Below are 72,089 nucleotides of genomic sequence, written 5' to 3'. Positions count from 1 at the left end.
ACAAAGTTCTTCATTAGATTATGTTTTCTTTGAAATCATTTAAACAAATGAACAGAGAAGCCCTGACCTCAAGGAAGAAGTTAGGGCTCTGAGATAAAATCTGAAGTGATGAGGATGAGGGCAGATTTTAAAATTGTAGACCAAAGGCCTGGAGAAGGAGGGAGAACAAAAGGGAGATTGTGGCTGGCCTCTAGATGGTCCCGACTAAGAGGCTAGGGAGACCAGGTTCAGTACAGGAATTGTAAGGAGCATCCTTAAGTTGTAAACAAGTTATAGCAGCTACATAAGCCAGACTGGAATGATGCATTAGAGGATGAGGTGCCCTGCAGGGTCCTGGTAACAGAGAATCTCCCAGAAGATGAGAAAAGACCCTGCCTGGAGCTTTAGAGGGACTGTGGCTGTGCCAACACCTTCATCTCAAACCCCAAGTTTCAAGGCTTGTGAGATGTTATTTCCAGATGCTTTAGAAACCTCATTGCCACAGCCCTGGGAAACTAGTACCTTGACCTTGATGACACCTAAAGCCATTATAGGAAAGGGCTGTGGAGATTCCAAAACATAAAATCCATCTTGTGATTTAAGTTGACAAATTATTTTAGGGTCTTCATGTCAAAATATGCGAATGGGTATCTTGGAGGGGTTACATGGGCTTTAGAACATCAACCGCTCTTTCTCTTGTCTTTCTGACTTTCTGGTCCATAAAAGCCAATATGTATAAACACTGGACAAGAGAAAGAATAACATCAATCTCATAGAGTTCTGCAAGTTCTCCATGGTTTCTAGTACAGAGGTCTCTGGCAAACATGGCAGTGCAAGCCAAAATGAGTTTTTTTTTTTCTTGTTCCCAGGAATGCTTAGGCTTTGACCTAACCACTCAGTCACACATGTAGTCCTCAAAGGGCTGTCTGAATAGGCAGCCTGCTCAGGAGTTCAGATGCCGTGGCTCTAGGCGAATGTATTGGCTAGGAGAAGTGGAGGTGAAGTTAAAAGAGAGGTCAGATATGTCCCCTCTCAGCCTCATCTCCCTGGTGAGTAACTAGCATTCTCTCTTAGAAATCCTGGAGAAAAGAGCTAAGAGTTCTGGTCTAATAACGATGGGCTTAAGTATCAGGCTAGGAGATTATATTTCAACCCGCCAGCAAAGATGACTTCTAGCTAGGGAAATCTGAATTTCCATAATGCTGTGCAGCACTTAATAGCACCCAGTGGGCATGGATAGTTATGGTGCTCTTTACATCTAATTACAATGGAGTCAAAGCCAAAAAGCTCCATGTGAAGAAGCGTTTGACTCCTAGTCTATGTGAGACTTAATACAGCAGAATTTGAAACAAAGCAAAGCATACAGACTCCTTGTTGCCTCTTTTATCACTAAGAAAAATCCGAGGTCTGGGCTTCAGAATAACCATTCTCAAATTCTGACTCTAACTTTTATCATTGAGATCACCTTGAGCCAAACTGCTTACCCTTTTAACATTTGGTGTACAATTTGATAACAAAGACTGATATGTTTCCTAAATGATCACCTCTGTGGTGATCATATGTTACTCTGTTTATTCGATGCCTCTGCTCAATCATACTGCCTTTTATTCTTCTGATCATGCAGCTACAAAATTTCTATGTGACTATATGAAGATGTCTTAGTCTTCAGAAACTTCTTTCTCATAGGTCTGGACCTGAGACTTCCAATGTCAAAGCACCAGCAAATATGGCATCTGTTGAATACCTGTTTTCTGTTTTAAAGAGGACACCATTATGTTGTTTCTTCTCATAATCAAGTTAGAAAGGTCCCATACAAGGAAACTAACATTGATCATGAGAGTGTGATCTTCACTGTCAACTTTTGCGGAATTTTGAATTGCTTCTGGGTATATTTGTTTCCAGAGAAGTTACCTAGGGAAGGAAAATCCACAATGCATGTGGGTGGCACCATCCCACAGGCTAGGGTCCTGCACAGAATAAAAATGAGAAAGAGCTAAGCATCATTATTAGTCTTTTTCTGTTTCTTGACTTTTGATACAATGTGCCTAGCTGCCTCCTATTCCCAAAGTCTTTGCTTTATATTCAAACTGTGAGCCAAAGAACTCTACTTAAATTGTTCTTGTCGGGGTTTATTCTTAATAGTAAGAAAGGTAACTACTACAGAGAATTCCACCCTAACGAATAGTCATTTCCTCAAATGCCTATCTCTTAGTAGCAGTACTTGAGGGTTAGAATTTCAACTTGTGGATTTTGGTAGTCTGCAAATATTTAACCATAGCAGAAAATGTAAGAGCTTTACAGCTGTATGTGTCTATGGGTTGCACTGGTGAGAATAATGACTGTTTTCATAAACATGCCTTCCTGTTTCTTCTATAAAGTAGCCAGCCTGGGGATTACAGTAGGATTTAATAAAACAGCTGAAATGTGTAAATGAGAAAGTAGGATGTGCATTTCTGTCCAAGAGAAAGGAAGACTCATTCTTAGAAGCAAGCCAATCTACAGATGGATTTTTGTGTAGAAAAAGCTCACAACACAATAGGAGTTGGGGTAGACAGAAAACTAGTAATAGGCCAAGTACCTTTATTTGAGTTGTCTTGGAATATGCAAATTTTAGGTTAAATCTAGGGCTGGTGAGATGTCCCAGTAGATAAAGGCACAATACCTAGAACCTACAACCACATGTAGGAAGAGAGAACTAACTTCTGGATGGTGTCCTGCATTTACACACACACACACACACACACACACACACACACACACACACACACACACACACTATAATAAAATTCATGTAGCCAAAGTATGTGCTATTTTCCATGGTGGGGTCTTACCAACAGGGTTTGGTGGATGTCCAGGAGTGATGGTTATAGTCTATATTGTTTTGGGTGCTGCTAGTATAACCCTGACTAGGAACTTGAGCTGAGTTATCCCATGCCTGACATTGGGCTTTTTATTTGTCAACCCATGGAACCACACTCAAGAGTATAAGGGAAGAGCCAACTGAATTAAACTTGACAGGTAGTTTTTAAAAAGAGAGCTCGGTGAGGGGGAGGCAAAATAGGAGAGGATGGAGATGTAAAGATGGATCAGACCAGAGTTAGAGGAAGGAGTAGGGAGTGAATATGATCAAAATATGTTGTATGCATGTATGAAATTCACAAAGAATTAATCAATGTGTTGTATTTATATATACATTTATATGTATATGTTTGAATATGTATATGTATCAATAATAAATAAGAAGAGGTCATGGAGAAGACATGGAAAGGGTTGGTGAGGGGGGAGAAAAGGGTAGAAATAATTTAAATATAATGCTCATGTATAAAATTCTCAAAAAATGAATATATATATATATAATTTGAGAAATAAAGTAAATTGTAAGGAAAGTCCTAAATAACTTTATGAAGCAGGTAGGCATTGGTGTATACAATTTGAGAACTATGAAAACCGAAGTAGAATTGGTACAATAACTTCCCCACCTCAGCTGGGGAACCAGGCCTGTCCAGCCCTGTCTGCATCTTTACCTCACATTCTGACTATGGTGCTTCTCTCAGGAGACAACAGAAGGGGAACCAGGAAGATGCACAGATCTGAGTCACCACTTCATCAAAGCCATCTGAGAAAAGGTGTGCAGAATGTGAAGCTTCAGACAATGTCATTCAAGACCAAGTCCAGCTTGAAAACAACAAAAGATTTCATAAGTTCACAACTGAAATGCAATAAAGATGCAATCTCCCAACAGACAAAAGTAACAACTGCTTAGATGCCTAATGGCTTGTAACATGAGTCTTAAACAGTCTTATTAATAATGATAAAAAAACGGAGCCAGATATTGGGGTAAATTCTGAAAGATCAGAGAAGCAGAACAAGCCACAGCTAATCTCATCTTGCCAACTTCTCAGCTGATCCTGTTTCCTCAAACTGGAAGCCTCTGAGTCCTCATCCAAATGTATCTCAGGTGAAATGCTGCTAAAAGCCTAAAAGCTTAAAAGCCTCTAGTTCCTGATCCTCAAGCCTTATATACCTTTCTGATTCCTGTCATCACTTCCTGGGATTAAAAGTGTGTCTTTCCCAAGCAAGACATGAGATTTGAAGCACTAGGATTAAAGATGTGTGCCACCATGCTTAGCCCTGTTTCCAGTGTGGCCTTGAAGTCACAGAGATCTGGATGGATCTCTGCCTCTCAAGTGATAGGATTAAAGGTGTGTGTGTCACCACTTTCTGGCCTCTATGTCTATCTAGTAGCTGTTCTCTTCTCTGACCCCAGAAAAGTTTATTAGAGTGCACAATATATTGGGGGACACAATATCACCACATTTCCCCTTTTTTGTCTAATAATAGAAGAAGCTTATAACTAATATAAGAAAAACTATGTCCAACAAGTGTATACAATATATACAGTCAAGAATTACATTTAAAATGTCTAGTCCATTAACATTTGACAAATTCAGATAAAAAACTCCATTTTATATATATTAACAATATCCAGCCCATTAATATTTGTTAAATTCAGACAAAAAATTTCATTACTTACCCTATTTTGGTGAGTCCAAAATTTGCATGCAATATACAAAAGTCCAATCTAATGTAAAATATTTAAAACAAGTAGTTCCTTTTTTAAAGTAGATTTAAAAAATCTACATTTTTATCTAATCATATCCGTATTCTCTCTTTTTTCTTTTCATAATAGATTCCATAATCTACCTTTTATCTTATCATTTTTATATCTTTCCTTTTTTTTCTTTAGAGTAGATTCAATAATCTACCCTTTTATTCTATTATTTCTATATCTTTTTTTTCAGAGTAGATTCAATAATCTACCTCTTATCTATATCCTCATTTTTCTTTTTCTTTTTTTAAAAACAAGAATCCTGAATCTAATCTCCTTTGTTTAGCTTTTTTTCCCTGACCATTAACAATTAACAACTTGCAACCAACCATCATAAAATGACAATACCCATAACACAAATGACAAAAACCACCCACCCCACTTCTTCCTGTTTGGGAGTGAAGGCATCTTTAGGAGATCCTGAAAAGAAAAATTTTGGTTAACTGTCAAGTCCTGGGAGAGGTAGCTGTATCATTTGTCCAATCTCTACATAATGAGAAAGTGCAGGGCTTATCTCAAGTCCTTGCTTGAGTAGTCTGTGAAGCTGGATCATCTCATCTAGCCATCTCAAAATTGTCCTGAGCAGTTTGTAGTCCAAAGCTGATCTTTGGGTGGTGTTAATTAGCTTAATGGCATTATCATAGTCCATGTGGAATCATCATTGTGGGATCTTGCCATCTTTTTGAAGATTTCAAAGTTGCTGTTAGGCATGATCATGATTCCCTGCAGAAATTTTATTTATTTGTTTGTTTATTGTGCCTCCTCCATGGTTTGGAGCAATCTTATTTGTATCTGTGGAAGAATTGTATCTCACAGTCCCAAGTTTGCAATACAACAGGTTCCATTATTCCTCACCAAGATATTATTTGATTTCAAATCTCTGTGAGCATTAGCTGACTTTTTGGGGGTACCAACAATCTCCATGTGAAGATGGGCAAGACTGCTTGTCCTGAACAGAGTGAGTTTGATCATACCTTCTACTATAACAATGTATCTATTCAAGTAATCAAAAAGGGATCCAAGCTCATGATAATCCTACACCAGCCGCAGCTGAGTCCATATTCCATTGTCTTTGTTGTCTGGTGCTATAAATCCTAGGATGTTTTTATGGCATAACATCACAGTCTGATAAAACTCTACCTCTGGGAACCACAAAAGTTCTTCCCTAGAAGAGAATATCTTCATAGCAACATCTTCTCTCCACCACTTGCCTTGCCAAACTTCTCCAAACTGACTTTTGCTGATATTTTCTTGTAACACGATGGTCCTGGCAATTGTTCTCTGAACAAGCAGCAGTAAACCCTTCATCCCCAGTAGCAGCATCACTGCCACCACCAACATAATGAGAAACAGTTGGTGACCTGGAGCAGCAGCCACTGCCTCCATTTCATGGTCCCGCTGCCACTGTTTGTGGTCCAGCTTGGCCCCTACTGCAACTTCTCTTCAGAAAGTCTCCCAGGTTGGCCTCGAACTGGAGATCCTCTTGCCTCTGCCTCCTTCAGCAAATCCTACTGGCGTGTGCCATCACAACCAGTCTCGTGCAGCTTGGGCCTGAGCTGGAGACAGGCAAGTGGGTTTTTCAAGAATTTGTGCCCCACAAGTTGGACGCCAATGGCTCCACAGGGTGCTAAGGAAATGGGTGTCTACATTTGCCATCATTTAAATAAGAAATTTATGTTTTGCTTATAACAAGGGTATTGTTCAAGTCTTAGATGGTCTTTTAATAAACAACCTGGTACCAGATATATAGGGGTAAAAGCTGAAAGATCAGAGAAGCAGAGCAGGCCACAGCCACCACCTGTTTATTATCTCACCAAATTCATGAATCCTCTGACTGAAATCCTCTGAGTCCTCACCCAAAAGGATCTCAGCTGAACTGCCTTCATTCCTGTTTCCTCAAGCCTTGTATACCTTTCTCTGCCCTGCTGTCACTTCTTGGGATTTAAGGCATGTGTGCTTCCTAGTACTGGGGTTAAAGGTGTGTGCCACCACTGCCTGGCTCTGTTTCCAGTGTAGCCTTGTACTCACAGAGATCCAGACAGATCTCTGCCTCCCAAGTGATAGTATTAAGGGTGTGTGCCACCACTGTCTGGCCTCTATGTCTAATGTAGAGGCTGGCTCTGTCCTCTGATCCTCTGGAAAGCTTTATTGGGGTACACAATGTATCACCACACAAGAGGAATTTTCGGCTTTTTCTTTGCAATTCCAATTCCATTTAAATACTGGCTACCATAGGCTTCTCACACCCTGACCATACTCCATGTGTCTGCATCATCACCACAAGTGCCAAAGTGCCAAAAGAGTCAGTTACAGAGCACAGTGGCTATCAAAGTTTGACCTTCTAGACCTTGTCTCCTAGATCCCTTTAACATACTTTCTGCTAAAACAGTGACTATATGGAGCAAAACGAAGTGAGTCTGTCACATACCACAGGGGAATTGCTCTGGACTTGTTTCCTAATAAATAAATTTCACAGATCTCATGACATACATACGTTGTTATAAGTGAAGGCCTGATGTCTTAGATAATTCATAAACTGGTGTAGGCCCCTGAGGAAGATTGCTATCACCCTGAGGTGTCTATTCTCTCGGGTAAGATGAGTGATGTTTTTTAAAGCATACTCATTTCAGCGTCTTTGAAGATGGCTGGTGGTGTTTCTTGGTTTGCCTGCTGATTTTTATATATTATTACATAACTAGATTATTAATATTATCATTAAACCCCAGGAATTTTAAGGATAGCATTTAATGTACTTTAACTTCTGTAATCACATACACATTTTGAGGTTTGTTTTTTAATTTTTAATTTTGTTTATTATATATATGTATGTTTGATTTGTGGGAGCATACATGCTACAATGTGCTTACAGAGGTTAGAAGATGCATTTGTGAAGTTAGTTCTCTGTTTGCCTTTACATGCCTTCTAGGGATAGCACAGATGATCAATTTGTGCAACAAGTACCTTTACCTACTGAGCCATCTCACCAGCTCAAATAATTTGTGAATTTGGGGTCGTCTTGGTTCGTTTGTTGTTGTTTGTTTGCTTTTTGTTTTGCTCACTAGAGTTTTATCCTAGAGCTTCAAGCATGCTGGGTAAGTAGTTTGCAATTGAGCTGAATCCCTAGTAAAGATATAATAGGACTTACTGTTTTAGAATATCTGGTCACTCCTTTCCCATGTGTCCACCAGCTATCCAGAGTGCCCCTCTCTGGCCATCCCTCTAGTGTGTTATTTTCTTTAATTCCTTTACCTTACATGTGTTTTATGTGTTCTTAACCATCATATAAAAGGCAGTTTGCTCCATGACTCTTCTATGTCTGCCCCTTTTGGTTTATCATCAATGCTATATTCATTGCTGTCTACCTACCCATTAGTTGATGGACATTGAAGTCGTTTTTAAGTTTTTTGCATTTTTGACTTGTTTGAACTTTTGATACTATGACTCAAACTGTGACTATGTTATGCAAGTCTCTCTTGTTGTTATGTGAACATTCTGTGGGATAAGAATTTGGGAAGAAGCCTGTTGCAAGGGAAACTCCTAAGAGTCTACAAGGATGGCCCCAGCTAAGACTCCTGGCAGCAGTGGATGCATAGCCTGAACTGGCCATCCCCTGTGATTGGTGACTAGCCCAGTTGTCATCAGACAGGCTTCATCCAATGACCAATGAAGGCAGATTCAGAGACCTATGACCAAATTGAAAGACCCTAGCCCTTCTGGCTTACACCCCCAAGCCTCAGGAAAAGAGAAACTTCAAGCACCAGGAAATGAGAAACTAAAAATCTAGTTCCAAGGACAACCTGACTTAGCCATTGTTCAATCTCCCCTGCAACCATATAACAATGTAAAAAGATTTCTGTTAAGAGATGTGCTCAACTGTGACTGGGATAGTTGCAGGTGTTACAGGAAGGACCACTGTGACCTTTGTGTAAACTCCACTCCTGCCCTGATACCCCCCCTTGAGGTTTCAGGAAAAATGTACCTGTTGACATAACTGTACCCCCTCTGTGATCACTCTGTACCCAGACCATGATCTTGTGAAATGAAATTGTATGGGAATTGTAATCTTATGGCTTTTGTGGGTTTTTCCTTTAAAAAACCTCATGTGGCTGCAGTAAGATGCGGCTCTTGCTCTTAGGAGCAGAGTTTGCCCTTCTATATAGAAGCTTTAATAATAAAATCCTCATGCTGTTGCCTCAACTGGACTGGAGTCTGGGTTCTTGGGGTGCCCACTTGAGACCCTAAACTTTGGGGTCCAACACAAATATCCAGCCAAGCTCAGGGAGTCCTGCTGAGGAGAGGGAGGAGGCATTGTAGGAGCCAGGGTGGGTCAAGGACATCACAGAAAAACCCACAGAAACAGCTAGCATGATGCATGGAAGCTCAGAGTCCAAATCAACATCTAGGGAGCCTGCAAGGGACTGACCTAGGACCTCTGCATACATGTGACAGTTGTGTAGTTTGGTCTATTTGTGGAACTCCTAGCAATGGGAGCAGGAGCTCTCCCTGGTGCTTTGGCTTTTGGGTGATAAAGAAATATAGGATGTGGTGATAATGTGTTCCCCAATATATCATGTACCCTAATAAACTTATCTGGGGTCAGAGAATAGAACAGCCACTAGCTATAGAGGCCAGAAAATGGTGGCACACACGCCTTTAATCCTATCACTTGGGAGGCAGAGATCCATCCAGATCTCTGTGAGTTTAAAGCCACACTGGAAATAGCCAGGCATGGTGACTCATGCCTTTAATCCCAGGAAGTGAGACTTTAATCCCAGGAAGTGATGGCAGAAAGCAGAAAGGTATATAAGGCATGAGGACCAGGAACTAGAGCTGGTTAAGCTTTCAGGCTGCTAGCAGTAGTTCAGCTGAGATCCATTCAGATGAGGACTCAGAGGCTTCCAGTTTGAGGAAATGAGATCAGCTGAAGAACTGGCAAGGTGAGGTAGCTGTGGCTTGTTCTGCTTCTCTGATCTTCCAACATTCACCCCAATACCTGGCTCCAGGTTTGTTTTTATTAATAAGACCTTCTAATGATTCATGCTACATTAGGATATAGATATGATAGGATAAAAAGGTATATTGTTGAACCGACTTTTAAAAAGCAACTTGTTTAAAATGTTTTACATTGGCATAGATTTTAGTTTATTGATACAAATTTAAAGTAAATTTTGTTCTACTGTATGTATATTTCTACTCTTGTTTAAGGTATTATGTTTGTGCAGCTCATTTAAATTGTAATGAATACTTAAGAAATACAGATTGATAATTAGTCTTCTATGATAGTCAAACTTATAGTCATGTTAAGTTTTCTAGATATACATAGATATAATTCAATTAGGTAGATAATCTTCAAACACTTCAAAGACCTACAGAATATGGCATTTAAAATGTTTTAAGAACTTAGACTTTTCTGGACAATGAGACATGTCTATTCCTGGCAGCACCAATTACTTCAAGGAAGATGATGGGCACTAAAGACACTCCATATCTTCTTCTTGGCAAAAAATATCCATTTGGGCAAGAATCTGTTCTTGCCTGGACTGCTTGACAAAATGTTGTATTGACTAGACATGCAGGACCCATAGGAAGGTGACTCCTGAACTTTGCAAGGCAAGATAGTCCTTCAGGTTCCTGCTTCACAGAAGAAACTGACAGACTTTCTACAGGACACACAAACAAAAAATGACTGAGAGACTAGGCCTATGTGCTGAAGGTGGATATCCCAATGTTACAGAGGAACTTTGGATGACTGTCCAGGCAGCCAGCTGTCTCTGTCATTCTTGATTTTTGGAAGTTGTTTACAATGCACTTCTTATTTACTTAAGTAATATTATATCCTTCTAGAGTTTTTGATAATTATGGTTTTCCTTGGTTATAATAAGAGATAAGGTAGATATGAAACCTTAGACTCACAAACATAGAATAAATAGAATATCTTCTTTAATTTTGCCAAATACAAATAGATTAGATATTCTAACTATAATTCTTGCTTGATAACTGTTTTGTTATATGTAATTTTACTATTTTGAAATTAAAACCTTACTTTTGGATAGAAAGAAAAGGAGAAATGATGAGTGATGTCGTTCTGTATACTGTGAATATGTGTTGCTCTGATTGGTTGATAAATTAAGCTGTTTGGCCAGTGGTGAGGCAGAATAAGGTTAGGTGGAACATTCCAAAGAGAGAGAGAAAGAAAGGAAGAGAAAAAGAAAGAAAGAAAGAAAGAAAGAAAGAAAGAAAGAAAGAAAGAAAGAAAGAAAGAAAGGAGGAAAGAAAGAAAGAAAGAAAGAAAGAAAGAAAGAAAGAAAGAAAGAAAGAAAGAAAGAAAGAAAGAAAGAAAGAGGCACAGAGGAGACACTGCTAGCTGCCACCAGGAGAAACAAGATGTAAAGATACTGGCAAGCCACAAGCCACATGGCAAAGTATAGATTTATAGAAATGGCTTAATTTAAGATATAAGAGCTAGCTAGCAAGAAACTTACCGTGGCCATAGTTTAAAAATAATATAAGCCTGTGTTTATTTGGGTCTAAGCAGCTACTGACTGGGCAGGACACAGGAAAATTTTCAGCAACACTTGGGAACCTATTCCTCATGCTAGATTGCCTTTCCCAGTCTGAATACAGCAGAAGGTGCTTGGTCTTACGGCAGCTTGACATGCCATGCTTTGCTGAAGCCCATGGGAGGCCTGTCCCTTTCTGAATGAATACAGAGAGGGGGTGGTTTGATGGGAGTAAAGTAAAGGGAGGGAGTGTGAGGAAAGGAGGGAGGAGAGGCTGTGTTTGGAATGCAAAAATAAATAATTAAAGAATTCTCAAGACAATATGTACATACACATATGTGTATATGATATATACATTTAGGAATAAATAAGTCATTTTATAAATACAAAAAGAATCCAGGAAGAAATTGATTATTATAAAGTTGCTGTATATTAAAGATTATAATGGATTTCCATACAGATTTCCTATTTTATATCACATCCCTACTAAGAGTGTTATCAGTCATCTTGCTTATACATTCTCTCTAAAGATTGATGCTGGTTGTCTTTTATATTCTAGCCAGTTTCCTTTGTTTGTACTAATTTATCATTCGTATATTTTGTTTATATCAGTGGAATCCAGTCTATTTTGTGTAAATCAGTGGATTCAATATGCATTTCTCTAATATCTAACCTTGATACATGCCTTTCCTTGTAGTTATTGAACCTTGTATGTCTTCTTTTATGTGGAATCTGCCCTAGTCTTTTGTTCACTATTTGTAAAGTTTCTGGCTCTTTATAATTGAACTGTGGGAACTGATTATGTACTAGGAATATAAATCCATTTCCAGATACAGGATTATAAATTATTTCTTTCAATTTGACCTCGCCGTTTTATTTCTGAAAGTTACTTTTGATGAGCCAAGGCATTCATTTTTAACAAGTTCAGTCTGCTACCTGATTATCTGCTTTTATGGCTGAATGTTATGCTAAGAAAACCATCCCTACAGCAATGACACAATGATGCTTTCCTGTGTGATATTAGCTCTTCCACTTAAGATTGTAGCATTGTGAGCTCCATTTCTAATGGGAAGTATGGTTTGAGTATTTCCTTTCTCTTTTCTCCTCTCTCTGAGATGGGATCTTATATACCAGAGAGTGGCCTTGAACAAGCTGTGCAGCTGAAGATGCCTTTGAACTTCAGATTCTGATGCTCTATATGCAGTGCTCCATGCATGCCACACAAGTGTTTCTCAGCTTGGACCATTGCACAGGCTGATATGTATATTCTCTGTGCCTTGATTGAAAATACAGTGCTTTCTCCATTAATCTGCTCTAGCACCTCAGCCAGTGGATACTTGATCTGGCTTCTCTATCATGTGTTTCTAATTTATACATCCTTGTTTATGATGATAACATACTCTTATTATTGTGACTTCATAAACTTAAATGCATTCTTTTTCAAGGTAAATTTTAGGGTCAGCATGTCAGTGTCTACAAAATTGCAATGTAATTTTGGTTGGAATCATATGTACTGGAATCATATTTTGAGAAGATTAACATCCACATTTAGCCTTCCAGCCAAATAAGCAAATAAGTAAATAAATACATACATTTATTAAATTAGACCTCTGTGCCCTCTCCACAGCATTCCTGGCTTTCAACATATAGATCTTTGTACACTTACAAAAGATTCATTCCTAGTTCTTTTAGTATTTTTTTTAGTACTAGATTGAAAACCCTTAGAGTTTTTAATTTTCATTTGCTGAGAAAATATGGGCATAAACTTTCTATTTGTTCATCGCCTCTGGATCCTGAGATCCATGATCTATTAATTAGGCCTCAGATTTTTTATAGTTTCTTTAAGAATGTATAAGCACACAACCAGGTCAATCAAAAGGTAGTTTTGTTTCTTTTCACCTTTTATTTGTTTCCTTTTTTGTTGTTTCTTGTCCAATTGTCAATCACTGTTTCCACCATGAATATCTTTTCCACTTTGACATGTCATAGATGGAAGCTGGAGGGTGATGAATCTCTGCTTTTGCTTATTTACATATTTTTAGGGCATTTTGTATTTTTTTTTTGGGGGGGGGGAGTAGAGAATGATATACTTCATAAAAATCTTTAATAGAGTTTTACAAGTGCTTAAATATCAGCTCCAAGTGACCCAGACAACAAGAAGTACTACAAATATCATTATTTATTAGTCAATACCCAATACTTGTTCAGCATTTTGGTGAACATTCATTTTAGAAACATTTCACTGTTAGGATAAGAATTTATACTGTATCAAGCTGATAATAGAAAAATAAATAAATAAGAATGAAAAAATACACCCTGAGGTCACTTAAGACTTAAGACTGCTATCTTACCATGTACTCAGTCTGCTTCTTTAAACTGTTTTAAAGAAAACAATATAACAAATCTACCAGCTAATGCATAGCTGTAATATAAAATTATGTACTCTTCTATGCCCCTGGTTCATAAAAATGCATGTGTATCACTTGCTGAAAGCAACAAATAAGAGGTTAAAAACAAGTTATATTTTTATACAATGTTAGGCATATCTCATCATGACATGGAATAGTTACTCTCAAAGGATTTTTTTCTTCTTTCTCCTCAATTTGCAGGTTGCCGTTTGACTATCTTCTGCCTCCCTTTGTTTACGTTGAGAACTATGCTATCTCTGTGATTAATATTCACTTATTTGATATGACTTCTGTTTACTCCAATTCATTTTAAGGAATTTCTTTATTTTGACCATTCACTACTCAACAGTGACATGCCTGCTGTTGTTTTATTTGCATTGATTTGCCTAGGAGTCACTGAAATTTTTATAATGGTCCAAAGAAAACATTCACACCCCTAATGTTTACTTTGTCAGACTCAGACTGGAAACTGGGACCAGTGTGGTAGGGAGAGAGAAGCTTAAATGGTCAGGGCAGCTGCTGAACTACTGAGTAAATATCCAGGCTTTGAATGCCTGCTGCCTGCACAGCAAGGTCTCATCTCTAGAGCCTCATGGTGCTCAAGGCTAAAGAGGGCCTTCCTAGCAATCCTTCCATTCCTGGGTTTTTGTAAGATCTTGCTTTCTTCAAGCAACATTGGATAGTGTTAAACAATGAACACTGAAGAGTTTCAAAGTAGAAGCTGTTCAGCAAACATTTATATACAACATCTGTTGCTAGAGACACAAAGCCTAAGGTTTGCTGGCTTTATTTTTGCCACTTGTGACTTAGCATTTCCAGTCTCTCTTTTACCCAGAGGGTTACACTATCTTCCCCCAAAACACTTCCACACCCTTCACAATATCATTACCTCATAGTTCTGATGGCTAAAAATAATTATTATTTCCCCATGCTATCAGTTATGTCTGTGGAAACTTCATAACGGGTACTGGCTGAGATGTTAGATCCCTGCTCCAGGAGAGCAAGGGCTATTATGAATTGCCAGCAGTCCCAAGGTCTTTCCATTCCTGTCTTTCCATTTCCATGCCCTTCTTCACTGTGGGCTCCTATTTTCCCTTGCCAGAAGCCCTGTGTGGCTTCCAGAAACTACTGGATCCATGCAACACTGTGGAATGGAAGGTCCATATATTCAAATGTAACCCTCTTCTTGGGAAAAACCTCAACATATGACAGAACAGACCTGGTGAATAAGCACGCTGCACCTTCGCATCTCCAGCATCTATGATTATTTTGAAGCATGCTTTTCTCTTGGTTCTGCATTTAAGCTTCAGTTGTTCCCAAAGTTTCTTGTTTTCATACAAATTATCACCCCTGCCCTCCCTATCTCTCTTCCTGGTTTTTAAACCGTGCTTCCTGACAATAGTAGGCAATAGTGATTATCACTTGGTCTTTGTCTCATTATGGCTTTAGTGAGAGCTCAAGGGTTGTATTTTCCTGAAAAGAAACATCATCAAAGCTTCCAGTTCTGAGGACAACTTAAGTTCTATCTGGGCAGAAAGAATGCATGTGCATGTTGATGCCTAGGCATGGAAGAGTTCATAGTGTCTCAAGTGGTAGCTTGGTTCTAAGCAATGGTCACTGAAGTGGCTCATCAACTTGCTGAACTTTAACATCAATGTAAATGGATCTCACCTTCTCACCTTCCTTTCATACAGGAAACATTACTTTTGTCTTAGTCCCATGGCCATGCCTCCTACAGAACACACTTGTAAAGGTTCAGGACACCATTCCTTCCACCATGACATAGTCATCCCATCATGTTGCCTCCAGCAGAGCTATCTGAATAAAATGTGCCTTGCTGATAGGAACAGAATGAGCAGCTGGAGGTAGCTTCTCCAGTCTCTTAGGCTGGACTTCTCTATTCTATAATGTTTAAACTCTTAATAAAAATTTATCTTCACTTATTTGAGCTAGATCTGCCCAGAGCAGACCATATATGTGTTGGCCAACCTTAAAAAATATTAGACATATTTTTTCCTGCTTCCTCTTTGTAACTATCTAGTTCTAGAGGATGAAGGTTTTATGTTATAATTCTTCATATCTCTTTTATAAAGACAATCACAAAATATTTTGTAGAACATACCCTGTCAGCCTGCTGCCTCTGAGAATCTTATTTCTTTTCTCCATGGCCTTTTTGTGTGTGAATTAGTACAATTGATTTAAGTCTTGGGTTACTTTCTAATGATTTCACTGTACAAAAAAAAAAAAAGAGAAATCGAAGACTGATGAATCTTTGGGCCAAGAGGAGGCTGCAGAAGTCCAGAGCTTTTCTGTGGATATAAAGAAATCAACATCAGGCTGCCAAGGTATTTGTCCAGAGTCAAGTGGGAAGTCAGCACCCTGATAGGAAATAGAATCCAGAGCTCTCTGATGCCAATGCAACAGTCTCCATTTACAACAAATGAATAAAGGATATAAAAATATTTTATAATGTATAAAGAAAAATTAAAATTTATTAGAGATGCTGAAACAATGCATGCATTTGTTCTGCACATATTTTGATTGCATGTTATTTAATTGGCATTTTCAGAAACAAGAAGATGCAAAATAGATAAAAGAATTTCCTCCTTCATCAAATTTATATTTTAGTATGAGAGACAGACTAGAAATAAAAAATGTATATGTCAGGTGTGCTAAGTGCCACAGTGAGAAAATAATCAGAGAAAGAAGGTCAGGAACCAAGAGAGGTAAGGCCAAGTATAATTTAATTAGGGGAGTTATTAGAGAAAGTCTCTATGCTGCATTACATTTAAGCAAATATGGCATTGTCCACTTCACTATCCTGCATGGGGTGGTCATCTTCTACCTTCTAACCATTCACCATTCATTTTCAGTGACAGTATCTCTAAGAGTACTTTTGGTACCTACCCTCAGTAAGAATAATCACACAAGACATGATGATGATGAATTGTGCTTATCATGGTTAGAAACTATATTTCTTGGTTAGTGTTTCTCTCTCTCACTCTCACTGATCTTAGTGAGATTTTGGAAATACTGAGAGCTAGGCTGTTACAAGCCTTCCTCAGAGGACAGGATGACAGGACAAAAGGAATTAGTTCTGTGTCTTTGTCCAGAAGTAGACTTCGCAAAATCCAGTCTGGGGTTAGAGACAGGGCATCAAAATAGTAAAGGTTGCAGTTTCTGGGGATCTTACTCTTCCCCTAGGCTGTGCTTACCAGTCCTAGGGAAGTTGTGTCTGATATATCCCATGTTCTCTTGGTGAATATTTTCTTATTTAGTTCTGTTGACCTTAGCCACCACCACTCCCACACACACACATCCACAAATAGTATGTAAGAAGTTGTGTCCCTCAGTAAACTTGCTTGGCACAAACCATCAGCTTATGAAATCCCTCCTGGTCTTAGGTTTTCCTTTTGTCATCTTTAAATCTCATTCCCAGTCCTCCCTCTCAACATCTCCTGCAGGTTTAAGTCATGGGACAGCCCCTGTCTTTTCAGTATTGTAATATCAGCACCAAGGATAGCAGCTGCCTCATAGTAATTTTTTGATGTGTGTTTAAGGAGTGGCTGAGTGAAAGGATGGGTGGATAGATAGGGCAGAAAGTAGAACCAGAACGATTATCCTTGGTTGATAATCTAAACACAGCACATTCTATTTCTTTTCTTCCTATCTATGTGTGCTACGCACAATGCTAAAATCGAGTCCACACCTCTGTCCCATTCTGGGTGGAGCTTCATGACTTGCTTAATCAATTGAGGATTGCAGATGTGACAATTGGGGCACCTAAGGATGTCATTCAGAAGGATCTATAGCTCTTGTCACAACTTGACCTGGGAAAAGATCATTGCTGTGTGAAGAGAGGCCAAGTGTAAAAAGGAAACCCAGCTAACTCCAAGCAAAGTCAATGTGTCACATTTCCATCTCTGGCCATCTGACTACGACTGCATGATAAAATTCAAGCAAGAATTGATCAGCGGAGCCCAACCATCCATGGAATGGGGGAACATGGTACACTATTGCCTTAACTAAATTTGTGGCATTTTGTTATAATATTATAAATTACTGGAATTGCTAGGGGGAAATAATTATTGAGAAGTATTCATAGCCACTTGATGCTTACAACAGCCACAAGAATATAAAGTATGTGTAAATGGAATACATTATAGATGAAGAAAACACAGTTAAATCTAGGTTTAGATTCTGAGACTAGACTTAAAGGGGAAGCCAAGGTGTTGAAAGGAGAATGAGTTGAAAACATAAGGATTTATACACTCTATGGGTATATTTTTTCTGCATTTTTCTGAACTTATTTAACTGACTTCAGCTTAAGTTGAGAACATATCATCAAAGTGGTCTCAGCTCAACAGAGTATTTTTTTTTTCTTTATTTATATCTCAGGACTGCACATGGACTATAACTAAGAATAAAATGAAGTAAAATAAAATGATAAACTCCTGTGTACCTGGAATATCATTGAGTGTGTCTTTTGCTCTATATAGCACCTAAGAAATGTGCCCTAGAAGCTTTTCCTCTTCCCAGCTGTTTTTGGACTTGATCCAATCATTTAGTAACTACCAAGAAGTCCAACAGAGCAAAAGGTTCAACTCTTCTTTCTCTTAATTAGCCCAGGCAGTTTTGAAGGTCCTAGCCCTGAAATTCATTTCATGTGCAGTATTCCCAATTAGGTCAAATCTGTCTAAAATTTCTAGAACCACAACTTAGCAATCAGTGGAGAGAGGCACCAATGTAACAAAAGGCCATGATAGATTTCCTTTAGCAGTTCCCTCAAGACAACACTTCAAAGTCTTTTTAAGACACAAAATTATGTTTTATTCGCTTTGTAAAAATAAGTGTCCAGTCTTGATAGATGTATTAGTGAGCAAATGCTTAGTTGTATGACTTTATGCAGTAGCCTAAAGAAAAGAGCATTTATGTATTTCCTTATCTTTCTGATTCCCTACATTTTTTAATGAACTTTCCAACAGCCATCAGTCTTTTTAGTCAAAAGTTCCATGTTGATGAGGATGTGCTTAGCAGAGGGGTCACACTTTGTCAATCTCCCCAATATGGCCTCATCCCAGCTGGGTTTCCTTTTTACACTTGAATAATCTGCTCACTATTACATTGGATTCTTTTATTGGCTTCTCAAGGATGGGTAGCCAAATCTGGCTTGTTGGGACACAGCCTAGACCCTATGTTCATCAAAATCACAGCAATCATGAAGGGACTAAAAGGCATATTTGGGGGTGTCTGTCTTTCACAACACACTGGCCCCAGATAGAAAGGAAAGACTGGAAGGACCCAAGAGCTGCTGAAGTCATTTCCTTGCAGGAAAATGTCTCTGTCTTCCCAACTCATCCAGCATCAGCTGCTCCTTATCTATACTTGATGGGGCAAAAAATGGACTTTGGTTTGGAGTCTTGAGAAAGTTTGAGCCTAGCACAGGACCTCTTGAAAGTCAGGTGTGCCAGAAGAAGGCACAGAAACAGGGGCTAAAGCCAGAGCCAGCCCGAATCATGGTCACAGCCATCTGGAACACAGCCCTGCTTCGCCTTGGCCTTCAGCCAGACTGAATAGCTGGGACTAACCACATCAAGTGTGTAGAAATGCCAGGCAGCCAATAGGACTTCCTAGGATAATACAGAGAGGCAAGTCATGACCAAGGGCTAATATGAGAACTCCTCCTACCCCCACAGCTATGCTTACCTTTGCTCTTTTAATGAACAGTGAATAACAACAATGGAATCTTTCAGTGTTGCACTGAACCTTGCTATCACTCCTCTTTAGTTCCTTTAAACACTGACTCTTGAAACCAATGGGCACTAGCTTAAACTAGATGATGATGGGCCTGTAGAGATCCTGTCTACACTGTATGAAAAGGATCCATTGCACATGTGATGCAATGCTGACCTCCTAGTTTCTTACAGACTTAAGGAGGCACCTGTGAAAAAATGTATGCAATCTGGACAATTTTGAGATCTGAAAACTTGGCATATATCTGCTCTGATGAAAAAAAGTGTTTTATTATTGCACGTATAAGCTACACTTGTTCATGACCTGTTTGAGATTTTAAAAAATTGTTTTTTTTTTGTTTTGTTTTTGTTTTTGATTTTTTTTTTTTTGCTGATCCTGTATCTTTATTATCCTAGTGATGAAGAGTTTGGATTTAACTTCATTTTTCTTCGATAATAGATTAATGTGTGTGTGTGTGTGTGTGTGTGTGTGTGTGTTTATACATTTCTGTGTAATTCTTTTATATAATGATGCTAACTGTTGCTGGATCTTTTGTATGTATTATACAACAATGACACAAACCTTAAGAAAATAGCCCATGAAGATGGAATTTTCCAAATTACAATTGTCATGGATGCTAACCAAGTTTAATGTTTACATGTTCATAATTATATTATGATTATTATCTTCATCAAAGACAATTAGACTCTAACACTGGATATCCCAAGCAGTGCTTCATCATGATTAAAAGATACTGAGCATTGGCTAATTCAAAATAAAGATGTAACTTGTAAATTGGTTTTATTCTTAATGGCTGTGTTTTGTAAGCTTCATGACTGTTGTCCATTAACATTCTTCAAAAACTATCTCTTCCTAGTTATGTGTTTGGAAGCCTTATGACTAATTGTTATATGTTAACATTCTGCAGAAGTATAATTTCTTACAAAAGACATGAATAATAGAATTAAGAGCCTAGAACATTGCCCAGAGAACACCTAGAATGTACTCCATGTATACCATTCTCTTTATACTTCTTAGAAGTTTAAAATGGACTTTAAATGGTTTGATGCATAGCTCCTTGACATCTGTCACCACCTGCCCAACATGGCATTAAATCAGATGAACCTGAACAAATCGGACTCTGGTGATGAGAAACAGTAGAAAACAAATCATAAGATGGTTGATCAGTGACATCTTCAAGAATATTTTTCAGAGGCAAGAAAGGAGGTTGTCAGAATTCAGAGGAAGTCATGAAGAATATGATAGCATTTGCTTATAATCTTAACACTTACATGATAAACTGGGGCAGGAATATCATAAGTTGAAAGCCTGCTTAGGTTTTATGATGAGACCCTATATATATAATATATATATTTATAATATTTATAATATATATATAAATTGTTTGAGCTATTCCTTCTGAAAAGTAAGAGGTTACATGATTCCTATTTGCATTGTTCATAATATTTGTTCCAGACATAAACATATTCTACCTCACGACTGAAGTGTTGAAACAGTGAGGAAGTATACCTGGTCTGGAGAAGGAAATATTCTGGAGAGACACTTGTATCCCTCACTTTAATTGTTGGACTATTGAAACAATGGATCCCAAGAAACTAAAATTCCCCCAGGAGTCACACACTTGTAGAAGAGAAAGCTGAAATTCTAGACCAGCAAGAGAGAAAACTATTCTCACACAAAGATTTGCAATTTGTCAGACAATCATACGGGAAACACAATTGTGACAGACTCGCAGAACTTAACACAACTAAAGCCATGGTGGAGGCAACATTCTGACTTTAAAATCCAGCACACGGTCATACAGGCCTGGCGGTGGCCCGCAGAGGAAGACGGGTCCGGCAGCAGCAACAAGCAGAGACAGGTAGGCTCGTGGTGGCCAGCAGAGATATACAGGCCCGGCGGTGGCCCACAGAGGTACACAGACCCAGCAGCAGCTACAAGCAGAGGCAAGTAGGCCCGCCTGGCTGAGACATACAGGCCCAGAGGCAGACCACAGAAATAGACAGGCCCAGCAGCTAAGGCCGACAGGGTCATACAGGCCCAGCCAGAGCCGGGAGAGACATACAGTCCTGGCAGCAGCCCAAAGAGGTAGATGAGCCCAGCAGCAGCGACAAGCAGAGGCAGGTAGGCACACAGCGGCAGCCTGCAGAGACATACAGGCCCGGCGGCGGCCCACAGAGGTAGACGGGCCCAGCAGCAGCGACAAGCAGAGGCAGGGACACCTCTAACCCCAACACCTGGGGAAGAAGCTATCTTCGTGGGACAGAACCAGAACGAATCTGAACACTCCATCTGAGGACAACCCAGGGCCCAGCTGCTGATCCTGCGAAACCCAACAACTTGGAGGTGTTGGTGAGACTACCCCGCTCAGCTGAAATCTACCCGGGAGAGGATTCAGATCCCTACAGTTTGAAGTCTGAAGAAGCAAGATCAGCTGAGGAGTTGACGAATGAACAAAACGTGACCTGGGAACACAGAAGTAGGCGCTGCCCAGCCACCAAACCAGATCACCAGAATCATAAGTATATATTTCACTGACTGAGATCAGCTGCCCCTGAAGAAACAGCCCAATAGCACCAATTTAACCAAGAACTCCTACTGAATCAAGACTAAAAATTAAAACAAGGGAGGCACTCTCAGACACAGACACCACCTGCACCAAGCAGAGGAAGAGATGAGTAGACGCCAGTGCAAAAATGCAGGCAACAACATAAAGACCTATATGGCAACATCAGAACCTAGTGATTCTACACCTGCAAGACCTGAACATACCAAGACAGAACAAACAGAAGAAATCAACCCTAAAAATGACTTTAAGAAGATGATAGAGGCCCTTAAAGAAGAAATAAAACATTCCCTTAAAGAAGAAATAAAAAAATTCCGTTAAAGAGGTAATGAAAAACTTCATTAAAGAGGAAATAAAAAACTCCCTTAAAGAAATGGAAGAAAAAAGGAACAAAAAATGGGAAGAAATAAAAGAAAGCCAAGAAAAAGCAATTAAACAGATAAAAGAAACATTCCAAGATCTGAAAAATGAATTTGAAACAATAAAGAAAACACATGCTGAGGGAATGCTAGAAATAGAAATCCTGACTAAATGAACAGGAACTACAGAAACAAGCATAACCAACCAATTGCAAGAGATGGAACAGAGCATCTCTGACACTGAAGACACAATAGAGAAAATAGATTCGTCAGTCAAAGAAAATACTAAAGACAAAAAAGTTGTAACAGAAAATGTCCAGGAAATTTGGGACACCATGAAAAGACCAAACCTAAGAATAATAGAGATAGAAGAAGGAGAAGAATACCAACTCAAAGGCACAGAAAATATATTCAACAAAATCATAGAAGAAAACTTTCCTAACCTAAAGAAAGAAATACCTATGAAGATACAAGAAGCTTACAGAACACCGAATAGGCTGGATCCAAAAAAAAAAAAAAGTCCCCTCGCCACATAATAATAAAAAAACACTAAACACACAGAACAAAGAAAAAATATTAAGAGCCGCAAAAAAAAAAAAAAAGACCAAGTAACATATAAAGGCAAACCCATCAGAATAACACCAGACTTCTGAATAGAGATTATGAAAGCTAGAAGATCATGGACAAATCTTATGCAGACACTAAGAGACCACAGATGCCAACCCAGACTATTATACCCAGCAAAACTCTCAATCACCATAGGCAGAGTAAACAAAATATTCCAGAATAAAACCAGATTTAATCAATACCTGTCCACAAACCCTACAGAAAGCACTACAAGGGAAAATCCAACCCAAAGAAGCTAAACACATCCATGAAAAATCAAGCAATAGATAATCCTACACCAACATACACCAAAGAAGGACAACACAACACAACCACAAAAAATGACAGGAATTAACAATCACTGGTCATTAATATCCATCAATATCAATGGTCTCAACTCACCTATAAAAAGACACAGGCTAACAGAATGGATAAGAAAATAGGACCCATCCATCTGCTGCATACAAGAAACACACCTTAACTTCAAAGACAGACACTACCTCCAAGTAAAGGGCTGGGAAAAGGCTTTCCAAGCAAATGGACCTAAGAAACGAGCTGGTGTAGCTATCCTAATATCTAATAAAATCGATTTCAAACTAAAATCAATCAAAAGAGATCAGGGTGGACATTACATATTTATCAAGGGAAAAATCCACCAAGATGAAGTCTCGATTCTAAACATTTATGCTCCAAATACAAAAGCACCCGCATTCATAAAAGAAACACTACTAAAAATGCACATCAAACCCCACACATTAGTAGTGGGAGATTTTAACACACCACTCTCACCAAAAGACAGATCTACCAGACTGAAACTTTACAAAGAAATAAAGGACCTAACAGATGTTATGACTCAAATGGACTTAATAGATATCTACAGAACATTCCATCCTAACACAAAAGAATATAACTTCTTCTCAGCACCCCATGGAACCTTCTCAAAAATTGACCACATGCTTGGACACAAAACAAATCTCAACAGATACAAAAAAAATTGGAATAACCTCCTGTATCTTATCAGACCACCATGCCTTAAAGTTAGACCGCAACAACAACAAAAATTATAGAAAACCCACAAACTCATGGAAACTGAATAATGCCCACCTGAAACATCAATGGGTCAAGGAAGAAATAAAGAAAGAAATTAAAGATTTCCTAGAATTCAATGAAAATGAAAGTACAACATACCCAAACTTATGGGACACTATGAAAGCAGTGCTAAGAGGAAAATTCATAGCTCTAAATGGACACATAAAGAAGATTGAGCAATCCCATACCAATGAACTAACATCACAACTGAAAGCTCTAGAACAAAAAGAAACAAACTCACCAAGGAGAAAAAGACGCCAGGAAATAATCAAATTGAGGGCTGAAACAAACGAAATAGAAAACAAGAGAACAATACAAAAAATCAATGAAACAAAGAGTTGGTTCTTTGAAAAAATCAACAAGATAGACAAACCCCTAGCCAAATTAACCAAATGGCAAAGAGAGAGCACCCAAATTCACAAAATCAGAAACGAAAAGGGAGACATAACAACAGACAACAAGGAAATCCAGAGAATCATCAGATCATACTTCAAAAACCTGTACTCCACAAAAAATGGAAAACCAGGAAGAAATAGACAATTTTCTGGATAAATACCACATACCAAAATTAAATCAATACCATATAAACCATTTAAATAGACCAATAACCCCTAAAGAAATATAAACAGTCATCAAAAGTCTCCCAACCAAAAAAAGCCCAGGACCAGATGGTTTCAGTGCAGAATTCTACCAGACTCTCAAAGAAGAACTAATACCAATACTCTTCAAAGTGTTCCACACAATAGAAACAGAAGGAACACTACCAAACTCTTTTTATGAGGCTACAATTACCCTGATACCCAAACCACACAAAGATGCAACAAAGAAAGAGAACTACAGACCAATCTCCCTCATGAACATTGATGCAAAAATACTCAACAAAATATTGGCAAACCGAATCCAAGAATACATCAAAACAATTATCCATCATGACCAAGTAGGATTCACCCCAGGGATGCAAGGATGGTTCAACATATGAAAATCAGTCAATGTAATACACCATATAAACAAACTGAAAGAAAAAACCCACATGATCATCTCCTTAGATGCTGAAAAAGCCTTTGACAAATTCCAACACCCCTTCATGATAAAGGTCTTAGAAAGATCAGGAATACAAGGAACATTTCTAAACATAATAAAAGCAATTTATAGCAAGCCAACAGCAAACATCAAATTAAACGGAGAGAAAGTCAAAGCGATACCACTAAATTCAGGAAAAAGACAAGGCTGTCCACTCTTCCCATATTTATTCAATATAGTACTAGAAGTTCTAGCTAGAGCAATAAGACAACAAAAGGAGATCAAAGGGATACAAATTGGCAAGGAAGAAGTCATACTTTCACTATTTGCAGATGATATGATAATATACATAAGTGACCCCAAAAACTTGACCACAGCTGAGAAATGCCTTCAGTAAAGTGGCAGGATACAAGATTAACTCAAAAAAAATCAGTAGCCCTCCTATACACAAATGATAAAAGGGCTGAGAAAGAAGTCAGAGAAACATCACCCTTTACAATGGCACAAATAATATAAAATACCTTGGCATAACACTAAATAAACAAGTGAAGGACCTTTTTGACAAGAATTTTAAATCTCTAAAGAAAGAAATTGAAGAAGATATCAGAAAATGGAAGGATCTCCCATGCTCATGGATAGGCAGGATTAACATAGTAAAAATGGCAATCTTACCAAAAGCAATCTACAGATTCAATGCAATCCTCATCAAAATCCCAACACAATTCTTCACAGACTTGGAAAGAAAAATACTCAACTTCATATGGAAAAACAAAAGACCCAGGATGGCTAAAAGAATCCTATATAATAAAGCAACCTTTGGAGGCATCACCATCCCTGACCTCAAACTCTACTATAGACCTATAGTAATAAAAACAGCTTGGCACTGGTATAAAAACTGACATATGGACCAATGGAATCGAATTGAAGACCCTGACATTAATCCATGCACATATGAACACCTGGTTTTTGACAAAGGAGCCAAAACTATACAATGGAAAAAAGAAAGTATCTTCAACAAATGGTGCTGGCATAACTGGATCTCAATATGTAAAAGATTACAAATAGATCCATATCTGTCACCATGCACAAAATTCAAGTCCAAGTGGATCAAAGACCTGAACATAAATCCAGTTACACTAAACTTAATAGAAAAGAAAGTAGGAAGCACTCTTGAATGCATTGGCACCGGAGACCATTTCCTAAATAAAACACCAACAGCACAGACCCTGAGCACAACAATTAATAAATGGGACCTCTCAAAACTGAGAAGCTTTTGCAGGGCAAAAGACACAGTCAATAAGACAAAAAGACAGCCAACAGAATGGGAAAAGATCTTCACCAACCCCACATCTGACAGAGGATTATCTCCACAGTATATAAAGAACACAAGAAACTAGACATCAAAATACTGAACAGTCCAATTAAAAAATGGGCTAAAGAGCTAAACAGAGAATTCACAAAGCAAGAATCACAAATGGCTGAAAGACATTTAAAGAAATGCTCAACATCCTTAATCATCAGAGAAATGCAAATCAAAATGACTCTGAGATACCACCTTACACCTGTCAGAATGGCTACGATCAAAAACACCAATGACAGTCAATGTTGGAGAGGATGTGGAGCAAAGGGAACACTCCTCCACTGTTGGTGGGAATGTCAACTTGTACAACCACTATGGAAATCAGTATGGCGGTTTCTCAGAAAATTAGGAATCAAACTACCTCAAGACCAGCCATCCCACTCTTGGGCATATACCCAAGGAATGCTGATTCATACCATAAAGATATATGCTCAGCTATGTTCATAGCAGCACTATTTGTAATAGCCAGAACCTGGAAACAACCTAGATGTCCGTCAACGGAAGAATGGATGAAAAAAATGTGGTACATATACACAATGGAGTACTACTCAGCAGAGAAAAACAATGAAAGCATGAAATTTGCAGGCAAATGGATGGAACTAGAAAAAATCATCCTGAGTGAGGTAACACAAACCCAGAAAGACAGTCATGGTATGTACTCACTCATAAGTGGATTCTAGATATGAAATAAAGAACAATCAGACCACAACCCATAGAACCATGAAGGCTATATATATAGCATGGAGGTCCCTAGGACAACTGTGGCTTATAATAAATTTCAGTTTTACTCAATTATTGAAAAAAAATAGCCAAATGAAACGAAACACATGAACTTTGAACCCAAGGCTGAGGGGCCCCCAGCTGGATCAGGCCTTCTGAATAGGTGTGACAGTTGTTTGGCTTGATCAATTTGGGAGGCAACTAGGCAGTGTGACCAAGTCCTGTGCTCAATGCATGAGTTGGCTGTTTGAAACCTGGAGCTTATGCAGGGACACTTGGCTCAGGCTGGGAGGAAGGGACTGGACCTGCCTGGACTGAGTCTACCAGGTTGATCGCAGTCCACAGGGGAGGATTTGCCCTGGAGGAGGTGGGAATGGGGGTGGGCTGGGGGTAAGGGGAGGGTGTGGGAGGGGGGAGAATAGGGGAACCCATGGCTGATATGTAGAACTGAATGGTATTGTAAAATAAAATAAATAAAATTTAAAAAAAAAAATCACAAAAAAAATCCAGCACACAGGCCCCAACACCTGCCAAAATGGGAACAGAGACCTAATCCATCAAAGACCTACTCTATACTTCCAGGAGAGTCCCCATGCTTACTAGTCAACTTGTGTCAACTTGACACAAGCTAGCGTTATCTAAAAAGAAGGATTCCAATTGAGCAAATGTCTCCAAAAGACATAGTTCTAAGGAATTTTCTTAATTATTGACTGGTGGGAGAGCTCAACCCATGGTGAGTGGTGTCATCCCTGTGATGGGAATGTCTTTCTGTATTCTGTGAATATATGTGGCTCTGATTGGTTGATAAATAAAATGCTGATTGGCCAGTAGCCAGGCAGGAAGTATAGGTGGGATAAGCAGACAAGGACAATTCTGGGAAGAGGAAGGCTGAGTTAGGAGATGCCAGCCTGCCATTCAAAGAGCAGTATGTAATGGCACACAGATAAAGTCACAGAACACATGGCAACATATTGATTAACAAAAATTGGCTGAGTTTAAGTGTAAGAGCTAGTCAGTAGTAAGCCTGAGCTAATGGCCATAGTTTAAAAATAATATTAGCCTGTGTATGTTTATTTGGGTCCAAGCGACTATGGGACTGGTGGGTAAGAGAGATTTGTCCTAACTGTAGGGCAAGTGGGACACAGGAAAACTTTCAGCTTATCCCTGGGCTGGTGGTCCTGGGTTCTATAAGAAAGCAGACTGAGCAAGTCATGGGGAGCAAGCCAGTAAGTAGCACCCTTCCATGGCTTTTGTATCAGCTTCCACTTTAAAGATCCTGCCCTGTTGTGTCCTGTCCTAACTTCCTTCAATATTGAACAGCAATATAGAAGTGTAAGCCAAATACACCCTGTCCTCCTCAAATTATTTTTTATCATGATGTTTTGTCACAGTAATAAAAACCCTAATGAAGACAGTCCCTTGCTTTTTTGGCTTCTGCATCTCTCCTTCTTGCCAACTGAAGTGTGACAACAAGGATGTGGACACTGTGCATAAAAGACAAAAGACTGTAAGGCTTGGGGCTGCATGATTTGCTCAAGTTCTTTATGCAGCCACCAGCCAGAAATAAATACTTCCTTTTTGGCTTTAAGAGTGTCTGTGTGGTGGTCTCTGGAGGGCTTACCTCACAACAAACGGTGAATCAATAAATAGGTAGGATTGTATTTTGACTGGGAAGTACTTAGATATATATACAACCCTGGCCTACTTAAATCTTAACCTCAAATTAGGCACCCCCAAATGGATTTGGAACAGATGGGGCAGTCACTGGTCCTATTTATCCTTTTCCCAATTTGGCCACATTGAATACAGACTTTTCTGCTTTTCACTTTAAAATGAAGTTCCATGTAGGATTGTTGATCATGGAATCATTAATTTCTAGTCAGAGAAAGCCTGTTTCATTAAAAAAAAAAAAAGATTCTTTCATGAAAAAAAACATGTAGAATATCCATTTCCCACAGATGTTGTGCCAACCATCCAATTATGGGAAATACTCTACTCACAGGATCCATAAGACCTGGACAAGACAAAAGAAACAGAAGGTTGGGCAAGGCAGCCAATCCAAGAGCTAGCCAGTGCTCTGCTATTGAGCAGGGCAGTATCAAAGGAAGCTGCTGCTAAAAGTCATAGGAGGGTGACAGGTTAGAGAGAACATGTTAAAGTGATGACTTACCTATGATGTGGAGACAAAAATAAAGAACAAGGAGAGCCAGCTGACTACAAAAGGAAGTTGAAGCAAATATGAAATACTAAGTGGGATCACCATGACAAAATGAATGACATCATGAAAACAGATAAAGACAGAGACAGCAATTGGTCACTGGATAGCCTTGGTACCTAAAGGCTCCTTAGACTTTTGGGTCTCAGTCTGGTTCTTGTCTACATGTATCTTCATCTCATCCTTTCCTCTTGTGGAGGCTGGGATGGATCCCATTTCTTTGGAAGCATGGTGCTAATGTGCTTTGGACTAAACACAACCCTGGGGCCTGCTTTAAGGCTTAGAGAAATGCTTTATGATTTTGAGGGCACAAAAGGAAGTCTGATCCTCTGAGTGGTCTGACACAGTGCTTCTCAGTAGCTTGGGAGATCAGACTCTGACCCAGCTCACATTTTGGAACATATAATAGTGAGTAAACAAAATGAATTAGTTAGAATAATTATTCCATGAGATGCTAAGCCATCTTTCTGATTTCTCTGAAGTCTACTAAGTATTTGATTCAGAAAACAATGGTAGCCTCATTATAAGGAAGCTTCTGTGTGGTTTCTGCTGTATGCCTCCATCTCATAGAAGAAAACTTTCTCAACCTAAAGAAAGACATGGCTATCAAGATACAAGAAACTTACAGAACACCAAATAGACTGTACCAAAAAAGTTCCCTCGCCACATAACAATTAAAACACTAAACATACAGAATAAAGAAATATTAACAGCAGTAAAGGAAAAAGGTCAAGTAAAGGCAGACCTATCATAATTCCCCCCAGCTTCTTAATGGAAGCTCTGAAAGCCAGAAGGTCCTGGACAGACATTATACAGACACTAAGAGACCATGGATGCCAGCCCAGGCTACTATGCCTAGCAAAGCTTTCAATCACCATAGATGGAGAAAACAATATATTCCATGATAAAACCAGATTTAAACATTATGTATCCACAAATCCAGCCCTACCAAAAGTACTAGATCTCCAAAATATGTAAAGAACTCAAGACACTAGACATCAAAACACCAAATAATCCAAATTTAAAAAATAGGGTGCAGATCTAAACAAAGAATTTTCAACAGAAGAATCTCAAATGGCTGAAAGACATTTAAGGAAGTATTCAACATCCTTCGCTATCAGGGAAATGCAAGTCAGAATGACTCTGAGATACCATCTTACAACTGTCAGAATGGCTAAGATCAAAAATATACTCACCCACATCACAAGGACATTTACCCAACTATGTTCATAGCAGCACTGTTCATAATATGCAGAACCTGGAAACAATCTAGATGCCCCTCAAGCAAAGAATAAATAAAGAAAATGTTGTACATTCACACAATGGAGTATTACACAGCAGTGAAAAATAATGTCATCATGAAATTTGTAGGCAAGTAGATAGCACTATAAAAAAAATCATCCTGAGTGAGGTAACCCAGATCCAGAAAGACAAACATAGTATGTACTCAGTCATAAGTGAATATTAGACACAAAGCAAAGGATAAACAGGCTACAATCCACAACCCCAGAGAAGCTAGGTAAAGAGGAGGACACTAAGAGGAACACACATGGATCACCCTAGGAAGGGAAAATGGTTAAGATCTCCTGGGTAAACTGAGTAGGGAATAGGGGGAGCGTATGGGAGGGGATGGGAGTGGATGGGAAGTGGGAACATGGGGGAGAGATGGGGAGGGAGAGCAATGAAAGAGATATCTTTACAGAGTGAGCAATTATGGGATTAGGGAGAAATCTGATGCTAGGGAAATCCCCCAGAACCCACAAGGATGCCCCCAGCTAGAACTTATAGCAAAGGTGGAGAGGATGCTTGAACTAGCCTTCTCCTATAATCAGATTGGTGACTATTATAGTGATTATCACAAGAACCTATATCCAGTGACTGATGGAAGCAGATACAGAGGCTCACAAGAAAGCTCCTGGAGTTCAGTTGAAGACAGGAATGATTATAGGAGCAAGGGGGTCAAGATCATGATGGGTAAAACCATGGAGACAGCTGAATGGGAGCTCACAGACTCTGAACTGACAGCCGGGGAGTCTGCAGGGGACTGCACTAGGCCCTCTGAATGAGGGTGATAAGTCGTGTGGCTTGATTTGTTTGTTAGTCCCCTGCCAATGGATTTATCTCAGGTACATGAACTGGCTATTTAAAACCCATTCCCTATGGTGCAATGTCTTACTCAGCCTTGATACAGGCTTGGTCCTGCCCTATTTCATATACCAGCCTGTGTTGAATACCCAAGGGAGTGTGTGTGTATATAAATAATGAGTGGATGGGATGGGATGAGAAGAGGTGGGGGAAGTGGGAGTAGGGGTGGGACGGGGAACAGTGGTTGGTAGGTAAAATAAAAAAAATATTAAATAAATAAATAAGCCGGGCGTTGGTGGCGCACGCCTTTAATCCCAGCACTCGGGAGGCAGAGCCAGGCGGATCTCTGTGAGTTCGAGGCCAGCCTGGGCTACCAAGTGAGCTCCAGGAAAGGCGCAAAGCTACACAGAGAAACCCTGTCTCGAAAAACCAAAAAAAAAAATAATAAATAAATAAATAAATAAATAAATAAATAAATAACCAAAAAGTAACGCTATATAACTAGAAAATTTCACACTTTCCAAAGCATCAAAATCATATTTATTCAATTTTGTATCAGTTTTAGGTACCTTACAGTTAACATCTTCCAAAGCACCCTGTGCATCACTGATGTTTCTGGCCCTTCAGTAGACTTTATCTATGTTCCATTCATTTTCTACTAGTTGAAGTTTTCAAGTGTGGACAGGTACCATGAGTAGTTTTTGTCTGTTTTCTGAGGATAGTATTACCAGCCAGGCTTTGATACAGAATAGTAATTAATGAGAATTTGACATTTACAAAGGTATTGGACAAACTAAGAAATCAATGTCCATGGAATTCACCACTGGTTGCAGAACGAGACTCTTCTAGGAACTGATTTTTACCAGTCTGGTGGGAAACCGAGACACTTCTATAATCTGGACATGAAGTTTCAGCCATCATATTTAGCTATAACAATGTGACTGGAACTTGCCAGCTCCCCAGGAAGCCAATGTGTATAGCGAGACTTCAGCAATGTGAGTCTACTGAAAATAAAGCCTTATCTGTTAAAAAAAAAAAAAAAAAAAAAAAAAAACATCAACCTAACACCTAACTGAGATAATCCCCCAGATGTTACTACAACCTAGCCTGATCTAGACAATTCCTAACTGAGACTCTCTTCCTACACTATGACAGATGATAAATAAAAGCAATCATCACGAAAAGTGACTCCTAAAGGGTTAAGTATCAGTGCCAATACCTGCAAGCTGTAAACATGATGTCATTTTTCAAAAGGAATTTTGACAAAGTAATAAGGTAAGAACTTCATAATGATATCATCCTGGGTTTAAAGTGGAGCCTATATTCCATGGCAGACAGCCTTGTAAGTGCAGACAGTTGTTTGACAAGACACAGAGAAGATGGTTATGAAGATAGAGACAGAGACAGAAGGCAATGCAGCTACAAGATGAGGTATGCATGGAGCCACCAAAAGTGATACAAAGCAAAGAATGACCTCCTGGAGCTTTTGTAGGGAGCTCAGCAGTATTATCAACTACATTTCTGAACTCTATAAGAAGTTATATCTTTGATGCTTTGTGTTTTGTGGTAATTTGTTAAAAAGGACCCTGAGAGATGATTCTATGCATAGAAAAGAGCCCCTTAGGGACCATATTACATTCTGCATCTCTAGTTAGGTCTTGATGTAGGCAGGGATGGAGAGTTTGGCATCAGATATGCCCAAGTGGATAAATCTGTCTAATGATAACTATCAGTGTCAGGAGGCCTATTTGGTGATGACTCTTTCTGACATTCTTCCACTTCAGCTCTATAGGTGTTAAAAGGAATCTTCTGTTCTATGTCTATCATTGTGGTGATATTTTATTTGTGCCTAAATGTGGTGATATTTTATTTGCATGTTAATAAATAAAGTTTGCCTGAAGATCAGAGGACATAGCCAGCCATAAACAAAAGTCAGGCAGTGATAGCACATGCCCTTAATCCGATCACATGGCAAGCAGAGCTCTGTGTGTTCAAGGATACTCTACAGAACAGCCAAGAGTGGTAACACATGCCTTTAATCCAAGAACCAACCATAGAGACCTGGAGATCTGTACAGACAGGCAGCAACAAGGAAGTGAGGTAGCTGGGCTAAGAGCCAATGAGAAGGCAGAACAGCAAGGCAATAAAGGCGCATGTTAGACAGGAAGAAGCTCTCTCTGGGGAAGCTACAGTGGCATGGTGAGCTAAGGTTAGCTGGTGGCTCTAAGAATTTCTCTAATCTCTGCAGCTTTCACCTCTGTATTTGGCTCTGTGTTCCTTATTTAATATGACTGTTTAGAATTTGTCTACATGCCATAGACCTTTGTGTCTTCCTTTCAGTTGTGTATATTGCAAAAGAGAAGCCCCAGTAGTTACAATAATCTTGTGTTTTTTTCATCTCTAGACCCATCTCACATATCTTCTCTTGGGGCAAGAATGAACTTCTTTGTGTGAGGGAATGGATGTATTTAACTATGTGCACACCTGCCCTCAATCACCCCACTTCATGTTCTTGCATCACGCTCTTAGATGATTTCTGAAGGTTCCTGCCCCCATGCAGTTTCCTGTGATCTCAGCACTGAATGCAGGGCACTTGCCTGGGGCTTACTATTTGAAAGCATTTTATCTGTGTTTCTAAATGCTTACCCAACTATGTTCTTAATCGCTTGTCTGGGCCTCACTTAACACCATCTTCTTTCTTCACCTACAAGTGGAAGTGCTCTCCAAACCTCATGGCAGTGTACCAGTAAATCTTGCATGTTTAGTAACATGACAGTTTTGATGTGAACTCTCATCCTGTAAGAAAACTAATAAAACCACAAAAGCACAGTGATATTTCATTGCATCTTTATTTACCATAGTTTTATGCTTACTCTCCAATGCAACTGCAATTTTCCATATGTAGAACTTGTCTTTCCTGAGTCTTCTATGCCTACAACTCTTCATTATCTAAAAGAATAATGGTTTTGCTACTACTTGTGAAGTAAGTAGAGTGATTCTATGGTCCTAATTCATATCTGTTCAACTGGATTATAATAACCTAAGAAGGTATTTAGTACGTGACTGAGCCCTGAGCTCTATGTCTTAGCTGTTTCCTTAAAACACAAACATGTTCTCATGCATGCCCATATACACACATACATATATATACTTACACACGTGTGCACATGCACATACATACTTATGAATATAAACACATATGAATGCACCATTGTGTGCACACTTATGCACACACATATACACACATGTGCAGGCACACATACGTACACACCTACACATGAATGCATATGCACATACACATGCATACATGCTCACAATACAAACACATACATACATCACACACTCATTTATTAAAGGAAATAGATGCATCTTTTACTTGAAGTCTTGTGTTTTGTGATGACACAGTCTAATCGTGAACATCCATTCTTATGAAGTTTACTTTTCAGCCCCAAGATAAATGATTCCTTTATGGCTCTTTGTCCTTGAAGATGCATCTCCTCCTAAGTGCCTTGAAGTGTGTAGGGAAAGCCAACTTTAACACAGATGCTACTTCAGAGCCTAGGCAGGACTGGAACAAAGACATAAATGAGGTAAAAGAAAAGACATGACACTGGGTTATCCTAACTCTCCTTTCAGGTAGCATGTGTGCAACAACTTTTATAAGATAAGAATGCCTTTTCACTAATGACAGTTCTTCTAACTCATGGTATTGGAAGTATGCAAGACATGTATGAAGAAATGGCATATTTAAATGTTCAGTTGTTCATTTGTGTTGTTTAAATACTCAGCCTACACTATGAAGGCCTATATTTGCTATCATGCCATCAGGCCACAAAGGGATAATTGAATTAGCCTAAAAGGTAGTAGAATGTCTCATGTTGCTGAACCTACCTTCAGGATTTAGCTCACAGGGTCTCCGCATTTGGGAAAGGCCAGTGCTAAGTTTCAGAAGCTAACTCTTATTATATGTAAAAGAAAGAAAAATAGTTTGCAAAACATCCCAGAAACCAAACAGGTTCATCATGAGTGTCTTGGGCAACCCTCAGTATAACTGGATTCGGTGGTCTGAGCAGACCACCTCTAATGGGGACACCAGGAAAGGCAATGGGAAACATGTCTGGGGTTCTTAGTAATTGAAATACTGGAGACAGGGCTAACCTCCAAAGTTGTAATTTTCTCCCCTACATATAAAAGAGTAAATTAAACTTTCTCCCTAGAAGAAGGAATCAGGAAGCACAGGAGATCATCACAGAGGGGATAATGTATGCATGAATAGAAGTGTCTGCAAAGTCATATGTCAGTTGCCACAAACTGCAGAGAAACCTCATGGCATTGACTCCAACAAGGCTGGGCCTAAAGATGCACAGCTTTGTAGTTAGATAATCAGCCACCACCCCAGGGTCAACATACAAAAAAGGAGCACCATTCTTAAGGTTGGAGGTGGCCCAGAACAGAGAAGCAAGGACACCGGAAAGGGAAAATGGGTGACTGTACATTTTTGTCACATCATGTCTTGTATAAACATAACAGTTTGAATCCATGGAGAGAGCATATTTTCTTCCATGAACTCTCCTATCTTTATGAAATCCTAAACCAAGAACTTCCTTTAACTTCCCCAAAAAAGAAGCCATGACATCTAGAAATTCAGTGAAAATCCTGGTGACTAGCTAGCATTATCTAGAAAGAATATACTTATGGAATGACAGAAGTTAGGGAAATAGGATGAGAATATAGCAAATGCATAATTCAAAGGCCAGAACTCAGATCATTTGATGTGCCATCTGACATAATCACAGGAATATTGGGAGAGAGCGAGAGCGGATGCAAGTTCCCAACTACACATGAATAATTTAAGAGGCATAGAAGATAGTGTGCTACAGCCATAGAGTTGGTAAGTGGCCTTGCCAGGATTCAAATTCAGGACACTTTCACTGTAAAACTCCCATTCTTGGCACTCAGTTTCTGGCTTGAATACCAATACACAGAGTTGTCCTGATACCATGCAGATAAAATTTGTAGCCAGTACCTTCATTTCTTCCTACTACTGCAGCAAACTATTATGACAGACATTTATTCTCTCATGGTGTAGGGACCAGAAGTCCCAAGTGGGTCACAGGGGTGGGCTCCTTCTGAAGGCTCCAGGCACTAATCTATGGCCATACCTTTGCTAGCTTCTGTAAGCCATTTCTGCTGCCTAACACATGGCCCCTTCCTCCTCCCTCCTCAATGCTTGTCATTCCAGCCTCTACCTCTGTTTTCACATCTCTTCACTTGCAGATTCTCTTTCTGCCTTCTTATAAGGACCTTCATGATTGAGCTCACCTGGATTAGCCTCTCTTGAGATCTTTAATCACAGTTCTAAAGGCCCTCTTACCATCTGGCATAAGGTGCAGGCTCTTGGGATCAGAACATGTGCATCTTTGGAGAGCCATTAAAAGTCAACCAATCAGATTGACAATGGCAGGTATTTTTTAGACATTTTTATTTTGCTTAACACAGGCAGAGTTTAATGTCTTTTATAACAGCAGTGAGATGCCATGGTCCCTTCCTGGTTCAGTGTTGTAGAATATTCGTTCAAGATGTGTTACATTTTTTAATGATGCAAAGATGTGTTGCATTCTTTTATGTTGCATTTGTTTAACTCCGTGATTACTTTGCCTGTCTAGAACACCTGATTGGTCGAATAAAGTGCTAAATGGCCAGTAGCAAGTCAGGAGAAAGGATAGGTGGGGCTGGCAGGCAGAGAGAAGAAATAGGAGAAGAAATCTGGGGAGAAAGAATTAAGGAGAAAAAAGGGGGGGCAGACACTCAGCCACACAGCCAGACATGGAATAAGAAGAAAATAAAAGATATACAGAAATAGAGAAAGGTAAAAAGCCCAAAGGCAAAAGGTAGATGGGATAATTTAAGTTAAGGAAAGCTAGCTGGAAATAAGCCAAGCTAAGGCCAGGCATTCATAAGAAAGAATAAGCCTTCGTGTGATTTATTTAGGAGGTGGGTGGCAGACCCCACACAGAGCAAAGAAATAAAAGTAAAAAAGAGAAAGGAAAAAAAACAATAACAGCTCAGTGCCCATTTGTATTAGACAGAGCTTGTACTTCAAGGGTGACACAACAAAATGCTGAAATTAATAATGGGGTAGTCAATGCAAATAATAGCAAACAGTGGTGTCTGAATGCTAGTAACTTCCAGATGGTCACAAGCCCTGCCTCAGTGGTGCTGGTCCTGCAGAATCTGTATGTTTGGAGAAAAGACTTTATCAAAGATACAGGAATTTCAACCCTGGTCAAGGGGAAGATCTTTTTTTCAAAGTTCTACATATAGCACCCAACACTCTGTAAAACTAAAGTAACCAATGGAGTTATTCTGTCCAAGAATTTTTCTTCTCCTAACCTCCAGTGTACATCTCCTTTCAGCTCTAAATACCTCAGCTGTCCTGTGTCGCTGTTTCATTATCTGCAAAATGGGAAATGATAACTCTTCCTGGGACGAATACCAGGAGGATTGAAATCTGTCTTAGTTTCTTTTTCAGTTGCTATAGTAAAATACCCTCACTTCTCAAATAATAAAAATACGGAATATTCGGTTCCTTTCGGCCTGTAGTTCCAGGCTACTCGCCATCACAGCTGCAAAGTCACAGAGGCAATTGCTATGGTCACATCATTTCCACAGCCAAGAATCAGAAAGCAACAAAAGTCTGCACCTATTCAGTTTTCCACTTATAAAGTCCAAAATCCCAGTCAGAGTATGTGCCAGGCACAGTGGGCATATCTTCCCACCTCAGTTAATGTAGTCAAGATAATCCCCTGTAAGTCTTCTCAGAGGCCCATCTCCCAGATGATACTAGACTGTCAAGCTGACAAATAACATTTACTTGATATGAAGCGTTTGCCTTCAAACCCTGTAAGTGGCTGAAAACAACTGTTGCTCCCATTTAGTTCAATGCTGTATCTCTCTTGCTTCACAGACTGCTTGCATAGCCCTGGATGTTTCTGGTGGCTTTCTTTTTTGCTCCCCAAAAGAAGAAATAATAAATATTTATCTAATTAGGTCACAAAAATAATATAATTTGTAAAATATCCTTGTGGTCTATATACTATCATCTTGCAAACATAGTTTAAAGATTTATTTTATTTTTAATTATATATTCATGTCAGGGGTGAAGGTATGTGCACTTGAGTGTACATATAACAGATGTCAAATTCTGTGATATGGAGATACAAGTGGTTGTGTGCTGCCTGATATGAATGCTGGGAACTGAATTCCAGTCCTTCACAAGAGCATTAAAAATCTGCTTTCGCCGGGCGGTGGTGGCACACGCCTTTAATCCCAGCACTCGGGAGGCAGAGCCAGGCGGATCTCTGTGAGTTCAAGGCCAGCCTGATCTACAGAGCAAGATCCAGGAAAGGCACAAAGCTACACAGAGAAACCCTGTCTTGAAAAACTAAAATAAATAAATAAATAAAAATAAAAATCTGCTTTCAATCACAGAGCTATCACTGTAGCCCCAACACCCTACAGTATATAATACACAAATGTCTCACTCTCCAGTTCTGCTGTGTTGCAATGTTAATGAGTGAAAACACTGTGGGAAAATCACTCTGCAAGGAGATTTGTCTATGTTCTCAGGTCCCCTCTGCCTCTATAATAGCTTCATTCTTGTCTCCTCCTGTTCAGTTCTTCCTGTGATATGCATCCCTGGCTCCTCCCCTGCCTCTCTCAGCTGCCTTCCTGCCCTCCACAGCTACATCATAGGTCTCAGTGCACAGATACCCCTGTCTTTTTGTGATTAAGTAGCCTACATTGTGATGAGCAAAGTTCACATCACAACTCTTTATTCCTGGAGTCTTAGGGATTTCTTCCTAAGTAAGACACTTCTCTCCTTTCCCTCTTCTTATTTAGGAAATGAAAGCAGAAAATGCAAAGCTGGAGAATTCTACAACCACATAGACAGTGTGCCTGGGGATGATTGGGACATTCCTACCACTGTCCATGGTCATTTTTTGAGCATGGCCAGGAAATGGGCAAGGGTACTCCAGCATTCCTAGCCAGCCATGGGAATCAGGCACAGTATGGCCTGAATAAAGTGTTCAAGAAATTGGGAGTTGGTAGCTGGAAACTAGGCAGAGCAAGGGCATGGACTCAAGGAGCAATGACCTCTAACTAAAGAGTTTTTTTAAAAAAAGCTAGAAGTGGAACCAGTTGAATCTGGATTGAAACCTCTGCTTTAAGCACATGCTAGAAAAGTCAAATTATTCCATTCCCACCCTCCAAAGCTGATCTCTGAAAAATGGAAAGTGCAATAATTTATACTTTTTATAATTCCTTGAAATGTTAAACAATGTAATGAAACTACAATAGGAAATAATTCATTTATCTAATATCAATTATCATCACCATCATTATTAAACCAGTATGAAAATAACAGGATAGTCTATACATTGCTGTACCTACTAATTATTTACTGAATCTAGATTGATATAAAAATAAAATTCTAAACACTAAAAACCATTCACTTGAATTTTTCCAATTTACATTTCTTCCACCACACTATGACAGGAAGTTACAGCCATTATTGAAAATTATTCTTAAAATGTCAGGGACACATTTTAATATACATTAACAGAGTGACTTTCTAGCATTCCACAGAAAATAAACTAATTGAAAGGAAGGAAGGAACATGAAAAGAAACACTTCCTTCAAACACGACATGAAAAGAGAACCATTCTTCAAATATTTATGTGACTCTGGCTCCAGAGCTTTCCACATTTTCATCTCAATTTGGTAGCCTCAAGAAGATGGGAGAGCGCATTCTGCTCTGCTGAGGGATGGAGAACTGAGTACATATCATCTTACAGGTTTTCTCTGCTCCCTTCTCCAAATGTTAGATCATGAGTGGGTGGGAAGTAAAGTGTTTATGAGCTTAGAAAGATTTAAAAACTACACTTGGAGAAGAGAATGGGAGACTTGCGTGTCATGATAATCCCGGCATATTATTTCAAATGACACACACGGCTTGTGTCCAGGTGATACAGCAGGAGCTGTTGTTAGATTCAAGAGTCAGGAGGGCTCCCTGGAGCTCACCACAGGAGCAGGGGCTCAGTCTCCGCCCCCCACCCCCAAGCTGACATCATTGGAGTGACTAGCTCCATGTGTTTGTATTCTCATGTGACAGTCCTAGCAGACAGGGATGAGAGACCCAGGCAAGCAATAGCTGGCTGTTCCTTGAGTTAGTCAGGAGTGTAAAGGGCAGATTCAAGTGACACAGATGTGACCATGAGGTCACAGGCAGGTAGGCTCTGGGATTCAGAGCTGATACATATTCTCCTTTCTATTCTGACTTCTCCTGAAGGGCCTCCAAATGGTTGGAGGAAGACTTGGCTGAAGGATTTTGTCATTTGAACAGTGGTATCTTTGACACAGGAGATGGAAAAAGACCAGAACAGGGCCCCAAAGAGATAGCAAACTGCTGAGGCATTAGTGAAGTCAGATAAGTAGATAAAATGTGGAAAATTTCCCCAACATTATCCAAGATAACACACCTCAAATAACAAAGCTTGAGATTCAAGAAGAAGAAAAGAAGAAAAGAAAAGCTGAACCAACTCAAGGGACTCACAGATACTGAAGACAACTGCCATCTATCGTGTACCTTAAATCCTAATAGCATCTAGAAGAAAGGGGGAGTCAATATTCTACCCAAAGGAGTTATGTAATAAGATATATTTTAAAGAAACTCAGATCCTGCTCAAGACATTGGCCACCTGTCCTATCCTTTGGTTGAAGTGGCCTAAAAGCTTACCATGCTACCATGATACTTCCATTTTATTTTTCTGAATTATATTTTATATACAATAAGCTGTGAAGATCCTCGTGGTAAAATTCAGGAATCTTTGGCAAATTAATTTACACAAAATTTCCTACCATGTTTCAAGTTATTCCCATCAGTCTAGGTTATACCCCCATAATCTTTCCCATAACAAACACATCTCTGACTTCTGTTAGTTCTTATAAACAAACACATGCTTTATTTCTGCTTTGGAAAAGGCTTCTTTAGCTCAATATATTCTGACTACTATCATGTTAATGTTTCTATAAAAAATACATGTGGGATCCTTCCGGCTTCGTTGGGGGAGGAGGACTGCATCTTTTCTTCCTGAATGTTGAGAACAAAAAGAAGATGCACCTGGACTTTCATTGGAGCTCTATTCAGTTTTAAAGTGTCGGGTGGAGTTGGGGTTCGTAAGCCGAGTTGCTTATTGAAAGCAGAAGTCACTTCTGCCTCCGTGGAAAACTTGTACCTTCCATAAATGTTTCCTACAGAAGGCACCTGTGGTGGTTCTTTAAGCTACAAAAAATTGCCCAAGCTTGTGTGACATCAGCCCTGTCAAGTGTCCATGATGCTGGGCCCTGATGGAGGTGAAGGCTATGTGGTCAAAATCCGTTGCGTACCCTGGTCCTGCTTAATTGAGGACGTACAAAGCTTCCTCTCCGACTGCACAATTCATGACGGGGTCCCAGGTGTTCATTTCATTTATACTAGAGAAGGCAGGCAGTGTGGTGAGGCTTTTGTTGAACTTGAGGCAGAAGATGATATAAAATTGGCTCTGAAAAAAGACAGGGAAAGCATGGGACACCGATATATTGAGGTGTTCAAGTCACACAAAACCGAAATGGATTGGGTGTTGAAGCACAGTGATCCAAACAGCGTCGACAGTGTCAATGATGGGCTTTGTGAGGCTTCGGGGACTCCTGTTTGGATGCACAAAGGAAAAAAAAACTGGTCAGTTCTTCTCAGGGTTGGAAATTGTGCCAAAAGGGATCACATTACCTGTGGACCTGGAGGGCAAGATTACAGGGAGGACTTCATTCAGTTTGCCTCACAAGAGTTAGCTGAAAAAACTCTAGGAAGCACAAGGAGAGTACAGGACAGAAGTATATCGAAGTGTTCAAGAGCAGCCAGGAGGAAGTTATGTCATACTCAGATCCACATCTGAAGTTCATGTCTGTGCAGAGGCCTGGGCCCTATGACTGGCCTGGCACAGCCTGGAGGTACATTGGCATTGTGAAACAGGCAGGCTTGGATAGGAAGAGGTCTGGTACCTATAGTGCAGGCTATGTGGGCTATGAAAAATATAGTGGCCTCAGGGATGGCTATGGCTTCACCACTAACCTGTTTGGGAGAGAACTCAGCTACTGTCTCTCAGGAATGTATGACCACAGATATGGAGACAGCGAGTTCACAGTGCAGAGCACCACCGACCAATGCGTCCACATGAGAGGGCTGCCCTACAAAGCAACGGAGAACGACATTTACAACTTCTTCTCTCCACTCAACCCTGTGAATTCATATTGAGATTGGTCCTGATGGAAGAGTGACGGGAGAAGCTGATGTTGCGTTTGCCACCCATGAAGAAGCAGTGGCAGCTATGTCAAAGGACAGGGCCAACATGCAGCACAGATATATAGAACTCTTCCTGGATTCAACAACAGGGGCTAGCTACAGGGCTTACAGCAGCCAGGTGATGCAGGGTATGGGAGTGTCAGCTGCCCAGGTGACTTACAGTGGCCTGGAAAGCCAGTCAGTGAGGGGTTGTTATGGGGCCGGCTACAGCGGTCAGAAACGCATGGGTGGATATGACTAGTATTGTAGGAGCATTTGAGTTATTTCAATCAAAATTTCACAGGCAGCCAATAAGCAGTCAAGAGCAGTTTATAACTCTAGAGGAAGCTGGAGGACCCACATTGCACCATGAGTTTGTGAAATCTGGATTAAAAAATTACCTCTTCAGTGTTTCTCATGTAAACTTTTCTTCTAGCATGTAATATTGAGTAAACTAAAACTATTTTCTTCTGCTTTTCTCAATTAATATTTTTGGTAGTATACTTAAGGAGTGATGTTATCTGAGTTAAGTAGTTTTAAGTATGATGAGTGGATCTTAAAGCACACCACAATGAACACACTGGGGACATGTGCTTTTCTGGAGAACTCAAAGGTGCTAGATCCCTGATGCAAAGAGAAGCATTTCTCATGTTTGTTCTAGTTTGTATTTTCATTTAAATCTTTAGGCTAAGTTTAAGCTTTTTAAAAGTTAGAATTGAGAATTGACACACAATACTAATACTGTAGGAGTTGGTGAGACCTTGACTTAAAGCTTTTTTTTTTTTTTTTTTTTTTTTTTTTGTACTGTGATTTCTTTTTGGTTGTATTTTGCTAAGTTAAACTTGTTAAATTTTTTGTTAACTAATTTTTTTTCTTAAAATAAAGACTTTTTCACAATGAAAGCATAAAAAAATACATGTGATATGTAGCATGAATCTTAAAGAATCTTATTAATAAAAACAAACCCAAGGCCAGTTATTGGGGTGAATGCTGGAAGAACAGAGAAGCAGAACAAGCCACAACCAACTCACTTGCAAATTCCTCAGCTGATCCTGTTTCCTCAGACTGGAAGCCTCTGAGTCCTCATCCAAATGGATCTCAGCTGAACTGCTGCTAAAAACCTAAAAGCTTAACCAAGCTCTAGTTCCTGATCCTCATGCCTTAAAAAAACTTTCTGCTTTCTGCTGTGGGATGTTAATGTATGTCCTGTGGGAGCCCTTCTTGGGTTCCTTGTGGCGTTACCCAGCAGGTCTGCATAAAGGATGATTAGGACCATGGGCCTGAGTGCAGGTGTCTGAGATGGTCTGCACTTGGCTGTACTGGGGGATGGTCTGTATGTCAAGTTGCTCTGATTGGTCAATAAATAAAACCTGATTGGTTGTGGCTAGGCAGGAAGTATAGGCGGGACTAACAGAGAGGAGAAATAAAAGAACAGGAAGGCAGGAGTCACTGCCAGCCACTGCCAGGATAAGCAGCATGTGAAGATGCCGGTAAGCCACCAGCCACGTGGCAAGGTATAGATGTATGGAAATGGATTAATTTAAGCTGTAAGAACAGTTAGTAAGAAACCTGCCACAGCCATACAGTTTGTAAGCAATATAAGTCTCTGTGTTTACTTGGTTGGGTCTGAGCGGCTGTGGGACTGGCGGGTGACAGAGATTTGTCCTGACTGTGGGCAAGGCAGGAAAACTCCAGCTACAGCTTTCTGCCATCACTTCCTGGGATTAAAGGCATGAGTCATCATGCCCGGCTGTTTCCAATGAGGCTTTAAACTCACAGAGATCAGGATGGATCTCTGCCTTCAGAATGTAGGATTAAAGGTGTGTGTGCCACCAATTTCCTGGCCTCTGTATTTAGTGGCTGTTCTGTTCTCTGACCCCAGATAAGTTTATTAGGATACACAATATTTTGGGGAACACAATATCACCACAGTGGTATTTAAAGGACTGGAGAACAGAAAAACATTAGGCTTTAGTAAGCAGAAGACAATGGAGAAATGCTTTTATAAATTCTGAAAGAAAAATATTTTTGAACTGGGGTTTTATACCCAGCCCTAATATCAAGTGCAACTATCTCCTAAGGTAAAAGTAGACAAAAGACATTTTTGTATAAGTGAGAACAAAGATCTGAAAAATACTACAATGTGCAAACCAAAACCAGGCTGTGAAAGGCTTAATGGTACAGTGTCTATAAGAACAAAAACATACAGTGTAAACAGGAGACACTGATAATTCTAGGAAAATTGTCAAAGGGAGATGAGTAAGAAATTATAAAAGGAAAGAGGAATACATCAGAAAGTTTTAAGTTGCATAATGCCTTGTACTGTAAGTGAACTTAAAGACAGTCATAGTTTATGGAGAAACTTGGGGGTACATTAGTGAAATATATATAGATAATTTTAAGAATGAGTAAACCAATGAGCCCATAAAATATTGCACTGGGAAACAAATTAGAGATAGATAAAAAAAAATTGGTCAACAGCCAACATATGTACATGGTTGTGGCAAGCTGGTCAATTATGTAATGATACCAAGTATTGTATAATATATTTTATAATATGAATGCAATGTCTTAAATATATTTTTAAAATAGGTAAAGGATTGAAAGTGAGCTTGTGGTAGATTCAAAGGAAGATGACTTAAAAATCAAACTCTCATTTTCTATACTGAAAACATACTGCAGAATGCTTAAAATTGCAAAACACAATAGTTATATACATACCTAGGAAAAGCTGGAAGCAGGTGTTGGGGAAAATGAAGCATTAGAGGTGATCAAGGACAATGTTTCCATAACAGTATTTACATAATGACACTTCTTTTAAGATAAATGCATACTTAAATGATTAAAAACTTAAAGGAACATATTTTTTTAATTTGTCATTTTGAGCCATTTGTTTATTATTTACTCTTTATTATTTGTTTGTGTGTGTGTGTGTGTGTGCGCGCGCACACGTGCGCTTGTTCCTCTATGTATTTTTGTGCACCATGTGAGTGCAGATACTCATGGAGGCCAGAAGAGGATATTGGATCCTGGAACTGAAGTCGTAGGCAGTTGTGAGCTACTTGATGTGAGTGCTGGGAATCAAACCAAGGTCCTCTGGAAAAGCAGTAAGCACTTCTCTTATCTACCGAGACAACTCTCTAGTCTGAAAGACTTTCAATTTTAAAGAAAGTATCCTGAGTTTAAGAATCCAGAGGCACTATTTAGATGAAAATGTCTCTAGAGACTAGCTGAGCTATCAGATTTAAGTTATATAAAGTTAGGAGAAGTAAACCCATTGGCAGTTTTAGGAGGATGGGTGGAAGGTGCTGCCTCATTGCTAAGACCCAGACAGCAAGAGATTTGATGAAGTATTTTTCAGTGATTACCTAACTGGAGACCATGTGGTCTGTCTCCAGGACTGGATTCCTGACTCACACAGTAATTCAAAAGCCTTGTCTCTACCTTCTGAGATCTAAGACTTGAAGACTCACTGGCCATTTGTCACAGTCTTTGCTCAGCTCCAGCTGTAACAGGAGACACATTTGGTTTCAGTCTTCATCCTACATCAACTAGTAACCTGAAGATTTTTCTCAGAATCACTCAGCCACTGTTTTCAAACTTTCTGAAAAGAGGGGGGATTGATTGCTCCTGCATACCAAACCTCTGCTCTGGGCCTGCCACTTGGCGGGCATTCAATAATCAGAGCTCCCTCTCCCTCTACAAATCAGCCTCATCTATGATATAAAATTGCCTTGGCACATTACTGAATCAGACAGTTAAAATAAAAACTCCAGACATTGAATTGGATCCAGCTTCGATTGTACAAACTACCAACAGCTGGTTATTGAGTGGATGGTATGTGCCTGGCATTCCATCAGATGCTGTGAAGAAAAATTAGCATTTCAGGACCAGAAGTTTATGCTAGAAAAGGTCAATGTGACAGAAGGCATCAATGTGAAGACATTTCAGGACTAGAGAATGGTAACAATGGCCAACACTCTGGAGTATTTTCACTTACACACATCGATCACATAGAAGAAGAAACTAGGGTATTCTGGAAATTACAGCTTGACCAAAAATATACAGACAGTGAAAGACAGCTCTAAGCAAGCCATGATGGACAATCCATAGAACTGTTTCTGAATAGATCAGTGTTTTATTGGATCTCCATTACTAGTTGAAATATTTCTATTAATCAACTGTGACACAGAAGTTTAAGATATAAAACACCCATGAACAAAGGGCCTCTATTCATAGCAGAATTCAGATGCCCAAAGTTATATCTTCTTAGGTGTCCCATGGTACCTTTTGAATATCAGCTGTCCAAATGGCACCCAAAAAATCTGTCACTATGTCAGTGGTCACTTATTGTCCACAAAGTTAAAGGAATAAATCATGTTTGTAAGGCATAGATAGTGACTATGAGTGAAGACTTCAAGATCAGAATGTATTGATCTTTGGATGTTTGGTTTAAGAGTAATTTTGGTGTGGAGACTTCACAAAGGATTAGGTAAGAATCAAGATCAACCAATGTTTCTATCTAATATTGATAGAAGGTAGGCATGCCTTTTTAGTATCACACTAACTCAAATTAAGTAGAATATCAATGAAAGGATTGTAAGATGAAAGAACCAAAGACGCTTTGGGTACAGATAGTTATTTTTGTCTACTACCTGTTGCTGCTGTCTCCCAAACACCAGTGGCCTCTGGAGAAGGCTCCTGTAATGAGCAGTTCAACCATATTCTTAGACTATCTCAAGAAAATACTGTAATGTAAGACAATGCAATAGAAGCTGGAAAAATGGTTCAGTGGGCAAAATGCTTGCAAAAGGACCAGAGTTTAGGTCATTAGCATCCATTTAAAATCTGAGCATAGCAGTAGCCCCAGTACTGCTGAGGAGCAGAGACAGACCCTGGGGATCACTGGCTAGCCAGTCTAGCTGAATGGCTAGCTACAGGGTCAGTGAGAGACCCTGTCTCAAAAAATAAGGTGAAGGGCTAGAGCAAAGGTCTGACTTCAACCCCTGATCTTCACATGCATAACCATGGGTAAGCATGCTTTCACATGCATGCGCACACACACACACACACACACACACACACACACACACACACACGAATTGCATACACACTAATAAATAAAATAAAAAGAGAGAGTGGTAAATTCAGGATAAGAAAAACAATAGCATGTGGCTACTGCTCTTGGTGGTAGGGCTGAATGTGGTGTAGACAGCTTTGATTCTCAAACCCTTGGGAATTTTAGAGGAGAAACAAAAAGTCACCCTGACATTGTACCTTCTCTATCAACCATTCATGTGGCTGATAGACAGTACAAGGGTTGCCAGCACTTCTGTCTGTGAAGATTACAAGGTCCTTGGGCTCTGGCCGGGCACTTTGATTTTTCCTTGATCTCCTTCCTTTCCTGTCTGTACACTCATAAAAACCTCACTAACCTTCTGCCTCCTAAGGCATTAGTTTAGCGTGTGCTCACATGGCATCTTCTTCACAAGTACAGAGAGAGGAAGGAAGGGGTACAGGAAGAGGAGAGAAAGAATTACAAAGAAGAGGAGGAAAGTTCTGGGAGAGTGTAAAACAACTTTTCTGGAGTATCTTTATCGAGGACTATGGGGGTCCAGCCCCTCGATAGTCCCCTCCCAGGGTCCGGGAAGACTCTACAACCAGCTGATAATTAATCTTTGATGAAATGAAATGAATCTATGTACATGAAACTCCTTAGTCCATATACTTTATTATTCTGTGACAGTTATAAGCTTATATTCTGCTCTCATATTTAGGTCATCTTTATCCTGATTTCTCTCTACACTTGTCTGCGATCCCCTCTATGTTCTATCTTAATTCCTTCATCTAGTTCTGTCCCTTCTAGGTTCTCAGCTATCTAGTTCTTTCCCCTATCAGCTCCTCTCCCGTCTCCTTCTCTCTCATCTGGCTCTTCCTCATCTTGTTCTTCCCCATCTGGCTCTTCCTCATCTTCCATCTCGTTCCTCTAGTCCTCTCTTTTAGCTCTTCAATCTAGTTCTTCCCCATCTCAGTTCGTTCCTCTCAAGTTCTTACCCATCTAGTTCTTCCATTCTCTTCTCTCTTCTCTGTCCTCTCCTTCCCTGGGAGTTCTGGTTTATATACACTTACAAGCAGTATTTCCTTAGCAGTGCAAAGCCAGGCTTCCAGGGTCAAATGGAGGGGTGATAAGAATAGGCTTAATTGACACATCCACCAGGCCTTCTCAAACAGGTAACCTGGATGCTTAAGTCTGTTCTTAGAGAGTACAGAGGTATCTCTGATAAGGTACTTTCCTCCATCCGGTGATGGACCTGGCCGGATGCTACCAATAATGATAATTACAGGGAGGCTTGAACTAGGAGTTCTGGCTGAGCATAGCTGTTAGCACAGAAGGTTATCTAAATATTCCTAGAAGTGGTTAGGTAAGTAGTTAGAGGTCTATAAAGTTAGTAAGGCTGTAAGAAAGGAGGGGTCTGAGCTAAATTGTGTAAAGCTACTACTTAATGTCTACCTGACTTGGGCGGTGTCCCCTTGTGGAATTTATCTTAAGTCAGGAGACTCGCCTGTGGGTTGCTATCACTGTTAATCCTCCGAAATTGGGTGACCACCTGGGTGATGTCTCCTTTAGTCCTTGAAAGTGGCTAGGGAGATATCTGATTCCAGAGAAAGCATTTCCTGAGGCTGTTCTCCAAATGCCTGGAATGTGTATGTCTAGAGAGTGATCAGTCCACATTGTTAGCCCTTCTTAGGGAAAAATCAATTGGGAAAACTATGAAGGCACACATGAATACAGAATAACAGAATACAGCTGATATATAACAAGCCAAGTAACACCAAAAACTCCTTGGGATTTGGCTTCCTCTGGAGGAATTCCCTGATTCCTCCAGGTAGTGACTATGCCATAACCAGCTGAGTTCTTATGATATATTCCTGCGGCCTGCAGCATATCTTACTGGGATATTAACTCAATCTCAAAGGTTCTGTTCTCTTACCCATGTCAAATCTTATTGTCTTCTAAATGTTTCATCACCAAACACCATCTTATATCAACATATGACTTTAGAGAGTTGGGGAACAAAAAAATTTCATTAATAATCATCACAAAATATTGAAGAGATAACCTCTCTGGTATCCTTTTGCTAACCTTCCTACTAGCTGCAACATGTAGAGGCATGACAAGGATGCCATACTGAATGTTTTTGAAATAAATTGAGATTACATTTTCCACAAAATATGCAAAGACAGTATGCAATGCAAGTTGTTTTGTTTGAATGTGATGAGTTTGAATTCAAGTGCTGGGTCAGTTTTTTACAAACTTAACAACCTTGAATAATTATTTCTCCTTTCTCATTATCAGTTCCTTTATCCTTATTTTTTTTATTTTATTTTACAATACCATTCAGTTCTACATATCAGCCACAGGTTCCCCTATTCTCCCCCCTCCCACCCCTTCCCCTTACTCCCAGCCTACCCCCCATTCCCACCTTATCCGGGGCAAATCCTCCCCCGAGGACTGCGATCAACCTGGTAGACTCAGTCTGGGCAGGTCCAGTCCCTTCCTCCCAGACTGAGCCAAGGGTCCCTGCATAAGCTCCAGGTTTCAAACAGCCAATTCATGAAATGAGCACAGGACTTGGTCCCACTGCCTAGTTGCCTCCCAAACTGATCAAGCCAGTCAACTTCCTCACCTATTCAGAGGGCCTGATCCAGCTGGGGGATCCTCAGCCTTTGATTCATAGTTCATGTGTTTCCATTCATTTGGCTATTTTTTTTCAATAATTGAGTAAAACCGAAATTTATTATAAGCCACAGTCGTCCTAGGGACCTCCATGCTATATATATATAGCCTTCATGGTTCTATAGGTTGTGGTCTGATTGTTCTTTATTTTATATCTAGAATCCACTTATGAGTGAGTACATACCATGACTGTCTTTCTGGGTTTGGGTTACCTCACTCAGGATGATTTTTTCTAGTTCCATCCATTTGCCTGCAAATTTCATGCTTTCATTGTTTTTCTCTGCTGAGTAGTACTCCATTGTGTATATGTACCAAATTTTTTTCATCTATTCTTCCGTTGATGGGCATCTAGGTTGTTTCCAGGTTCTGGCTATTACAAATAGTGCTGCTATGAACATAGCTGAGCATGTATCTTTATGGTATGAATCAGCATTCCTTGGGTATATGCCCAAGAGTGGGATGGCTGGGTCTTGAGGTAGTTCGATTCCTAAATTTCTGAGAAACCACCATACTGATTTCCACAGTGGTTGTACAAGTTGACATTCCCACCAACAGTGGAGAAGTGTTCCCTTTGCTCCACTTCCTCTCCAACATTGACTGTCATTGGTGTTTTTGATCGTAGCCATTCTGACAGGTGTAAGGTGGTATCTCAGAGTCATTTTGATTTGCATTTCTCTGATGATTAAGGATGTTGAGCATTTCTTTAAATGTCTTTCAGCCATTTGTGATTCTTGTTTTGTTAATTCTCTGTTTAGCTCTTTAGCCCATTTTTTAATTGGACTGTTCAGTATTTTGATATCTAGTTTCTTGAGTTCTTTATACACTGTGGAGATCAATCCTCTGTCAGATGTGGGGTTGGTGAAGATCTTTTCCCATTCTGTTGGCTGTCTTTTTGTCTTATTGACTGTGTCTTTTGCCCTGCAAAAGCTTCTCAATTTTGAGAGGTCCCATTTATTAATTGTTGTGCTCAGGGTCTGTGCTGTTGGTGTTTTATTTAGGAAATGGTCTCCGGTGCCAATGCATTCAAGAGTGCTTCCTACTTTCTTTTCTATTAAGTTTAGTGTAACTGGATTTATGTTCAGGTCTTTGATCCACTTGGACTTGAGTTTTGTGCATGGTGACAGATATGGATCTATTTGTAATCTTTTACATATTGACATCCAGTTATGCCAGTAACATTTGTTGAAGATACTTTCTTTTTTCCATTGTATAGTTTTGGCTCCTTTGTCAAAAACCAGGTGTTCATATGTGCATGGATTAATGTCAGGGTCTTCAACTCGATTCCATTGGTCCGTATGTCGGTTTTTATACCAGTGCCAAGCTGTTTTTATTACTATAGCTCTATAGTAGAGTTTGAAGTCAGGGATGGTGATACCTCCAAAGGTTTCTTTATTGTATAGGATTCTTTTAGCTATCCTGGGTCTTTTGTTTTTCCAAATGAAGTTGAGTATTTTTCTTTCCAAGTCTGTGAAGAATTGTGTTGTGATTTTGATGGGGATTGAATTGAATCTGTAGATTGCTTTTGGTAAGATTGCCATTTTTACTATGTTAATCCTACCTATCCATGAGCATGGGAGATTCTTCCATTTTCTGATATCTTTTTCAATTTCTTTCTTTAGAGATTTAAAGTTCTTGTCAAAAAGGTCCTTCACTTGTTTACTTAGTGTTATCCCAAGGTATTTTATATTATTTGTGGCTATTGTAAAGGGTGATGTTTCTCTGACTTCTTTCTCAGTCCTTTTATCATTTGTGTATAGGAGGGCTACTGACTTTTTTGAGTTGATCTTGTATCCTGCCACTTTACTGAAGTCATTTATCAGCTGTAGGAGTTCCCTGGTAGAGTTTTTGGGGTCACTTATGTATACTATCATATCATCTGCAAATAGTGAAAGTTTGACTTCTTCCTTGCCAATTTGTATCCCTTTGATCTCCTTATGTTGTCTTATTGCTCTAGCTAGAACTTCTAGTACTATATTGAATAAATATGGGAAGAGTGGACAGCCTTGTCTTGTTCCTGAATTTAGTGGTATCGCTTTGACTTTCTCTCCGTTTAATTTGATGTTTGCTGTTGGCTTGCTATAAATTGCTTTTATTATGTTTAGAAATGTTCCTTGTATTCCTGATCTTTCTAAGACCTTTATCATGAAGGGGTGTTGGATTTTGTCAAAGGCTTTTTCAGCATCTAAGGAGATGATCATGTGGTTTTGTTCTTTCAGTTTGTTTATATGGTGTATTACATTGACTGATTTTCATATGTTGAACCATCCTTGCATCCCTGGGATGAATCCTACTTGGTCATGATGGATAATAGTTTTGATGTATTCTTGGATTCGGTTTGCCAATATTTTGTTGAGTATTTTTGCATCAATGTTCATGAGGGTGATTGGTCTGTAGTTCTCTTTCTTTGTTGCATCTTTGTGTGGTTTGGGTATCAGGGTAATTTAGCCTCATAAAAAGAGTTTGGTAGTGTTCCTTCTGTTTCTATTGTGTGGAACACTTTGAAGAGTATTGGTATTAGTTCTTCTTTGAGAGTCTGGTAGAATTCTGCACTGAAACCATCTGGTCCTGGGCTTTTTTTTGGTTGGGAGACTTTTGATGACTGTTTCTATTTCTATTTAAATGGTTTATCTGATCTTGATTTAATTTTGGTATGTGGTATTTATCCAGAAAATTGTCCATTTCTTCCTGGTTTTCCATTGATTATTTCCTGGCGTCTATTTCTCCTGGGTGAGTTTGTTTCTTTTTGTTCTAGAGCTTTCAGTTGTGCTGTTAATTCAATGGTATGGGATTGCTCCATCTTTTTTATGTGTGCATTTAGAGCTATGAATTTTCCTCTTAGCACTGCTTTCATAGTGTCCCATCACTTTGGGTATGTTGTACTTTCATTTTCATTGAATTCTAGGAAATCTTTAATTTCTTTCTTTTTTTCTTTCTTGACCCATTGATGTTTCAGGTGGGCATTATTCAGTTTCCATGAGTTTGTGGGTTTTCTATAATTTTTGTTGTTGTTGAGGTCTAACTTTAAGGCATGGTGGTCTGATAAGATACAGGAGGTTATTCCAATTTTTTTTTTGTATCTGCTGAGATTTGTTTTGTGTGAGATGTGTTTAGCTTCTTTGGGTTGGATTTTCCCTTGTAGTGCTTACTGTAGGGCTGGGTTTGTGGACAGGTATTGATTAAATCTGGTTTTATCCTGGAATATTTTGTTTACTCCGCCTATGGTGATTGAGAGTTTTGCTGGGTATAATAGTCTGGGTTGGCATCCGTGGTCTCTTAGTGTCTGCATAAGATTTGTCCATGATCTTTTAGCTTTCAGAATCTCTATTGAGTAGTCTGGTGTTATTCTGATGGGTTTGCCTTTATATGTTACTTGGTCTTTTTCCTTTGCGGTTCTTAATATTTTTTCTTTGTTCTGTGTGTTTAGTGTTTTGATTATTATGTGGCGAGGGGACTTTTTTTTTTTGATCCAGCTTATTCGGTGTTCTGTAAGCTTCTTGTATCTTCATAGGTATTTTTTTCTTTAGGTTAGGAAAGTTTTCTTCTATGATTTTGTTGAATATATTTTCTGTGCCTTTGAGTTGGTATTCTTCTCCTTCTTCTATCTCTATTATTCTTAGGTTTGGTCTTTTCATGGTGTCCCAAATTTCCTGGACATTTTCTGTTACAACTTTTTTGTCTTTAGTATTTTCTTTGACTGACGAATCTATTTTCTCTATTGTGTCTTCAGTGTCAGAGATGCTCTGTTCCATCTCTTGCAATTGGTTGGTTATGCTTGTTTCCGTAGTTCCTATTCATTTAGTCAGGATTTCTATTTCCAGCATTCCCTCAGCATGTGTTTTCTTTATTGTCTCAAATTCATTTTTCAGATCTTGGAATGTTTCTTTCATCTGTTTAATTGCTTTTTCTTGGCTTTCTTTGATTTCTTCCCATTTTTTGTTCCTTTTTTCTTCCATTTCTTTAAGGGAGTTTTTTATTTCCTCTTTAATGGAGTTTTTCATTTCCTCCTTAAGGGAGTTTTTTATTTCCTCTTTAATGGAGTTTTTCATTTCCTCTTTAAGGGAAGTTTTTATTTCCTCTTTAAGAGAATGTTTTATTTCTTCTTTAAGGGCCCCTATCATCTTCTTAAAGTCATTTTTAGGGTTGATTTCTTCTGTTTCTTCTGTCTTGGTATGTTCAGGTCTTGCAGGTGTAGAATCACTACATTCTGATGTTGCCATATAGGTCTTTATGTTGTTGCCTGTATTTTTGCACTGGCGCCTACTCATCTCTTCCTCTGCTTGGTGCAGGTGGTGTCTGTGTCTGAGAGTGCCAACTCTTGGTTTAGTAGGGGTTCTTGGATAAATTGGTGCTATTGGGCTGTTCTATCAGGGGCAGCTGATCTCAGTCAGTGAAGTATATACTTATGATTCTGGTGATCTTGTTTGGGGGCTGGGCAGCGCCTTCTTCTGTGTTCCCAGGTCACATTTTGTTCATTCGTCAACTCCTCAGCTGATCTTGTTTCTTCAGACTTCAAACTGTAGGCATCTGAATCCTCTCCCGGATGGATTTCAGCTGAGCATGGTAGTCTCACCAACACCTCCAAGTTGGGTTTCGCAGGATCAGCAGCTGGGCCCTGGGTTGTCTTCAGATGGAGTGTTCAGATTCGTTCTGGTTCTGTCCCATGGAGATAGCTTTTTCCCCGGTTGTTGGGGTTAGAGGTGTCCCTGTCCAAGCTGTGTCTGCTTGTCTCTGTCACCAAGCTTGTCTACCTCTGTAGGCCACCACCAGGTCTGTATGTCTCTGCCGGCTGCCGCCGCGGACCTACCTACCTCTCCTTGTCTACCTCTGTGGGCCACCCCCGGGCCTGTATGTCCCTGTCAACCACCACCCCACCGCTGGGCCCGTCTACCTCTGCAGACCGCCACTGCAGGCCTACCTGTGTCTGCTTGTCTCTGCTGCAGGGCCTGTCTACCTCTGTGGGCCGCTGCCGGGCCTGTATGTCTCTGCCTGCTGCCGCTGGGCCTGTATGTCCCTGTCAGCCACTGCCTCTGGGCCCGTCTACCTCTGTGGGCTGCCGCCATGGGCCTACCTGCGTCTTCTTGTCTCCGCTGCCGGGCCTGTCTACCTCTGTGGGCCACCACTGGGCCTGTATCTTTATTCTTATTTTTAAATGAGAATAAAAACTTTTATCTGATACCATTGTTTCAGGATAAGAATTTGCATGTAATAAGCAAACACTTGGTGAGAAACCATTTTTTTTCTGAATTTTTGCCATCATATTTTTACTTTTTTTTTGATTGAGCATCTCCCTTGTATTTCTTCATATATAAGTACATCCCAAAGTAGTTATAACTTGCAGATATATACATGTTATGCATATAGATCCTAAACAGTTGATGAAAAGGAAAAAAGAAAGATGGGAAGATGAAAGAAATAAGGAGAAGGAGGGGAAATAGAAAGAGGAGGATGAGGAAGAGAAAGAAGAAGAGGAAGAAGAAAGAGAAGGGGAAAGTAAAGGAGAAGGAGGAGGAGGAGGAGGAGGAGGAGGAGGAGGAGGAGAAGAAGAAGAAGAAGAAGAAGAAGAAGAAGAAGAAGAAGAAGAAGAAGAAGAAGAAGAAGAAGAAAGAAGAATTCAGATTTCCTGAGGCTCTATCCTATACTAGCTACTGAAATTTAAAATTCAGTCCTCCTTGGCTCATCACTATCAGGAATACTTCAAGAAAACAGAATCCTGAGACCAGGATGTCAGTGATGCAGCATCCCACAAGACACTTTGGATATAATCAAGCCATGTCTGTTAGACACAGCAATTCTCCAGGAGTGGTTCTTGTCCCACACTTGTGCTGAGGAAACAGTAGGCAAAAATTGTGTGTGGAACTCAGGCTCACAGCAAGGTGCAGATCCTCATCGATTCCACTTCTAGATTCTGTACGTTCCTGTACTTAGCTTGATACCAGGAAACTGTCTGTGTACACTTGGAAGACTTGATTTTCAAATTCATACTTTGTTGCACAGAGAAAAGCAAACTCTAGTGAATAAGAAGGAAGTTACAGTTTGAGAAAACAGCCTTGGTGACTCACAAAGTCATGCTAGAATTTGTTCTACTATCTCCTGCTCCCAATGGACAGAATTCTGTTAAGAAGTTCTATTAAGGAAAAGCTTCTTACTGGATGGTGAGATAAACAGCTGTGATTCTGCTCATTCAGCTATCATGGATACTGCATTACCATGTGCCAAGACTCATACTAAGCTTTTGGTCATGGCTTGGTGAAGATAACCATCCTGTCTAAACTTGGTTAAATGATGTTTATGCTGAGAGGGGGAAAAAGATAGACAAGAAACATCATTGGAGGTTAACAGGGGTAATACCAACTGTCTTCTCACTGTATGTCATTAAAGATAACCTCTGGACCAGCACTGAGCTATGTCTTACTCACAGTTTCTCTCATTTTCTTCATAGCAACCAAGTGAGTACCAGAGCTGTTACAATACTGACCCTTGCTGATAGCATGTTTGCTATGTGTCCAATGGCATAGAGATTACAATTGGTACAGAAACTGAATCAAAGCCAAAGATTAACACCATTAAGTTTACTCATGACATCACATAGGACAACATGATTTAAGAACTATGAAAGTCAAAGATGACCATGGGCAGGACATGTGAGATGAAACATTTTTGGTATCAAAGAGAATCATATAGGATATGAAAAATAATTGGTAAACATTATAGCCAGGAAAGGCAGCATAAACCAGCTGAGTTGCACAAGACCATCATCTGTGAAGATAAAGAGCCATCTAGATATGATGGAACCAGAAATTTGTGTTTCCACAACTGTCCCAGCTGTGTCTCTTCTGTCACAATGCAGTCATGAACACCTGCCAATGTATAATGGACCTTTCAGAATCCAAACAAAAACTGTTCTTTGCCCATGCACAAAGACTTGAGAACAATTAGGCCAGTCATAAAATGCCCATTGTGTAAGGGAGCTCTGATGTCAAGTTTTGGGGAAGAAAAGGAATGTTCTTCACAGCAAAAAAGATCCACCTGTTAATATAAAGCATAAAGTTTCATTCATTCATTTATTCTCAGTAGATGTTCCATGGACATATACTTTGTATCAAGTTTGTTTAAATCTTTAATATACTGCAAGTAGATTAAAGCATGGGGTTGATGAAATGCCTTGTCTGTGGAATAATATTTCACAGACAAGAGTGAATTGGAAAAAAAAGACTAAAAATTCATAAAAATATTTCATATGGTGCAAGGACTATGAGGAAGTAAGAATAAGCAATTAGGTGGGTGACAGTGGAGGATAAAGTACTTTCTATTCATGCTCAGACAAATTTTCTTGCAGAAGATGGGCTTGTGGGCTCAATGACTGAAGAAGCTAGCCATGTCATGAAGAAGAGTGAGCTCAGGAGAAGGAATAAAGCCAAATGCTTGGGAGATAAGATGATCTGGGCCTATGCACTAAGGGGATGAAGGCAGTTATGGGTATATACTATTGGAAAGAATATGAGTTTTTAGAAAAAAATCTGAACTTTATTGGGGAGAGGAAATAACTACCTTCAATTGTGTACCCACAAGTGAGCCCAGCAGACTCCAGTGGAGGGTTCCAAGCCCATAGACACTCATACAGTCCTGGTTAAACGATGGTTAAGCTCATGGGTCACAAAAAGGAAACAAAGATATGAATGTGGGAAACGGACTGGGGAACACAGGAGTGGGCAGGTAAAAGATAGTGGATAAGAGTATTCAGAATGTATTGTATACTTCTATACATGTATGAAATTATTAAGGAACATATTGGATAAATGTTATTTAAAATAGATCAAGACCTAGATCTTGTGTTTCAAGGGCTACGTGCATGGGTCATATTTTATTCTGAGAACAAAGGGAAGATTTTAAACATTGTGAGAGGATGATAACCATCTAGTGGATGATACTTAAAACAAAACATGCAACTGTAGATTCCAGGGGCAGGAAATGAAAGCAGAAATCTATTTTATTGCTTAAGGCTCTAGACAGCATTGGTCTGGACAAGGGTAGATCAGCAGAGATGATACAATGTGAATCAATCCCTGATAAGTTTTGGAGCAAGGAATAAATCTAGCCCAGAACAACTCCTGTGTGTTTGCCATGAGTACTATGTAGTGGTTCTTGCTCAGGACACTAGTAGAGGTTGGGCATCTTGGAAGAAAGGCCTTCTACCAGGTGGGGTTGCATCTGACATTCCCTCAGTTAGTCAAGTAGAATAGTCAAGTGAGCTATAATTAAAATTCTTCAGCCCATCAGAGTTCTCAAAGCTGAAGATAAAAACTGTGGAGTAGTCAGCTTTTTAGTGTTATTTAAAATCATGGGTAGAGATGAGACCACCTAGGGAAGAGATTACATGGGAGAGGAATCAGGAAAGTGCCCTGGGTGCTCAGCAAGAAAGAAATGAAAAGGAGTAGTTTTCCCCTTTAGGTTGCACAGCAAAAAATTCTTCATTGAAATTAAAGAGGAAGTGCTTCCTTTAAAATCACCTCTGTCACCATTCAGAAAAATAGTCATAGCTCTGTTATAGAAGAGAATAGCATGTGGCAGAGAGAAGAAATGAGCTTTGTTACAGAAGAGGCTAGCACATGGGGGAGATGGAAATGAACTATTAAAGAACAGTCCATGGGAGAGAAGAAATGTCTAGGGGAACCACACCAAGTGAGAGGAGAACCAGACACTTCAGAGGAAAGACCTTTTGTTCACACCCAAATTCTCTTTCAAACTTTATGTTCCCAATAACTGAGAGAAGGAAAATGTTTCTCTTCCTCTATCTTCCTCTGAATACAGCATCCTAGATATAGACACAGGAACACATATACAGGCGTACACACACGCGTACACACACACACACAAAACCTGAGACCAAATGTCAGTATCAGAGCACTACCAAAGGCCTTGCAGCCACTTTAAGGTAGCCAGGAAAAAAACACAAAATCAAAGTGGGAAACAATGTAACCAAGAGACACACCACCCCAGAGAGTGAGGACAACTCCAGAAGCCAAATCAGTGTTTCTTCTCAATACAGAAAACTGTGAATTGAGACTCACAAGAGACACACAACAAACATTATTCCAAGCAGCTTAGGAAAAGAAATAGATCAGTGTGAAAGATGAGAACAAAGGACTGAATGCAGTCTTGTCTGCTCCCAAAGGGTGCACACAGCCATGCAAGTTAAGCAGTTTCAACATGGCATTGTGACTGCTAGGACAGGAGTAACTGAAGACTCAATACATCCTAGAGCATACGACTTCATGAGATCTGAAAGTGTACTACTGATCTTAGACAAAAAAATATAACAATACTGTAAAAGTGTTGTATTTTTCTACTCCTACTAATTCTCCCTTTTAAACTACACACCTTTGCAGTTTCTGAGTCATGGACATTCAAAACCATGTGGAGCTTAGGACTGGAGAGACGGCTCCCTAGTAAGAGAAGTTGCTATTCATGTAGAGGGGACCTGGCTTTGATTCCCACAACTCACACAGTGGCTCACAACTACCTGTAACTCCAGCTCCAGATTCGATGTCTTCTCCTGGCCTCTATTTGCATGTAGTGTATATATATATATCTGAAGGGAGACATTCACATACAAAAATTTTGACTCTTTAAAAAACACTGTACTTATCTATGTGATCTGTGAAATGAAGATTTATCCAAAAATATGACCATTTCTCTCCACTTATAATGGGAATTTTTTAGCATCTATATGTATGTATGTATGCATCAGTTCAGATGTTCCTCTCCAAACTTCAAATGTGCTGGTTACAATGAAAACCACCAAGGAAGGACAACAACAATTATAATGAGAATGACAACAGCAAATCCATGGGGTCATGAGCAGATGAGTGAATTAATATATAATGTTAAAAACTGGGATCCATTAAGATAGGCTGCTTATTATCCACCAATGCAATTAGTTAAAGAAGACACAGGAATGAGTTGCTACCAATAGTAAGAAAGATGATTAGTTAGCAGCCACAAGGCCATTTGGCCTGTGTACTATGGTTCTACTATTCTTTCACATTCATATCACTCATGCTTTTGTTCGCTATTTCATACTGTTGCTCGGGATAGCCTTAATTGTCAATTTGACACAACCTAAAGACATCTGAGATAAAAGTATCAATTGAGAAATTTCTTAAAATGGATAGGCCTGTGGGTAAGTCTGTGGTGATATTTTATTTGTGTACCCCAATAAAGCTCACCTGGGGATCAGAGGACAGATCCAGTCACTAAACTAGACTTAGAGGTCAAGCAGTGGTGGCACACACCTTTAATCCTATCACTCATGAGGCAAAGATCCCATTGGATCTCTGTGAGTTCAAGGCCACACTGGGCTACATAAGAGAAACAGAACACCAGGCAGTAGTGACACATGCCTTTAATCCTGGGAAGTAATGTGGCAGAACACAGAAAGGTGTGTAAGATATGAGGAAACAGGAACTCACTCTCTTGAGGCTGAGGATTTTGTAGAGGTAAGCTAGTTGCTGACTGTTCTGTTTCTCTGATCTTTCAGCTTTCACCCCATCTGACTCTGGGTTTTTTTATTATTATTATAAGACCTTTTAAGATTTATATTACACAAGTCTGTAAGGGAACACTGATTATTATTCAATGCAAGATAGCACAGACCACTGCAGGGGGAAGCCATCCCCTGGTAGATGATCTAAGGCTATGTGAGAAAGTTGCTTGCATGAGCCTGTGAGGGGGCAAGAGCATCAACTAGCAACCAGGGTTCTTCCATAGTTTCTGTTCTAGGTTCCTACCCTGATTTTCCTCAATGATGGATAACCTTGAATCGTAAGATGAAATAAGCCCTTTTCTCCCCTAAGTTGCTTTTTGTCAGAGTTCTATCACAGCAACAGAACTACAGATACAAGAGATGTAAGAGAGAATCTCAGTTGTTGAAGATACGAAAGAAGAAATAGATTCATCGGTCAAAGAAAAATGTTAAATCTAAAAAAATTATTAACACAAAACATCCGGAAAATCTGGGGCACTATGAAAAGACCAAACCTGAGAATAACAGGAATAGAAGGGGAAGAATCCCAGCTCAAAAACTCAGAAAATATATTTAACAAAAGCATAAAAGAAAATTTTCTGAACCTAAAGAAAGACATGCCTATAAAGGTACAAGAATCTTACAGAACACCAAATAGATTAGACCAGAAAAGAAAGTCCTAGTGTCATATAATACTCAAAACACTAAACATACAGAAAAAAAAGAAAGAATATTAAAAGCTCCAAAGGAAAAGTTCAAGTAACATATAAAGGCAGACCTAATGGAATCACACTGGACTTCTCAATGGAGACCCTAAAAGTGAAAAGGGCCTGGATAGATGTCTTGCAGATGGTAAAGAGACCACAGAAGCCAGCCCAGACCTCTACACCCAGCAAAACATTCATTCACCATAAGTGGAGAAAACAAGGTATTTCATGACAAAATCAAATTCAAACAGTATGTGTCCACAAATCTAGCCCTACAGAAGGTACTCAAGGTAAGCTATGCCCACAAAACACAGGCAATAAATAATTTCACACCAAGAAAACCCAAAGAAGGGAAACACACACTACCAACAACAACAATAACAAAATAGCAAGAATTTACAATCATTGGTCATATCTCTCAATATCAATGGACTTAATTCCCCAATAAAAAGACACAGGCTTACAGAATGGATACAAAAACATGATCCATCCTTCTGCTGCATACAAGAAATATACCTCAACATCAAAAACAGACATTACTAAGCATAAAAGGTTGAAAAATGATTTTCCAAACAAATGGACCTAAGAACCAAGCTGGTATAACATTCTAATAGCTAATAAAATAGATTTCATACCCAAGTTAATCAAAAAGGTAGAGAAGGACATTTCATATTTATCAAAGGAAAAATCTATCAAGAGGACATTGCAAATCCACTAAAAGGACATTATAATTCTTTACATCTATGCTCCAAGTGCTAGGGAATCCACATTTGTAAAAGAAACATTACTAAAGGTTAAGTCACATATCAAACCTCACACATTAATAGTAACTGCACTGATTCTTTTAACACCAGCTAGTCACAAAGGACTGTGAGGTCAAACACCAGTCAATGGGGAAAAGATACAGGTCACTACCTGTGTAGAATAAAACCCAAGGGAACTTCCTGTCACAATGTGTTTGCTTACCCAGTTTGAGTTATGTCACTTTTTCCCCAAAAAAGAATTGTCTTGCCTATTTTTGCTTTAATCATGTGTTTCTTTGTGTGACACTGAGATTATTCTTTATTTGTAACAGAGTAAAGTAGGAATTGAGACTAGCTAGACTCAAACCCACAGAAATCATCATTGAAGTTCCCAGTTGCTATGAAATGATCATTCTCTGAAGTTTAGGCAAAATGCACACACATAAAAGTTATCGACCTTTCAAAATAATATTGAAGGATTGGCTTGTCATTCACTGACTGTGTTTTCTTTTCCTGAGCAGGTTACCTGGAATGAAGCTTACCGTCAATCTCAACTAGTAAGAAACTCAACTCCATACTATGTTGGGATGCCTCATGAGCCATGGAATCCCTCTCTCAAAATCCTCCAAAGGAATGTTAATTATTAAGTAGGAAGTTAGGAGAAAAATTAACTGTTCAAAAAGAAGAAGTAAGGAATACTTTTTAAAACAATCCCTTCTCTTCCATAGAAGGTGACAGACTCTACTGGAAGGAGATGTTTGCATAGACTCCAGCTGAGATTCTCCTGGGCTCCAGTCAGCAGAGGTACTTGCAGAGCTTCCTGGGTTTCATGTAGATGCCTGGGTCAAGTGTGGAGGTCAGGAAACCTGATCTGTAATGGAACCTTTGCCATTGTTCTAGAACCTTCTGCCCATATCTGGACAGTGGACTTGCTGTTGGATTAATAAGTGAGACAATGTGTTCCTTGGTAAAATGAGGACATCGATGCTCACGTCTGAGTTCCTCTGAAAATTAAACAAAATAATGAATGCGAAATTTTTGTGGTGTCTCAGGATTTAAGGTGTTACTTTCCCGCCCCTTGCCCAAATCAAATTTTAAAAAGTCAATTTCATGTTGGAACATTCAGAGCGGCCTCCTTGAGGATTATAAATTCTATTAATATTTGTCTCTCAAATAAAAGAACAATTGGGGGGAAATTGCACTCTGAAAAAATCCATTTTAAATGAATGAGAGTGAAGCAGTAAATAATGAAGAAGAATGTAGACAGATTCAAAAAGAGACTTGGGCCATTTTGCTGCTAATAGGTGCCACAGACAGTTCATTACTGATAAATGCAGAATAATGATGTCCTTAATGAGTCTTTTCACGCACAAATTCATCATAAAACAAGAGGATGAGGTAAAACAAAAAGTCTTTGAATAGCATTCATGCAGCAGCAAAACCAAGAACCATTTTATGTCTCTAAAAAGGGGCTGCAAAGGACAGCCTCCTGAGAGTCCCTTCCTTGTGTCCCAACTTAATAGCTTTTCTGCTAATATCTCTGAGGTAAATTTCAACCTCTTACACTAATTGGGACACAATGAAAGAACCAAGAAGAGTCAGCTCCAAGACTTGTGCTCCAGAGCCTCTGTGGTCCTCTACCAGCTATTTGACCTTGAGGGCTGTCTGGATGCTGGTCCTCCCACTAACAATATGGAGACACACTTTTTTAAGTGTTTCACACCCAGTTGGTGTTACAACTGCACAGTGTCCTTTGTATAGTCATATGTGGAAGTCCTAGTGCCCAGTGCTTCACGTGTATCTGGACTGTCTGTGGAAAAAGGGTCTGGAAGGAGTCAATTTAAATCAAGTGTAGTCATATCCAATATGACTAAAGTCATAAGAAGAGATCAGAACATGAACATACCTAAGAAATGACCTTGTGGGGACACAAAATAGCTGTGGGCAAGCCAAGAGGGGATGGACTCAGGGAAATACCCTCTGTACACATCCTGATTTGTAATTCTATCCTCTAGAACCGTAAGAACATAAATTCCTCTTCAGCCCTGGCCAACTAACACAGTTGCATGTCCAAAAGTTAGACCATAATTTTGGCACACTAACTGCTCAAGTGGTAATAACTTCATAAGCCTTTGGCACTTGTCAATGAAGAACTAACTTGAACATAGATGTTGTGAGGGAAGAAATATCCTTTGTATTAACAGGACAAAATCTACCTAAGCTTCAAATGTCAGGGCTACCAATGTCCCTTGCCCTCTATGTGCATTTCACAAGAAAGGTCTTTTTGAGCCATCCTTCAAATCATATTGCCAGAGAATTAGTCTGTATGTATACATACCCAAGAGGTCAAAACTTTGAGGGGGGCTACTTAATATTCTGCCACCTAATGGTATGAAATTGTATCAATCTGATGTTAGATCAACTTGCTTTGCTTCCATAACTTTCACTATCTAATCGTCTCTCCTAAGAGTAAAAGTGACTACGGATAGTATTTCTACATAGTTATATGGTATAACTAGATTCAGATGCTTGGTAAAAGTGACAGAATAATCACTACCATAGCAACCTTACATCATAGAGACTATTGTTCTGAGGGAGAGAGCCCCTTCAGGCCTGGAGGTGTAAGCCACTCAGCTGATGACAGAGTGATGAGGATTTGAGGCTGGCTTCAAGAACTGAGGGTAACTCTGAATGTCAGCAAGAAAACAGTGCTCAGCCCTGTAAACACAGGAACTTAATTCTTCCTGTGAGTACCTAATAAAAAATCATTATTTTGGCCAATGACTTTACCTCAGCGTGCTCTAAGAACACACCTCACTTACTACATATGGGCTCCTTATCCTCAGATAACATGGGATTGTAAATGGCTGCTAGTCAAAGCTGGTATTTATGGTACTTCATTATGACAGAAAGATGAGACTTACACAATGCTATATACCACACACCTTGCCACACACACACACACATACATGCAAATCTACTTTAGTACTTGTAAGTCCTGCCTACCGCAGATTTTCCTTCCTTTGCAAAGACATAAAATGGATAATTAAAAAAAAAAAAAAAAAAAAAAAAAAAAAACCACTTCGGCTTTTCCTTATCATAAAATATTTCCTATAGATACTTTAAATGTGGGAACCATCCACATCACTGGACAGGCTCAGTTATAGAATATCTTCAGGGAAATGGACATTTACCATGAGAAGGATTTCTTAGCAAAATCAAATTCCACACAGGCAGTCCATAGAAATCTTGCTTTTGTAAGTAGAAAAAATAAACAGTAAAACTTAGCCCTGATATTTCACATCTGAGCATGACTACCATCTGATATCATCAAGTTTTCCTGTTTGAAATGGAGGCACTAACGTTATATGGCAAAATAGCTTTTATCAGGATACAATCACATGCCCTAAAGTTCACATTTCAAGTGCATAGTACAGTGTCTATTTCTGTACAGCTACATGCTTAGGAATACATTATATAATTCTATAACTTTTTCAAAAGCCCTGAAGTCCTGTTCCTATCCATGAGTGAGTCACCCTGTATCTGCCTGTCTCCCACTCCTGGAAAAGCTCTCATATGTTCTCAGTTTTTATTCATTTACCTACTTTGATATTTCATATATAAAAAGCATAAACCATAGGCCTTTCTGTGTCTGCCTTCTTTCACTAAGCACAATGTATTCAAGATTCATCCATGTTATATCCACATGACATTTTTGTGATGAAACTCCTTGAGAGCTATATAGATCATTTCTGTCTATCTTATGCAAGATAGATGCCCCCTTTCATAATAGTCCTGACTAGATACCAATCAGCCTTTTCTTGCAGTCTTTCAAATACCAGGAATTTGTTATTGAGAAAGGCAGACTTCCCCCATGTCTGCAATATTCTGCCTATTGAAAAATTGATCCTTGAGTTTAAACAATATCTACCTGCCCAAGGCTGGGGAAATGGCTCAATTAAAAAAACTATTCATGGCTGATCCCTGAAACCCATGGGTTTTTTGTTTGTTTTGTTGATTGGTTAGTTGGTTGGTTGGTTGATTGATTAGTTGGTTGGTTTTTCAATAGACATGGCAGAAGCACTTGTAATTCATGTGGTGGGAAAGTGGAGACAAGATTATGACTGTTTGCTGCCTAGTCAGACTAAATGCATCAATGAGCTTCAGATTCATATGGAGACCCAGTCTCAAAAACAAAGGTGGAGAGAAATTAAGGGGGACATGCAACATTGGCATCTGGTTCTCCATATAGACATACATAAACACACACACACACACACACACACACACACACACTTACCTGTCATCAACTTTCCCCATTGATTTTTACTATAGGTTGATTATTGCTCCCCCCCCATAAAATATATATGTGACCAACCCTTGATCCCTCAGAATAAACTTCATTTGAAAATAGTCTCAGTGAATATAGTCAAGTTAACATGAGGTCATTAGTGGGAGGGATTATGATACAATACAATTCATGATCTAATTCTTAAATAAGGAGAGAGTAGAGAGAGATCCTCAGAAAGAGAGCATCATATAAACACAAGCAAATGGATATGTGAGTGTGTGTGTGTGTGTGTGTGTGTGTGTGTGTGTGTGTGTGTGTATACATACATGATATGGGCATGCCACAGAGGGCAAGTTTGTGGACTCTTTTTTTACCTTTATGTGGGCTTCAGGGATCAAATTTCAGTTGGCAGGCCCATGTAACCAGAGCCTTCACTGGCTGAGCCATATCACCCATCCAAAGAATTTCAATGATGCCTCTGTAACCAGTCTTCCTATAAAGAATTAAGGGAAGGGCTGAAATTCCTCTCACAGTCTTCAGAATATGTTAACCCTGTTGACATCCTGATCTGGGATGTTTAATCTCAAGACCTGAGACAATACATTTCTGTTGTTTATAGCCACAATCATCTATAGTTCTTTGCACAGCAATCCCAGGATACTCCTGCAGTCCTAGCCTTACAGCTACTAACAATGAAATCCCATTCCCCGCTTGTGGATCCCCACTATCCCTTTATACACAAAGGCTTATAAATATGTGCACATTTTCAGATTGCTATTGAGCCTTCAACAGTAGATATTCTCAAGACAGCAAATATTTCTCTGTGCTTTTCACTGAATCATTGGGATCTATTCTGCCTAGGAATGATTTACCCTGGTTGAGCCTCTATTGGAACTGGAGAAAACTAATATACAAGATTGACACAGGGACAGTGGTATTCCTGGACTGAGAGCATCTTTTCAAAACATCCCTAAAACTTTTCACCTTTCTTCCTGTTCTTATCAGATGATCACACTCATTAGCCTTGGCAACAAATGCCCAAGCACCTGTCCTTCCATCTTATGATCCATCCTGGACCCAGCAGCCACAGGGACATTTTGTAAAGCACCAAGGTGATGAATTAAGAGCTAACTACATGTTCATGGAAGTTAGGATAAAATCTTCAGCTTGGTCTATGGGTACAACACAATACACCCTGATATTCCTTCATCTTATCCCTTGCCTTTTCTCACCATTCCCTAGTCTGTCTCCTGGATACATAAAACAATTTCATCTTCAGGTCCTCACTAGTGTTCTTCTCTCTCCACGGGGGCACCTGTATCTCTACCCAGAAGGCTTTTTAACCATGAAGCTTCATCTCAACATCATGTCCCCAAAGATGTCTTGTTTATCATCATAACAAAAATGGTGACCCTTCCCTCTAATTCTTCCCTGTCCAGGATCCTGAGGGGTGTGTGTGTGTGTGTGTGTGTGTGTGTGTGTGTGTGTGCCTGCTTACGTGCATGTTTGTCTGTATGCTGTCCACAATTTCCTAATTTCCAAACTGACCAGACATACTGATATGTTTAGTGTCACTCCCATTTGCTACAATATTTCTGAAAGACTAGAAGTTAGATAGATTTCCTGGTAGGCAGTCAGATAAAGAGAGGAGCCAGCAATAAAGGTAATGAACTTCCATGATGGCTGACTTCTTTCTCATCCTCCAGAATTGAGACAAAGGACTGGCAGCTTAAAACAAAGGCCTTGCAGGCTTTTGCCTCACACCAGCAGATTCCCTGCTGATGGACTGGCTCAACAAGGCAGGCTGGATCAGGACATGTTACCAAAGAGTAATGGGACAATGGATCTTCCTGTTTTTCTTCAAACATAAAAGTGTGTGTGTGTGTGTGTGTGTGTTGGGGGGAGCTCTTCAGAGACTTAAAAAAGCCCAGTCCTTGAGAAGAGGCTGACTGTTTCAACTGAGTCTCCGCTCTGCTCTGCAGAGGGTTTCTCTGTGTGTCTACTGCATGTGTGTGTTTCCTCACCCTCAAAAGACCTGTCTTCAACCGATGCTTCTGTCTACAGCTGTCTTTAGTGTTTGAGATGTCTCCGTTGCCACCTGTTGTGCTTGGGATTTCTCCTGCCTTTTAATTCTTTAACTGGAAGGGAAAATGAACCCCAATCAAGACCCTAGGCTGTATCACTTTCATATAGAATAGTACCTAGCACACAACAATTGATCGGTAAGTATTGTGGAATTAAGAAAGAATATGTGAATCAATGAACCTGAGAGAAGGAAGAATTGACAGAGGAGACTAACCTTGGAGCAGGAATGTCTTGGAGTTGTACACATGCTGCAAATGTCCTGGGCGGGAAGCACAAATTTCAGAGGAGAACCCTGCCTGCCCATGTGTCCATAATGCCCTCCTCTCCCAACTACAGGTGTTCCTCTACTGACCAAACGGTTATGAGTGATGATCTTGGTACAGAGTCAACAAGTTCAGAGGTCCAAGTTCACGGGCATCTTAGGGCATCTTTGTTCTGAAGATTCTTCTAGAACCTAGACAGAGTGCTCAATGTCACTTTGTGGGGAATACAAAATCCACCGTTACTGTTTTCCAGAACTCCTCTGTTCTCGAACGTTTCAGGAGTTCTAGTTCTTTCTACTCGGCTCTCTAACCAATGAGAAAACATCCAAGCCTCGTCGTAAGAGATCTGCTAGAGATATGTCTGTTACAGGGGTCCCTGAACAGAGAACCAGGAGCCTGGCCTGGGGCAGCTGCGCCTGGCACAGATTGGCTCCCTGTGAGACCTTCCTGAGTCGGAAATGGCTCACTGCACACCACCTAATGCTCCACACCATCTGTCGTCAGCAGCCCTTCCTCCCCTTCCATGCTGGAGTTTTTATTTCTGAAGCAGACTTCCAGGCACCCTGCTGGGTGAGCACAGAAGCTGCTACTAATTAAAGTCTACTTTGTGATCAGTGAGGAGGGCTCTGCACTTTACTGTTCTCGCTCTTTCTGCTAGGGATGCTGCAAAGCGCCCAGAGTTTTCACACATCTCAAATTCCAGGTAACCAGGGCACTGACCCAGCAAGCCCACAGTGGAAGGGCAGGTGGAGTAACGGTTTACCTCACCAGTAGAGTATTTGGGTAGCATGGACAAGACTCTGGGTGTGAGCCCGGGTACGAGACGGTGGGGGAGGGGAGAGAGATTCTGAAAAAGGTGTTCAGTAAATCCATGGTGCAAGGTTTCCGAGAAGTGCGCATATACATAGAAAATATTTTTTTCACATCATATACTCTGATCCTGGTTTCCCCTTCCTCAACTCCTCCCAGGTCATCCCCTCCTCCCCACCCAGCCAACTCCCCAATCTTTGACTCTCTTTAGAAACAAACAGGCAAACAATCAGACAAACAAGCCAGCATTTATTTTTTTTAATTAACAACAACAAAACACAAGAAACACACACATACAAAATTCATAAAAAAACGAAATTAGAAACCACAATATACAATCAAAAGACTCATAAAAAAAACGAAATTAGAAACCACAATATACGATCAAAAGACCAAAAATGCCCAAAACAAAGCCCTTTGAGGTCAATAGTCTCAAAACCAATAATACTATTGAGTTCATTTGTGTTGGCTAGCTACTGCCGTACATGGGGCCTGCCCTTAAATGTAGTCAGTATACTCAATGAGACTCCATTGGAGAAAACTAATTTTTCCTTTGTTAATGATTGTCAAATGAAGGTAGCTTCTTGGTTAGGGATGGGAGCCCATGTCCACTTCCCCCCTCATTGCTGGAACCTGTCTGGCTTGAACGTGTGTTGGCCCTGTACATGCTGTCACAGTCTTTGTGAGTTCATATGTGTATCAGTCCTGTTGTGTCTGGAAGACACTCTTTCCTTGGAGTCATCCATCCTCTCTGGCTCTTTCAATTTTTCAGCCTCCTCTTCTGCATAAATCCCTGATCCCCAAAGAGGAGGACTTTGAAGAAGACATCTCATTTAGGACTCAGTATTGTGTGTCTTAAGCTATGTTTTGGCCCTGTCCTGTGAGCTATAGCTTCTCCATCCATAAAAGGAGAAAGCCAAGTGTTCAAGCTTCAATCTGTTGTTGTGACAAGCATCATGACCAAAATACCCTTGGGGGATGAAAGGGTTGATTTGGCTTACATTTCCAGGTTAGTCCATCATTGACAGTAGGTAGGACAGAAGCTTGAAGGAAAAACCATGGAGGAATATTGGATGCTACCTCACTTTTAGGCTCATGCTCACCTAGCTTTCTTATAGAGCCCAGGACTTATGTGTCTTAGTCATTGTTCTATTTCTGGAAAGAGACACCATGACCACAATAACTCTTATAAAGGAAGGCATTTCATTGGAGCTTGCTTACAGTTTCGGAGGCTTAGTCCATTATTATCATGGCAAGAAGCATGGCAGCATGCAGGTAGGCATGGAGCTGGAGAAGTATCTAGGAGTCTATATCTGGATCCACAAACAGCAGAAAGAGAAAGACACTGGGACTGGTTTGGGCTTTTAAAAGTCCAAAGCCCACCCTCTACCCATCCCACACCTGTGACATTCTACTTCCAACAAGGCCATACCTCTTAATGCAATGGTTCACAACCAGTGGGTTGTGACTCCTTTGGGGGTTGCAGATCAGATATCCTACATATCAGATATTTATATTATGATTCATAGCTAGAAAAATTACAGTTATGAAATAATAGTGAAATAATTCTATGATTGGGAGTTATCACAACATGAAGAACTGTATTACAGGGTTGCAGCATTAGGAAGGTTGAGAACCGATCTCTCTTAAGTTGCACTACTCCTGGTGGCCAAACATTCAAATATCTGAGCCAACAGGGGTCATTCTTGTGCAATCCACCACACTGTGCTGCCTACAGTGGGCTGGACCCTCCTGGATCAGTCGATTAAGTCGTCACAAATGAAACCATAAACTAACTTAATAAATAAAGTTATCTAATTGGGAGGTTTTTCAGGTTGTGCCAAGTTAACAGTACAAGTAGGACACCAGGTAAGACTGAGGTAAATTTTCATGAGCTAGGACAGGCCAATTCGCTACATGTGTACATGCCTTATAGCACTTGCCTTGATTCTTTAAGCACATGACCTGCTAGTTCTAGTAACAAATTCAATTTAACATGCATACTGTTAACAACAACAACAACAGACCTAATGTTGAAAACCAAAGCATTCTATACACTTTGGTTGTTTTCTAAATTTTCCTGGAAACCTGAAATTTTAATCAAATTAGAAACCATTGTTTTGCATAGCAGTAGTTGACTTTTGTAAGAGACTATTTGAACCAAGAGATTTTCTTCAAATATCAAATATCTCTTCTAATCTTATCACCTTCTATAAATGTAGATCCATGTTCAATAGAGGCCCAAATTTGTACTTTTAAAAGCACAGTGGGTTTGGGTGG

General features: G+C 39.6%; 1 pseudogene; it reads left to right on the top strand.

The window, feature by feature from the left end:
- Positions 1-41,281: 41,281 nt before the first annotated feature.
- LOC114708336 lies at positions 41,282-43,063 on the top strand (annotated as a pseudogene).
- The last annotated feature ends 29,026 nt before the right edge of the window (positions 43,064-72,089 follow it).

The sequence above is a fragment of the Peromyscus leucopus genome, chromosome 10, assembly GCF_004664715.2.
Source record: "Peromyscus leucopus breed LL Stock chromosome 10, UCI_PerLeu_2.1, whole genome shotgun sequence".
Taxonomy (NCBI): domain Eukaryota; kingdom Metazoa; phylum Chordata; class Mammalia; order Rodentia; family Cricetidae; genus Peromyscus; species Peromyscus leucopus.
Note: the sequence above shows the minus strand (reverse complement) of the source record. Positions and strands in the feature narration are given on the sequence as shown.